This window comes from Meles meles, chromosome 2, assembly GCF_922984935.1.
Source record: "Meles meles chromosome 2, mMelMel3.1 paternal haplotype, whole genome shotgun sequence".
NCBI classification, from domain to species: domain Eukaryota; kingdom Metazoa; phylum Chordata; class Mammalia; order Carnivora; family Mustelidae; genus Meles; species Meles meles.
The window spans coordinates 175,898,309-175,962,253 of NC_060067.1; the positions used below are offsets into that span (position 1 = coordinate 175,898,309).

General features: G+C 46.4%; 2 protein-coding genes across 7 annotated transcripts; both read right to left on the bottom strand.

The window, feature by feature from the left end:
- Nucleotides 1-961: 961 nt before the first annotated feature.
- Nucleotides 962-17,118, bottom strand: LOC123937602 (pyridoxal phosphate binding protein). The gene is made up of 8 exons (XM_045998569.1): nt 16,977-17,118; nt 15,166-15,273; nt 15,052-15,087; nt 14,314-14,389; nt 5,798-5,932; nt 3,998-4,140; nt 3,422-3,520; nt 962-2,322 (listed from the first exon to the last, which is right to left on the bottom strand). The coding sequence occupies exons 1-8, from the start codon at nt 17,073-17,075 to the stop codon at nt 2,191-2,193; spliced, it is 828 nt and encodes a 275-aa protein (XP_045854525.1). The 5' UTR covers nt 17,076-17,118; the 3' UTR covers nt 962-2,190.
- A 5,621-nt stretch (nt 17,119-22,739) lies between these two features.
- ERLIN2 (ER lipid raft associated 2) lies at nt 22,740-40,016 on the bottom strand. 6 transcript variants are annotated; one of them, XM_045997279.1, is made up of 13 exons: nt 39,894-39,951; nt 38,913-39,041; nt 38,571-38,692; nt 37,221-37,302; nt 35,927-35,973; nt 34,207-34,268; nt 33,916-34,041; nt 30,120-30,193; nt 29,906-29,964; nt 29,252-29,343; nt 28,332-28,421; nt 26,564-26,643; nt 22,740-26,199 (listed from the first exon to the last, which is right to left on the bottom strand). In XM_045997279.1, exons 3-13 carry the CDS (start codon nt 38,675-38,677, stop codon nt 26,005-26,007), a joined length of 1,014 nt encoding a protein of 337 aa, XP_045853235.1. In that variant the 5' UTR covers nt 38,678-38,692; nt 38,913-39,041; nt 39,894-39,951; the 3' UTR covers nt 22,740-26,004. The 6 variants fall into 6 exon arrangements, with proteins under 6 accessions (XP_045853235.1, XP_045853236.1, XP_045853234.1 ...); XM_045997280.1 differs by having other exon boundaries at nt 38,913-39,003; nt 39,894-39,941; XM_045997278.1 differs by lacking the exon at nt 39,894-39,951 and adding an exon at nt 39,612-39,887 and having other exon boundaries at nt 38,913-39,003.
- Between the last annotated feature and the right edge of the window lie 23,929 nt (nt 40,017-63,945).

A 63,945-nucleotide genomic window follows, 5' to 3' on the forward strand; every position in this document is an offset into this window, starting at 1 on the left:
TGCAGTGGTTGGACTCTCTGAGGATGTTTGCAAGGCCAAAGACATACTGGATGACTGGGAGTCTTTGAGCATCAGAACCCTCTGAGGCTGGTACCAGGCAGCCAAGGGCCTGGGTAGATGATGGCGGGGACAGAGAATGCTAGGCCACATGGTCGGTCTGTCCCAGAACAGCATGCAGTTGTGACTCAGGAACTTTCTGTGGATGCTATCACCCATCTAATGAAAATCTGGGAGGATTCCGACCTGCTGCCTGTCACGTGCACCAAAAATCAAAGTCACCATTTTGCTGGCTTTCCTCTTTGCAAAAGGTCCTGGCCTGTTGTGGGAACTGGACAGACCTACTTTAGTTTCCTTTCCTTATCTGGGTTTGACTCAGCCTCCTCTGGCTTGCCTCCTTCATTGTTCTCAATCTGGAGGCACAATCCAGAGAGTTCTTTATTAAAAAGCTTAGACAAGTTCACTTTTCCCAGTTCCACAGCCATCCTCGGACCCCTATCCAGTTAGCAAAGAAATGAGGTATTTGGAAGAACCTAGTGGCTTTACAAGAGTCAGCCCTATCATTTGGAAAAATGATGTTCTCTTTGGCCTCCTTTCTGCCCTCTGAAGGGGTGAGACTCAGGGTGAGGGGCCCCTCCCAAGAAATGTGCATGGTGGAGCCCCAGTACTTGCCCAGAGGTTAGCCAATGTTGCCACCTAGAGGCCACCTAAAGTAGAGGTTCTTGTGGCAAGAGGTAAGTAATACTGCTTTCTTTTTGTGATTCCTGAAGTGTCAACATTTCATTTTCTTGCCTTTAGAAGTTCAGAATTCTTCTCTCCTCCATGGTGTGGCTTTGGCTGCATCTCTGAGCCAGGGCAAGTCGTCTTCTAAAGCTGGGCTGGCACCGTGTCAAGTGATGGGCACAGCGGCTACCTGTTAGCTCCAATGCCTCGCTCCTGTTAGACTCACTCATTACACCAGGTCTTAAAAAATAAGTATTTTAATTGCTTTGTAATCGGCACAGATGGTATAATTCAAACTCACATTTTTATTTAACACACTCTGAAACATCATGTTATAGCTCTGATTGAAAGAATACAGGCATCATAATGGTTTTAAGTTTTACAAAATTACATTCAGCAGTAGCAACAGGTTCTGAAAGTTATTTCATGAGATAAATGACTGGGGCTTGAATAAAGACTGTTACGAGTATCTGAGAATTGTGCTTTCTAGTTTTTGAAGCTCTTGCTACTTTATTAACAACCAAGAAGTTGCAAAATTCTGGCTTATCAGTACAGCAGGGGAGGGAAGGGCATAGATGGGCCTGAAAAATGCTCTGCAGGGGTGGGAACCTCAAAGCCAGGCCTTGTTGAAACTGTGAGCCTGAACTGGCTTTGAAGGAATTTCTGAGAAGTGATGAGATTCACTGGTCTTTGATAAGAAACCACGATTAAGAGGATTATGGTGTAGAAGAAATCACAGCATTAAATTTTCCTCATTGGAGAGCCCAGGGGAAAAAGCTCAAAGCCCTGTCTCTTGAGGAGGATGTTAGAAAGGCTCAAACCCATTTGTTACCTCTGTCATTTTCAGGATCAACACCACAAGGTGGCCAAAGCCATAAACTCTCATGAGCCATGATTTGGGTTTGGAGCATTGCCTTGAGCCAGTTCCTGAAGTCACCTGTATTGCCATTCCAGAGCACAGATAAATATTTACTGGGTGGGGTGGAAACTGGGGACAGCAATCACTCTGCTCCAGAGCAGCAAAGACAATTAATTACTCACTAGGGATTTGTGTGAAGAGAGTTTTCTACAAAAGGGGACGACAAATGCGATTCCCTCTCACTCTGGTGATTATAGGCATCAGTGGCCACATTTTAACCTGGGGAAGGCATTCATGAGTTGGTTGTTTTTCCTGGGCAAGATTCAAAACTGAACTCAATTCCTGGCTATTGACTTGATATCTGTTCTGCAGAAATGTCTGGATTTCCGAGATCCAATCCAAAGCCACTACCTGAAGTGAACTTCTTGGGTGAGATACTAAGTACAGATGTTTCCATCCACACACGTCATCATCAGCACGCTCTCTGAGGGTCACAAGGAGAGCACGGCTGTGCTGTAACATAGGGAATATCGAGATGGAAATCCAAGTGAGTGCATAGTTCGTCCTCCTGGACGGCCCGGCCCATGCGCCACTGCTGGCTGTGGCTGGCTTCAGTGCGCCTGCGCCACCTCCACTGGTGCCTTCAGGTCGGCTGCCGACTTGTCCAGGGCAGGCTTCTTGGAGTAATCTCGCTCTCCAAAAATGGTGCTTCCTACTCGGACATTCGTAGATCCTACTTCAATCTGCGGGAAAGAAGAGAAAGTACTGGGGCCGAGTTTGAAATAAGGCAGCCAATGCTGAAGCCATGCCTGTCGCTGTGGCTCACGATGATAATGCAGCTGAGGAGGGCTATAGGGCAGTGGTTAACCTTGGGATGATCCTACCTCCAGGGTGTGTGTGAGAAATCAGTAAGCCTGTCCATGGCTGTCACCATGATTAGGGAAGACAACTGCTGCTTATCTGGGGCCGGAGTGAGAGGTCACACTCTGAGACACGGTGGCACAATGGACAGGTCTCACAGCCCACAGCCCTTCCTGATGCTCCATGATTAGGCAAATGAGAAAACCTCCTCCTGGGGTGCCTGGGTGGTCAGTCAGTTAAGTGTCTGCCTTTGGCTCAGGTCATGACCCCAGGGTCCTGGGATTGAGTCCTGCATCAGGCTCCCTGCTCAGGGGGGAGCCTGCTTTTCCCTCTGCCTGTGGCTCCCCGGCTTGTTCTTGTTCTCTTTCTTTCTCTCTGACAAGTAAATAAATAAAATCTTTATTAAAAAAAAAGAAAATACCTCCTCTTGATTGTTTGAGCACAGGATTGAATTCCATCATACTTATAAACACAAAGTATTTTTGCACTATTTCGGTTTATGTGATTTTCCAAGAATGCAACTACTGGATGCACAGAGTCAAGTTTCTACTTTGATTTTTAGCACTTTATCAAGTTATTTACTACTCCAAAAAAGCATATATAATAAACTTTAAAAAATTATAGTTTACTTTATTTTTATTTTTAAGTAATCTCTATACCCACTGTAGGAGTTGACCTCATGACCCCAAGATCAAGAGTCATGTGCTCTACTGACTGGGCCAGCCAGGAGCCCCTTTTTAGTTCTTTAGAATCCATTCAGGGAATCGTATTGAGTTAAAAAAAAAGCTATGTGTCAAAGCTATCATTTCTATACATTCAATTTCAAAAATGAAGGGGATGGAGGATGCTGGAACAGGTACTTGGGACCCTATTGCTACGATGAGTCATTTTCAAAGGTTTCTCTGACAAAAACCACTCCCTGCTGTGGCCTTTCGGACCCCCCCCCTTGAGGTGGATAAAGGCCCCCAGGGGGACACTCACAGCATGCTGGAAGTCCATGGACATGCCCATGCTCAGCTCAACCTGCTCAGTGGGGATGCTCAGCTTTTTACACAGCTCCTCTCGGAGGGACAGTAACACCTGACAGAAAGACAAGTGTGACATTTATTTCATTCCTGCCTTCTCTAAGGATGCCTTAAAGTGGCTGAATCTGAACATCTCTGCCAAAGATTATCGATTCCTTGTGGTTTCAAGGCCTGTCAAAATTTTCAGAAGTTACCAAAAGAGTTTTTTTTAGCAAATGCTCCTATTTTCAAAAAAAAAAAAGCCCCCCCAAAACAAAAAAAAATCATCAGCCATTGGAAAAGGAAGAAAAGAACTGGTTTTCTCTGAAGACTGTTTTAGCCAGGTTCAAGTGGGGTTGAGAAAGGTCTGTGGGGTTTTGGAAACCTATTTTCTCCTTCCCTTACAAGAAGAATTCAGAAGAGGGTCATAACCCCTGACAGGCAATATCTGGGATGTCTCTGAAGTTTATCATGGCAGCCTGTCCTGTAACAGCATTTCACTAAGATGCTTCCTTAATATGCGAGCAATACCCCCATCCTTGGCCCCCAGTACCTGGAAGTCTGGATTTGGTCCTTGACTAAGATCATGGCCAAAACTTCCTATGGTCATGAGCCCCACGAATTCCAGGCTGGGGCACTTGGCATTTATGTGTTCCACCACGGCTACTGTCTCTGAAGGCAGAAGGCCATGTTTACCTTCACAAAAAGGAACAGAAGACACTTGTACCAACATGTCTGAAGTAGCCAGAGGAAGGCTTCATTTCTATCCCTTCCTTAAAAAGGAGGTGACTTTCGGGCTAGAGGACCTCTTGGGGAAAAAAAAAAAAAGTACCCTTCAGTCCTAAAAAGTAATTTTATTTTGGTGGCCTTTGTTTATGTTGCTTCCCTTCTGGTCAGGAATTGAGTATTAATCATCTGAATCTCAGTGATCTGGGGTGAGAACAGCTAGAGCAGAGGGAAGAGAAAAAAACACCGTCTTTCTTGGGACACCAAGAAGACTCACATTGTCAAAATGTCAGATTCGCCGGGGAATTCTTTTCCCAGCTCTGGTACATCTACTGTTTTATTAATTTATTAGAGCTGTAAACATTTTAAAATAAAGTATATATCACAGTTTTCACTAAGTATTTGTAAAATTTAATGGAACTTGCTAATTAACAAATGGAGGAGGAATCTGCAGTAAATGATTATTTGTTATGCCATTATAAGGAATATGGATGTTCTCTTTCCCTCATTTAGCAAATGGAGATGCTATGAATGTTCACTTTAATCTTTAATTATAGCCTAATATAGCCAATTATCAAGAAATGCTATCATAGACTTCACCTGGAGCCAGTTTCAGACATACCTATATTGATAACATAATATATAATCTAGGTGCATGTAGAAATAAAAATTGTTACAATTTACAAAACACTTATGTGTCAGGCACTTAATACAGTAACTATGCAGTAAGTACTCTTACTGTCTCCACTCTAAAAATGAGGAAACTGAGGCAGAGGGAGGCGCAGTGCCTTGTCCAAGGTCCCACAGGCAGAAACTGCGCAACTGGGATTTAAAGCCAGGAAGCCTGGCCCGAGGGCCTATCTGGAAGATAGTCTGCATTGTGTTCCTTCACGTTACCGTCTGGCGAATCCTGGGGCTCTGCTGGTCGTAAGCAAACGACCGGTCTGTGAACACTTACTGTTAACAAGTGCTAACAAGTGGGATATGCAGGCTTCCCTGCCAGCAGCTCTGCCCACGTGACCACTTTCAATCCTGACAACACCCTCTGACGTAGGCACCACTGTGATTATCACGGTCCGCCAAGGAAACTGAGGTACAGAGAGGTTAGGTAACTTGCCTGAGGTTACAATGCTGGAAAGTGCAGGAGCTCAAACCCGAGGTCTGATTTCAAAGCTCCTGCTCTGTTCACTAGGTTACACCGTCAACCCAAACCCCTTAAAGGTATTCATTAACTGGAGCTCAAGTGACTTCCTTCTTTTCCCTCCTAATGTAACATTAAGTAATTTTTTTAACACCTGAATGTTATACCTGTAACTGTGCCATCTCCTTCAGGAGTGACGGATTTCTAGGAATTTTCAGGAGATCAAAGTTATAGTTCCCTTCTTGGCTTGTCCTATTCTGGGCCACCAAAAAACTAAGAATTAACAAACCACAATGTAAGAAAGAGTTATACATGGACTGGCTTAGATGTCATTGTGCCATCTAGATCCTACAGAAAACAGCTTACTTGAAGGCCTGTGATTTCCTTCTAGACCCTTAGCTATCAGATTCTTAGGCCTGCCATTCTTCCTGACCTTCAACCACACTAAGGGGAAGAAAAATCTATAATTCAGGTCGGGTCACTTACTCTCCTCTCCACTGGTATTAACCTGGACCATAACCTTTAACCTTTCAGGAGAACTTTTTTTCTGCCATGAACTGTTCACTTTGTCTGCCAACTTCACAGAATCCACTGTTTCCAGCATGAAGAGATTGGGGACAGCTGAAACGAGAAAGAGGCAGGGTAGTTCTTCATTCACTGTACTGTAGCAAGCAACATACAACCAATCTTTTTGACTTGGTGGATGGAAGAACGATTTCTCAGAAAGAGAACAAGACAGACTTACGCTCAGACTTATGAGATGGTTTTACTAAATGTCAGGCTGAATGTCAGCCCACTGCTACCTCATTGGAAAGGATCCATCAGGGAAACAGTGACCTGCTGCAACCAGGAGGCACATGCATTCAAGAGGGCTGGAAATTGTGCAGATTCCCAAGAGCAGGCTTGATGGGACTATACCTCAGTTCACAGGCGAGAACCGGATCAAGATGACAATAAAGAAAGGATAACTATGGAGGCCCAAGTGCTTCCCTGGCGGGATAACGCCATGTTCTTAAACTGTGGGACGGGGTGCTCTCGTTCAACAAGGACGACCGAACGACAACTAAGGGAGATGCTGACATCATCGAAACCATCTCCTTTTCCAAAGATGCATGTGACATGAAATATCACTCTTGCCTCAGATACAGGGCAAAGACAGAAGCAGCAACATCAGCAGCTTGCTCTCATCAAACAGGCAATTTGCTAACCAGTATACATGCATTACTGCTTTTCAATCTTTACCATGGTTCATGAAGCACTATTATTACCTCCACCTTACAGCTGGGGAAACTGAGGCTCAGAAAGGCTAAAGTTTATTCAAGTTCACAAAACTAACAAATATTGGAGCTGTGATTTAAATAATGGCAAACTCCATCATATTTTTTTTGAAGATTTATTTGAGAGAGAGAGAGTGTGTGTGACTGTTGAGGGGGAGGGGAAGAGGGAGAAGGACAAGCAGACATCCTGCTGAGCAGGGAGCCCAACATGGGGCTTCATCCCAGGACCCTGAGATGACCCTAGCCAAATGCTCAGATGCTTAACCATCTGAGCCACCCAGGTGCCCCAGGACTCCATGTTTGTTGTTGTTTTTTAAGGTTTTTCACTTATTTGTGTATGTGTGAGAGGGAGAGAGAAAGCCAGAGCGCACAAGCAAGGGGAGCAGCAGGCAGAGGGAGAAGCAGGCTCTCCGCTGAGCAAGGAGCCTGATGTGGGGCTCAATCCCAGGACCCTGGGATCATGACCTGAGCAGAAGGCTCAACCGACTGAGCTACCCAGGTGTCCCATGACTCCGTATTCCTTTTTTTTCTTTCCTTAGATTTTATTTATTTACTTGAGAGAGAATGAGTGAGAGAAAGCATGAGAGAGAAGGTCAGAGGGAGAAACAGACTCCCCAAGGAGCTGGAAGCCCGATGCGGGACTCGATCCTGGAAGTCCGGGATCATGACCTGAGCCGAAGGCAGTCGCTCAACCAACTGAGCCACCCAGGGGCCCCTGACTCCATATTCTTAATGCTGAATTTGAGCTTAGGCTACTTCATTTAAAAAAATATATACTTAAAAAACAGACCAAAAGCAGATATGCTTGATGTGGAGAAAAAAAAAAAAAAAGCAATATAGAAGCACATGCAGTAAAAACTCAGAGCTTCTCACCCTAGAAACTACCACTATTACCACTGGGCTGAGGATTCTTCCAGATCATTTTAGTGTATTTCCATCCAATCACATAGACACCCCCCCAGATGTATAATTTCTTGTTATTTTTTGGAATAACATATAGATGGGATTATACTGGGTTTCCCGCCCCCCCCCCAACCTTTTATTTTTAAGTAATCTCTATACCCAACGTGGGACTTGAACTTATAACCCTGAGATCAAGAGTCACACACTCCACTAACTGAGGCAGCCAGGCACCCTGGATCATAGTAAATGTTTTATGGGTTGCTTGCTTCCAGTTAGCAATACATGTTGGAGATTTTTTCTACATTAGTACCATAAATCTACTGGTACTTTTAACAACTGCAACATTCCACAGAACAGATGATCACAATTTCCTTAATATTGTTCTTATTAACCTTGTTTTTCTTTTTGTTTTTTTTTTTTTACTACAAAACCAAAGCTTAGAAACAGATCTTTGTGCACATATACAAGTTGCTATAGGATACATGAGTACCAAGAATTGAAATTACTAGTTAAGGACAAAGTACAATTAAAACTGTGTTAGATACTAGAAATCCAAAAAAGCCCTACCATTTTAGAATCTTCCTGGCAAAATGTGGAGTGCTCATTTACTCATGCTCTCAAACATTGGATATTAGCAGACTTTCTATTTTTTGCAAACCTGATTGGTGAAAAGTAGAATTTATTATTGTATTTTGCATTTCTCTTATTGAGGGTAAGCATTTTTTGTTTGATTACTGGTCTTTTGTATATTTTATCCTTATAAATGGCCTGTTCTTAGTTTTTCCCTATGTTTTTCTTATGCATTAAAAAATTCTTTAGGGATGTCTGGGTGGCTCAGTTGTTAAGCAAGCATCTGCCTTCGGCTCAGGTCATGATCCCAGGGTTCTGGGATTGAGTCCTGCATCAGGCTCCTTGTTTAGTGAGGAACTTAAATCTCCCTCTGCCACTCACGCTGCTTGTGTTCCCTCTCTTGCTGTCTCTCTCTGTCAAATAAATAAATAAAATCTTTAAAAAAATTATTTAGACATTATGGACATTAACCTCTTCCCCTTTTAAAAAATATTATTTTACTACTGTGCTTCCCTTTTGCTTTGACATACGGAAAGCTTTAATTTTTGTGTAAGCAAATGTGCTAATTGTTTCTTTAATGGCTTTCAGACTTTATTTAGAAAGGTCTTTCACCAGCCTGAAAAAATAAAGTATCTTCCTACTTTTCTTCTAATACTTCATAATTTGATTTTCAAGTTAATATTCTTTAATCTCGGGATGCCTGGATGGCTCAGTTGTTAAGCATCTGTCTTTAGCTCAGGTCATGATCCCAGGGTCCTGGGATCAAGGCCCTGTGTTGGGCTCTCTGCTGGGCAGGAAGCCTGCTTCTCCCTCTCCCACTCCCCTGGCTTGTGTTCCCTTTCTCGTTGTCTCTCTCTATCAAATAAATAAATAAAATCTTAAAAAAAAAAAAAGATTCTTTAATCTCACTGGAATTTACACTGTGAGGAAGGGAATCTAATTTGATTATTTCTCCAATAAAAAGCTGATTGTCTTGCTGTCCACTTATTAAGTATAAATAGTCTCCCTACTTTCCTCACACCTAATACGAAATAGCTTTTAAAAATAATACAAAAGGGATGACTGGGTGGCTCAGTCGTTAAGCATCTGCCTTTGGCTCAGGTCATGATCCTGGGGTCCTGGGATGGAGTCCCCACATCAGGCTGCCTGCTCAGTGGGAGGCCTGCTTCTCCCTCTCCCTCTCCCCCTGCTTGTGTTCCCTCTCTCGCTATCTCTCTCTCTGTCAAATAAATAAATAAATAAATAAATAAAATCTTAAAAAAAAAAAAAAATAGACTTCTGCTTTCCAACAAGAGGAAGTATAGGGATCAGATTTACCCTCCCACCTGAACATCGAAATGGACAAAATATATGAAACGGCGAAGTAAAAGAACTGAGTATCATGCAATGAAAGATAGTGATCTCTGAGGGATGAGAAACAAATGAAGTGAGCCCCACAATTCCCCCAGCTAAAGTTTCTAGAATGTGGCACGGGAAAGGCGAATGCAGGAGGAGTGTGGAACCATCCTAAGTAAGTTAGCTGTGTCCCAAACAAAGGCTCAAAAATATTTATAGGAATCGAAAATGACCAGCTCCCAAAAAGAAAATTCACAATATTTGACTGTCCAAAACAAGCAAACAAAAAACAAACCCCCCCAAAATAAAAATCAGACACTCAAAGAAGCAGGAAATATGATACGTCATGAAGAGTTAAATCAATCTGCTGAAACTGTCCCAGACTGTCAAAGATGACAGAAGATGATAGAATTAGTAGGCAGCACATTAAAACAGTTACTGTAACCATGTGCCATATATAAAAAAATATAGAAGGCCATGGAAGATATAAAAGACTCAATTGGAATGAAAACCACCATGTAGGAGATGAAAAATCCACTGATGGGATTAATGGCAAATTAGACATTGCTAAAGAAAGGCTTAGTTACCTTGAAGAAATTATCCAAAATGAAACACAGAGAAGGAAAAAATAAATAAATAAAAATTAAAAGAGCATCAGTGGGCTGTGGAATCACCTCAAGCAGACCAATAGGTAACTGGAGTCCCCAAAGGAGAAAAGAAAGGGGGAGGCAAAAAATATTTGTGAAGAAACAATAGTTGAAAAACTTCTAAACTTAATTAGAACCCCAGAAGCTCAATGAACCCCAAGCACAAGAAATGTGAAAAAAAAAAAAAAAAAAAAAAATTACACCAAGGCATATCATAATCAAATTGCTCAAAGTCAGTGATAACAAGAAAACCTTGCAAGTAGCTAAAGGAAAAATAAAACAACATGTTACATACAGAGGAACAAAGATAAAGATGACATTATATTTCTCATTGGAAACAGTCTAAGTAAAGACGGTGGAGCAGTATCTTTAAAGTACCGAAGGACGCCCCTCCTGGGGGGGCGGGGCGTGGGGCTGTTGTGTCTTGAAGTACCTAACAAACGAACGAAAAAACCATTAAGCTAAAACTCTACAGTTTGCAAAAGTACCTTTGAAAAATAAAGGTGAAGGTACAAAAAAGTTCAGTGGAAAAGAATGAAGTGGCACCTCCCTTTTCCTTAGGCTATACATAAAAATTAACTCCAGGGGCGCCTGGGTGGCTCAGTGGGTTAAGCCGCTGCCTTCGGCCCAGGTCATGATCTCAGGGTCTTGGGATCAAGTCCCATATCGGGCTCTCTGCTCAGCAAGGAGCCTGCTTCCCCCTCTCTCTCTCTGCCTGCCTTTCTGCCTACTTGTGATCTCTCTCTGACCAAAAAAAAAAAAAAAAAAAAAAAAAAATTAACTCCAAAAGACCCAAAGGTAAGTGCTAACACAATAAAACTCTCAGAAGAAAATAGGAGCAAATCTTTGAGACTCTGGGGGCATCTGGCTGGCTCAAATGGGAGAGCATCCAACTCTCCATCTCAGGGTTGTGAGTTCAAGACCCATATTGGGCACAGAGACTACTTAAGAAAAAAAATCTTTGTGACCTTGGATTTCTTAGCTATAGTACCAAAAGCACATGCCACAAAAGAAAAAAGAGATAAACTAGAGTACATTAATATGACAGATTTCTAGGCTATAAAAGATACCATAAAGATAGATGGTAAAGATACCAAAGATGGTAAAGATATCATTCCCACGGAATGGGAGAAAATGTTTGCAAATCATATACAGCATAAAGGACTGGTACCTAGGATATATAAAAGAAATTTTACAACTTGATAATAAAAAGACCCAATTAAAAAACACACAAAGGATCTGAATAGACATTTCTCCAAAGAAGGTGTACAAATGGCCAATAAACACATGAAAAAATGCTCAACTTCATTTGTCATTAGGGAAATGCAAATCAAACCACAATGAGATACCATTTCACGTATTTTTTATTACTCCACTTTATCTTCTTTGCTGATTTATTAGCTATAATTTTCTATTGTGTTATTTTATTGGTTGATTTATTTTTTTCAGTAAGTTCTATGCCCAAGTGTGGGGCTTGAACTTATGACCCAAGTGTGAGGCTTGAACTTATGACCCTGAGATCAAGTTGTATGCTCTACCAACTGAGCCAGTGAGGCACCTTTATTGGTTGCTTTAAAGTTGAACTTATACACAGTCTACCTTAAAATGATGTCATATCACTTCATATAAAGTTTAAGAACCTTATAATAGTGTACTTCTGTTTCTTACTTTCTATTTTGTATGTCACTGTTTCAATGCACTTTACTTTTTCATGTTATAAATCCCATAATACATCATTATTTTTGTTTATATAACATATTATACTAATAGAACAGCAGAGAAAAATTAATGAAACTAAAAGTAGTTATCAGAGAAGACTGATAAACTTTCAGTCAGATGGATTAAGAAAAAAAAGGAGAAGACAAATTACCAACATCAGGAATAAGTTGACATCACTACAGATTCTACAGATATTAAAAGGATAATAAAGAGATATTACTAATAACTTAATGCTCATAAATTCATTACTTTAGATGAAATGGGCAAATTCCTCAAAAAACATAAAGTAACAAAGCTCACCCAAGAAAAAACAGATTATGTGAAGCCTATTAACAAAACTGAAACTACAGTTAAAAACCTTCCTACAGGGTGCCTGGATGGCTCAGTTGGTTGGGTGACTGTCTTTGGCTTGGATCATGATTCTGGAATTCCAGGATCGAGTCCTGCATCAGGCTCCCTGCTGAGCAGGGAGTCTGCTTCTTCCTCTGACCCTCCCCACTCTCATGCTCTCTCTCTCAAATAAATAAATGAAATCTTAAAAAAAAAAAACCAAACAAACCAAAAAACCCCAAAACCTTCCTACAAAGAAACTCCAGGCCTCACTGATGAATTCTACCAAGCAGTTAAGGAAGGGACAATACCAATTCCACACAAACTCTTTAAAAAAACTGAAGAAGTGGGAGTACTTTCCAGTTCTTTCTATTAGGCCAGTATTATTGTTATTAAACCTAAAAAAAGATATGACAAGAAAACAACAGCCCAATTTCCCTTTTGAATGTAGATGCAAACATTCTAAGCAAAACTTAACAAATCAAATGCAACGTTACAGTAAAAGGATAATACTGCCTGACCAAGTGAGCTTATTCCTAGGATTGTAGGGGTAGTTTAACATTCAAAAATCAATAAATGTAATTCAACATGTTAATAAACTGAAAAAGAAAACCACAGGATCATTTCAATGGATGCAAGGAAGGCATTTGACAAAAGCTAACACTGATTCTTGATAAAGCCTCTCAGCAAGCTAGGATTAGAAGGGTAAACCTCCCTTCTGATAAAGAACATCAAAGGGCACCTGGGTGGCTCAGTGGGTTAAGCCCCTGACTTTGGCTCAGGTCACGATCTCAGGGTGCTGGGATCGAGCCCCGCATCGGGCTCTCTGCTCAGCAGAGAGCCTGCTTTCCCTCTCTGTCTCTGCCTGCCTCTCTGCCTACTTGTGACCTCTCTTTCTGTAAAATAATAAATAAAATCTTAGAAAAAAGAAAAACATGCATGTGCACTAGTAGCATTTCTATTCAATACTGTATTGGAGGTATTAGCTGGTATAATAAGGCAAGAAAAAGAAATAAAAAGGTATCCAGATTGGAAATGGTCTTTGTTCATAGGTAACATAGTTGTCTATGTGGAAAATTATATGGAATCTACAAAAAAAAGAACCCAACAAAAACCCTGGTAGAGTAAGTAGAATTTAAAAAACTACTAAGAATGGGGTACCTGGGTGGCTCAGTGGGTTGAGCCTCTGCCTTCGGCTTGGGTTGTGATCTCAGGGTCTGGGATCGAGCCCCAGATCGGGCTCTCTGCTCAGTGGGGAGCATGCTTCCACCCCCCGCCCCCACCTTCCTCTCTGCCTACTTGTGATCTCTCTCTGTTAAATAAATAAATAAAATCTTAAAAAAAAAAAACCCAACTACTAAAATCTAAAAAAAAAAAAGACTACTAAGAAACTACTAGAATAAGTAGAACTACAACATGGATTTAACAAAGTTGCAGTATAGAAAATGAATATATAAAAATTAATTGTATTATATTATAATTGTATTATATTAGCAACAAACAATCAGAAATTGAAGTAACAGCATCAATAGTATCAATAGATAGCATCAAAATATAAGAAAAACTCAGAACGAATCAGACAAAAGATGACGAAATCCTGCACAATGAAAACAACAAAATATTAACTGAGAGAAGTTAAAGAAGACCTAAATCAATACTGTGCTATACCCCATTAATGTGTTGGGAGTCTCAGTATTTTTACTATGTCAATGTTCTCCAACTTCATCTAAAGATCCAATGCAATCCTAATCAAATAACTGGCAGAACATGTTTTATTTTGGTAGAAACTGACAAATTGGTTTACATGGAAATGCAAAGGATCTAGAATAGCTAAAATGACTTTGAAAAAGAAGGACAAAGCTGGGGACTAACAATACTCAATTTCAAGAATTATTATAAAGCTCCAGTAAATCAAAATAGCATGCTACCGGTGTAAAAGTAGATAAACAGATCAGTAGAACAGAGTAAATAATCTAGAAACAAGCCCACGGATAGCTGATTTTTGATAAAGGTGCAAAGGAATGCAATACAGAAGCTGCTCTCCTTATCTCCTATGAGGCTTTCTCCTTATACTAAGAATTAAGATTTCTCTTCCCAAAAAATCCAAAACACAAATGGTGAATTAGGACTATTCTAAAAGCTGTTCTCTTTGCCACAGAAAGCAGTGTAAGTAATATAATAGGAGAGAGATTTTATCTCCATGTTTAGAATTTTATCTTACCCATCAATTTGTTGACATTTTGTTTCTGTAGGTGGCCAATGAAGTGCCATTTGATCTCAGGACACAAAGACAGAATCTGCAGAGAAAAAGGTAACCATGTTTGACTTAGAATTTATGAAGGCCTTGCTGGCTCAAATACCTTACACATTTCCTTCTGTCTTTTCATGTCTACCCAATAAAACGCTATCACCATCGTTAGCCAGGCTCCAAAGGATACTTAGAGAAAAACCCAAGGCCTCTACTCTGTTTCTCTTGCTTGTTCCCAACAGCTCCCTCCTTCTTTTACATATCATCCATGAAAGATGAAATGATTATGGAGTACCTGGCTGGCTCAGTCAGTAGAGCACATGACTTAGGGTCATGAATTCAAGCCACACACTGGGTGTGGAGCCTACTTCAAAAAGACAAAATAAAACAACAACAACAACAACAACAACAACAACAAACAAACAAAAAAAACAAAGGATGAGCTGACTAGAGCTTTCAAACCTCAAAAGGACCCAGGATTATAGTAAGCTCCTAAATCACCACATCCAAAAAGCTGCAGATGAGAAAACTATAGTCTTAGTTTTAGTAAAGAAAGAAAATCTAGCTTAGAAATATTTGGAGTTCAAGATGATTACAGACATTTCTGCTGCCAGCTGATCATCCTGTAAAACTCAACCACCAAAATGGGTCTAACTTTTAGCTGAAGGGCCAAGATTAGACACAAACTCCAAAATTCAGATATCCACTTACTTTAGGATTTGATGCTTTTTCTAGCAGTTCTTGAACCTAAAGGATAAAAACAGAACGAATCAGAAGCCTGGCAATCACGACTCTTCCAAAGGCAGACTGGAAAAGGACTCTTACATAGTTCTCCCCAAAAGTACGCTGGCCATGACTGTAGGCTTCAATCACCATGTCTGCAGGTTTGGTTTTGCTGACTGCTACTAGCCGGGGCTGGATGGCTGGGAGATCCTGCCAAGAGGGAAAGAGCCAAATGAGTGAATGTTTAGGCATATTATCCCAGTAATCTCTATAAGATGGATCCCATAGAGTCAACTGGCATAGGTCTTAACTTGACATTAGGTAAGCTCTGTTATTTCAATACTGGAGGGAGACCAGTATCAAATGTTGATTGAATGTCTTTCAAATGTATGGCATCCAAATCTAGTGTGCTAGCTACTTTATTATTATTTTTTTAAGATTTTACTTAATCACTTGAGAGAGAAAGAGAGTGAGAGCTTGCATGCACAAGTGGGGGGGGGCGGCGAGAGAGAGGGAGAAGCAGACTCTCTACTGAGCCAGAAGCCTGATGTGGGGCTCCATGCCAGGACCCTGGGATCATGACCTGAGCCAAAGGCTGACACTTAACCCACTGAGCTACCCAGGCTCCCTGTGTTAGCTACTTGAATATCTACTCTCAGGAGAACTGGGAAGGTAAGTAAAAGCAGTATTTCCTTAAAATGCAGTCTTTAACCAACTGTATCAGCATCATCAGGGTACCACTCCAGACCTACTGAACCCGAATCTCTGTGGCTGGAGTCTGAGCATCTGCGTTTTACACAGACTCTCCAGATGATGCTCTTGCACACTAATGTTGGAGGTTTAAGAATCACTTCATTAAGGGAAGGCATTATTACCCTCTCACTAGAGGGGAGGTGCCCCTGCTGGCTTCTGAAACTCCATAGTTAAGTTCTGGAAACTCATTCTGGTCCTGATATATTCATGACATGTAATAGGGAGAATCACTGAGAATCACAGAACATCCATGCTGGCAGGGAGCTTAAAGCAATGAGGGCTTATTTCATTGCCTACAGCAGATGAGGAAACGCCGGACCAGGTAAGTGACTTAGTTCAAGGTAACATCTTACTAGTAGCCAAGGAAAGACTATACTAATCTAGGTTTTCTGCCTCCAGGACGGAATTCTGAATTCTGACACCATCAATGCTTGATCAGAGAAAGTCTGACCTTTCTGTTCAGTTATGTCTCAGTACAGTTGTGTCTATGTTCAGTTATGTCACACTCCACACCATTCGGCTTAAACTTACAAGGAGGGGAGTACAAATACTGACACTTGATCTAATGAAAGTCCAATTTAAAGTCTAATTAAAGTCCAAGAGGAGACAGAATATAAGGGGCGGGGGGGGGGGGGTGTCTCCCTTTAAACTGCTTGGGATTGGATGTCAGTTGCTTCCTGCCCCAAACGTCCTAGCCCAGCTCTGGGGTCGACAATTACTGAGCAACTGCTAGCTGTCAGACGCTGCCGCACAAGCGATCTCAGGAGACCTGGCCCTCTCTGGGTGCTCTTGGGGACGTCTTCTCTTGCATGTTCTGGGCACCAGACCGGCGCTGCTCCCGTCCATTAAGGCTGTTGACTCCTAAACAAGGCGGGTGGGCAACGGCCGCGATGTTGGGGACATCATTTTCTCGGGTAGTGGACACCTTCTGCTCCAACGGAATCAACCTCCGGAAAACCTGTCAGACTCATCGCGAGGTCGCTGAGGAAACCCTTCGCTAGCCTTGCGGGGGCTCTGCAACCCGCGCCGACGCCAAGGCGATAGGACGGCTCCCGCCCCGCCGGGACACCCCCTCTGCGTCACCGTGACGACTCATTCCCATGCAGGTGTCCCCTTCTCAAAGCAGCCGCCCACCGTCCCCACGCTGTCTCCCTCCTCACCCGCGGCCGCCGTGCCACCGCCTGCTGCACGCGCTCGTTCACGGTCCGCAATGCGAACCCGACTCCCAGCTCCGCCGACATGCTGCCAGCTCTCCACATCCCCAGGGACCTACGCCGAGAGCGGACCCCCCCCTCACCCCTCCGGCTGAGACCGCTTTCCGGTCCCGCCCAGCTCGCGTCTTGTGTGGCCCAATCGCCGCTCACCACCGAGTCGTCTCACCCAATCGACACTGGGCCGGGGGCGGGCCGAGGACGGGATGGCGGGCGGCCCCGCCCCGCGGCGCCGGCCATCTTGGAGAGGCGGTTCTGGTCTCGCTGGACACCTATGGGCCGGGCTTTGGACTGTGGGTTGCGGGTGTGGAGGCCCTCTGGAGGGGTTCCGGTGCCCCCCCGGGGCGAGCCTTCCACGTCCACTATACGCCTGAGCCGCCGCCCCCACCCCTGTGGGACCTTTCTGACGGGAAAAAAAGAAAAGGCGTGTTCCGAGGTTCTCGTCCTTTTCCAAATGCCCCCCAGATTTGCGCTTCCCTGGCGTTCAAACTGATATTTCTGCGCGGGTACCAGGACTCGAAGCTGTTAGAGCGGGAGACGTAGCTTTGAGTGTCTCCCGTGAGTCTCATGAGGAACCGATAAAACTGTTTCTAAAGAACACGGCCTGATTCAAATGCAAGTTTATTTCTTCTTGTCATCCTTGAAACAGTGCTGTCCAATAGAAATATGTGAGCCACACAAGTAATTAGGAATTCTCAATGGGCACATAGAAAGTAAAACATTTTCATGAATACACTTAACTCAGTATCTCCAAAGTAAGGTTTCACTATGCAACCAGTAGGGACACTTAACTGAGTTTCTTTGAAAAGATTCGATTTTTAAGTAGTCTGTACACCCAAGCGGGGCTTGAATTTAACAACCCAAAAATCAAATGTCCCATGCTCTACCCATTGTGTCAGCCAGGCGCCATGAGATTTTTATTGTGCTTGATTTACAAAACTCGGTGTGTGGTTTTGATTTACAGCCTGCCTCAATTCGGGCTATCGGTATTTCAGGAGGTCAGAAGCCGCCTGCGGCTAGCATTGCCTTACGGAAGGAGGGCACAGGCAGGTTTAGACGGTCTAGCATGCCCTGTGCACACATTCAGTCAGTCCAATTCTTGAGTGTCCTCTGTGTCCAGCTCTGCGAGAAGGAGCTAAGCAATATAAAGGCTAACACAGTAAAATACAAAGTTTGATAGATGGGGAAATAGTAGGTGCTGTAGGTAGGTAGAAAGAGATCAACTGTGTAAAGGAAAGCGGGTTTGGCTGTATAGTTGAAAGATTTTCAAGCATTTCAACTTAATGAAGTGGGATGCTATTATGTTGGAGAAAAGGCCAAAGTTTGTTCTTCAGGTTGTCCTGGGGGCCACTCGGCTTACTTTGAATCTTCAGGAAGTAAAGGGCAATATTCTTTCTTCTCTCGCCATCTTCTCAGAACCCAGGAACTCAGATGAAATCTCTTATGTTGTGCTCTGGGAAAATCACTTTGGAGCAGAACCTAGGGTACCTGCCATCAAGGACTACTTTGGGGGAAGTTTCTCTTTTACTGGGTGCAAGGAACTGGGTTATCTGTAAATTAGGGTTGCCAAAGATATTAGTAGTAATTGTGTTCAAATAAAATGGCTCTGGACTTGATAATTTCTACCCCTGACTAAATGACAACAATTAAAACATGATTAGAACAGCCTTTCATGGTGTGAACAGTTTGCTGTAGAGACAGTGAGTTGAAGGTGCTAGGCAACAGTCTGTGCTGGGAGGAACAAAGGGGATTATAGTAATGAGGACGCTGGAGAAGAAATGTAAAGAGGAAGGACTGGGTGAACATGACATACTTAAAGTGATAGGGTACTTCAAACACATTTATTTATTTTTAGAGAGGGAGCACGCAAGCAGGGAGGGGCAGAGGGAGAGGGAGAGAGAGAATCTTTAAGCAGTCTCCACACCCAGCAGAGACTGGCTCAGGGCTGCATCCCATCACCCTGCAATCATAACCTGAGCCAGAATCAAGAGTCAGACGCTTAACTGACTGAACTGCACAGGTGCTCCTGGAAAACATCTTAAAAACCATAACTACTTCATCAGATTTAACGGATATACATACAATCCAGGGGATAGGTTATTATGACAACAAGCAGGAGTCCTCATTTAATAGATTTCATTTACTAGGTCAGGTGTCTTCTTTGAATTTTAAGGTCAATCTCCCCCACCCCCATTCCCATATTGTACCTGTGTGTGGCTCCCAAAAAGGCATCAGAAGAATGAGTGACTTAAGATTTCAAGTTAATAAGGACAGTGGTGCCAAGATTGGGTAGTGGTGGCATAGGGCTGACGCACATTCAATCTTGGTTTCCTCACTAAACTGTGATCTTGGATAAGTTACTGAAGCTCTCAACTTTTCATCTATAAAATGGAGTCAATATTTCCTTCAGAGGTGCAATGGGGATTAATGGAGACAACATTTGTAAGACAGCAGAGTGCTCCGCCAAAGCAAGTTTAAATGTTCAACAAGTGGTAGTTTCCCCCATCCTGCTTATCTATTCAGTCAACATCCATAGGGGCATTTCTCTGTAAAGATAACTTGGGGGGAGACCAGGATGCATGACAGGCTTTACTGTGGATTCATTTCTAAGATGCTTTTCACCTCTAACATTCTATAACCTTATGAAAATGGAAGTAAAGACAAAAAGATCAAGGTGACCCCGGTCTCATCATTTCACATTTTTCAATGTCTTTACTTCTCAGCTATGCTTTTGAATGAATTTTAGTTCACTTTTTTCTCCTTATTTTCATTTTCAGTTTCTTCTCTTCCACTTCCTGGGACATCAACCATCTCATTTAACACTTCATTCTTCCCTAATCCTTGAAAAATAGAGGTCCACAATCACTTCATCACCTGTAACTGTCTTCAAATTGCTCCCCACAGTTTGCATGGACAAAGAGGAAGAGAGAAAGATTAAAAAGCCAAATACCCAGAGGAACAGATTTTATAAATAATTTTATAAAATCCAGTATAGTTATTCCTCATCAATGTCATCAAGTATTTAAAACATGCACCTCTGTTGTCTGAGGCCCTGAATTATGAGAAAAATGTTCAAGGATCTTAAAACTGCTTCCTTCTGAGCTTACTGTGATTCTTTTGGGGGATAAAAAAAGATAAAATAATAGAGAATTACAGTTGTTGCCTGGTTACTTGGCTCTAAATAGAAATGGAGAAATAATGCCCATGTCCTAATTCAAATAAATTGAGGTAGAGAAGCCATGACAACAATCCCTCAGCAAACATACTTGTCACATTTGGTTTTTGAAATGTGAATATAGGGGCACCTGGGTGGCTCAATGGGTTAAAGCCTCTGTCTTCGGCTTAGGTCATGATCTCAGGGTCCTGGGATCAAGCCCCACATCAGGCCCTGGGTGGCTCAGTGGGTTAAAGCCTCTGCCTTCAGCTCAGGTCATGATCCCAGGATCCTGGGTTTGAGCCCCGCATTGGGCTCTCTGCTTGGCAGGGAGCCTGCTTCCTCCTCTCTCTGTCTGCCTCTCTGCCTGCTTGTGATCTCTGTCTGTCAAATAAATAAATAAAATCTTAAAAAAAAAAAAGACTGTTAAAAAAAAAAAGAAATGTGAATATAGATTCTAGAACCACAGACCTGGGCAGAACCTTTAGAGAACATTGATCTTTCATATAGAAAGAATGACATTGAAACCATCCCAAACAGCAGACCCTCCCCAATTTCTGAAGACCATCTGAGAAGAAAATATTATTCCTATCAATCCCTGAGTTTCTTTTTCCTTTTTTAAGATTTTATTTAACAGAGAGAGACACAGCAAGAGAGGAAACACAAGCAGGGGGAGTGGGAGAGGGAGAAGCAGGCTTCTGACCAAGCAGGGAGCCCGATGTGGGGCTTGATGCGGGGCTCGATCCCAAGACCCTGGGATCATGACCTGAGCCGAAGGCAGACACGTAACTACTGAGCCACCCAGGCACCCCTGGATTTACTTTCTATTTGCACACAACTACTTCTCCTGATTTCAAATTTTAGCCAATCTTAAGTGAAACCTTTTAAAATACTCTATTGTGCAAGCTAATTTCCTCTTCACTGGTCTCAGTGGAGTTAGAGAATACCTAGCCAACCCTTGTGCAACTTTTATAAAGTGAAGTCATTAAATTCCCCTTCCACCTTTTATGGGGTCAACTCATGGGTTTTGTTTTTTTTTTTAATTTTTTAAAAAGTTTATTTTTTGAGAGAGAGTGAGCAAGAGAGAGACAGACAGCATGAGCAGGCAGCGTGGGAAGCAGACAGGGAGGGAGAAGCAGAATCCCCACTGAGCAGGAAGCCTGATGTGGGACTCATTCAAGAGGGACCCTGGGATCATGACCTGAGTTGAAGACAGACACTTAACCAAATGAGACATGTAGGCACCCCTGGTTTTTTTTTTTTTTTTTTACTACTTTTTAAATTTTGGTTTTAACATTTTATTTTGCTAGCCTCCTCTTAAAGTCTTTTTTTCCCCCAGACTGGAGCCCCAAACTGGGAATTCCTCTCAAGAGGGCCAAACCTGCTTCATTTGTACATAGGACATTTTTGTAGATGTATGTATTCTCAGTACTGTTTGCTGCATTCCAATATTGTTCCCTTTTTCCTCTCTGCACTATGCAACCTGTAATCTTACTGTTAGCCCATTGTTCGATTTTCCACTTAGTGGTACCCACTGAATATTTGTGCACTTTCTAGCCTGTTTTCCCAGATGACTAAAAACGTCACACATGGCAGACCCAGTGCTAACTCCTTCACACACAGAATTTCATTTAATCCACTCAACCCATTTTATAGATGAAGAAAATGATGTTCAGAGAGGGTAAAGAATTTACTTAAGGGGCGCCTGGGTGGCTCAGTCATTGGGTTTCTGCTGTCAGCTCAGGTCATGATTCCAGGATCCTGGGATCGAGCCCTACATCGGGCTCCCTGCTTGGCAGGAGGCCTGCTTCTCCCTTCCCACTCCCCCTGCTTGTGTTTCCTCTCTCGCTGTCTCTCTCTGTCAAATAAATAAATAGAATCTTTAAAAAGAAAAAGAATTTATTTAAGACCATACAGAGGAAGTGGTCGAGCAGGGACCTGAATCATGACAGTCTAACCCTGGGGACTACATTCTTAACTTACCCATTCAACTTTAAGTTCATATTGTGTATGCAGAGGCTTGCACACCAACAGAGAAAGTTTGAGAGCATCATTAAAAACCCAACAAAGTCTGGGCTTGGGTTGCCACGTTTGGCAGATAAAAATACACACTACTCAGTTAAATGCGCATGCCATATAAATAATTTTTTACTATGTCTCCTGCTGTACTTGAGACATACTAAAAGTTATTAGTTGTTTATACAAAATTCAAACTGGACCAAGCATCGTGTATTTTACTTGGCAGCTTTAGGCTGGGCAACTTTCCAGAGCAGAGACTGGGACTTTCTGACTGAATTGGTATCAAAATGAGTTCTGGGTCAACTGAAATGATCTCTACCCTTTGGGCCAGAATTGCAGCAGTGAATGGATTCTTTAAAATGATCAATTTCCATAGCACCTACCATGAATCATGCCATGTTTACAAATTAGTTGTTTATTGTTTCTACATTACTAATGGGGATATTCATCTGAATATATTTTTAGGGTGATCTTGCACTCCACGCACTAGGGAGGGATGTTTTAGCTATCGCTAAATTTCACTTTAATAAAAAAGTAAATACAAAGAAGAATGATTTTATTTATCAAGACTGAAAATAAAACAGATATAAATTCACACCTTTAGTGTTGTCTAAAATAATACCTCCCGCTATCAACCCAAGGTAATTAATCCAGCACATTATTTATAGAGATTAATATAACAAGAACCATTTCTCATTTACAAAGGGGGTCATTAAACCGCTGGGGCTTTTTGAAAGTAGAATTAGTTTTGACTGTTCAATCACCAGCTTACACAAAAGCAGAAATAAAAAGAAACTGAAATACAAACACAAACTGATTGACTATTACTTCCTTTCTAAGGAAGCAATAGGAAGAGTGGCTCGGACCCTACCGAGTAGAACTAATGAAGTAGCCCGTTAAGTTCACAGACACAGAGCAGCCACTAGTCAACTTACAGGTTTATTCTCAACTGAGGACTGAAGTTTATCTTCAATCAAACTTAGAATGATAAGTCAGTAAGACGATGACCTTACTTTCACTACTTACTCTCTGTAAATGGCAAAGCCAACAGTGCTGAAAGAAATATAGACCCAAAGAAATTACAACAGATCATTTAGAAAACAACTTTTTTTTTTTTTTGGAGTCAATATATTGCCAAAATTCTTTCAATTATATTTTTCCTCCTTCAAGTTAATATGACCACAGATCCCTTCAAATTTATTTTATTTTAGTCTTATAAAAACTATTAACAAACTTTGGCTTCCTTGCAAAATTCTGTCCTTATATTAAAAAAGTGATTAAAAACAGTACAAATATGAACCACTTCTGTAAAGTTTAATGAGAAACATTCAACCAAGGTGCCTTTTCCTTGGAAAAATCCTACAAAAACTGAATTTTATAAACAGTTACGTATTTTGATAGAAGTTCCATTTACAAATAGCAGCCATGACTTTACTGCCTACAAAAGTGTAGGCTGTCACATTTTACATGTTTAGGATTCCAATGTTTTAAGATCAGATTTTCTAGTGAGTGCTGAAGACACAGAGTCGCACAGACCGTCCCGTGCTGAGGAAACTGCTGACTTCCATGATTTTACTATTCAGGCAGGTGCAGCTAACCGTGGAATTTAAACGGAGAGGCATATGACATTTCTATTTTTTGTTCAAAGAGGAAGCAACATTAGCATTGAGGGAGGCAGGGCAGCAGGATTTGACTTCGAGGCTCTTTTGTGGTTAAAGTTTACCAAGTGCAAGGGACAAGCTGTCTAGTATTGGGCTTTCAAGAGAAGAACCTGAGCAAAGGTGCTATTGAGAGGTGGAGAGATCCTTGCTTTTTATTCTATTGAAGTAGTGTTTTCTGAGGCCTAGGCAGCAAATCTCAGAGTAAAGGAAGCAGAAAAACATGTATGGGGATACTAGATGTCATGTGTCACGTTGCTAACAAAGGATTAATGGCATCAAAATGGGAGGAGGGTGAGTAGATCTTAATAATGGATACCTATGTTGGCCTTGGGAGACTGTCTTCTGCAAGCACTTCTGAGCACATTAAAATCCATCATTGCCAGGAACAGTTGGCTGCTTGTATGAAGTGTGACCAGGACCACTGGTGTGAGCAACGCTTGAATTAAGAGGAGTTAACATGTTGTTTCTACCTAAGCAAGCTGAATGCTCCCCAAACTCTGGACAAGCCTGTGCTACCTGGGAGCAAGCTGGCCCGAATTCTGGGGCCATCCAATAAAGCAGAAGTCTGGGCACGGGACCAAAAATGAGGTGGGCATCTGTGCCAGAAGGTATGGTTCATAGTTTCACTGAGGGAAAAGGGGTACCATGGTAGTTTCTTTGGTAGTGGTAGTGGGGAGAGCAGCTAATAACAAGGCCAGACCCTAAGCCAGAGTTTGTCATGGAGAATACCAACATGCCTGCAAGTGAAATGGGAGTTAACCTCACAATCTGGTACACAGCTCATGGCCTACATAAGCTGGAACCCATCTCCTCCCTTTGATTTCAGGATATAAGAAAACCTTCCTTTCATGGTTGGTCTTCTCCATCCCAAATCTCCCAGAATGACACAAAATTTTCCTAACCAGAAATGGGAAAAAACAAAACAAAACAAAACCCAACCAACAAAAAACCACCCTAAACCATTCAAACAGATTTTGATGCAGCCCTTCCAAGCCAGGGACCTGGGCATGAGCTCATGACGTGTACCCCACAACTGCTTCTGGAGGTAGAACATTCAGTCTGACCCTTGTGGTTGCTGGCGCCCTAGACTTCAAAACCCATGCTACTTAGTGGGCTCCCTTTTTATCACTCCATCAGACAGACTGCTTGTAGGCAGTAAGACTAGGAGATCCTTCAGGTGTCCTTCCTTTGCCCCCAGAGGAGCTCTTGGACAGAGAACCTCCACGGTGAGAAAGATGCTAGGTCTCAAGGAACATATGCAGTTTGCCAAGCAGGTACCATGCTGGCTGAGAGACAGAGTGACCCCCTTCAGCAGCTAGTAAGACACTTGGGTTGTTTGTTCCTATCTTCCTAATGCTGAGTGGAATCAACGAACAGATCTGAGAGGGGGAAAAAAAAAAACAAACCAAAAAGAACCAAATCACAGAACAGGTGAAGAGTTTTAAGAAGAATTGTGGGTGATGACCAAACCCGGATTCTGGAATGTAGTCAGAAATCGCAGCTTTTTAAGCCCTGGGGTGAGGAGGGTAGGAGAGAGAAGCTTGCAAAACCTAGCACCAGTCCTTCCTTGTGAGGGCTCGGGAGTGTGCTGCCAAAACAACTCCCATGTGCCGTCAGAAATACCAGCGAAGCCCACTGTTCTCAGCAGCTGCTCCCCGCCAGCTCGGGGCTGCTCCCCGCCAGCTCGGGGCAGACTCACAAGCACACAGCTACTCAGCGGCTGAGCTTCACCCACAGGCATCCTTGAAGGCAGAGGTGAGAAAATTGGACTGCCTTTCCCCAAATGGGGGAAAGCAAATCACCTGGAGGCAACACCCTCTATCTCTCCCCCTCTGTAATGATCAAATCCCTACTTACGCCAGCGTCAAAGGGCTAAAATGAGTGTCTGGAGGGCAAAGGTCAAACCCATGGTTCGCCCATTTTAACAGAAGTCACCTGATCCGCTTACCTGAATAAGACCCCAAATTATCAATCCCAGCCCTCCCTTCCTAGGAAGGGGAATAGATTTAAATCCATTTCTTCTTTTTGCTCCACAGAATGTGGAAGAGAGTTGAAGCAGGTAGTGTGGGAGGGAGGAGCATCCCGGTTCATCATTCAAAAATAAAAATCTCTTGTGTCATCCGAGGTTGTATACAAAAATCTTTCAATTCTCCTCTGGGTCTACGTCCAAGGGCTCATCATCGAAACTCAGTTTGTCAGCCAGCCCCTCGAACTGCTTGCCCAGACCGCCCGCAGAGTCCACGAACATGTTCGGGATGTCTTTGCCGAAGTAAATCTTGCTGTTGGAAGCGATGGCTCTGTACTTCATCAGCTGCAGGTACTCCGGCGTCAGCTTCAGCTGGAAGAAACAAAGCAGAGCCCAGGTGGAGCCCGATCCGGGGCAGCTCTGGGGGGCACCCCTCACAGAGGGTCTCTGTCGAAGCAGTGCACCCCCTTGACTCTTCCAGGCCTCATGGCTCTCCAAATGACAGGGATGGATCTGCACGGTCAGAGCTGCCAGTCTGAGGAGTTTCTGTTTCACACGATGATACAACTTCTGCTGCAGCTCGGCTCAGGGGATGGGCAGCCCCACAGCACAGCGGCCATCCCTTCTGGCCAGGAAGGCCTTTGCAGGTGGCGGCCATCTGACATCCGGAGCTCTCAAACAACATTAGTGCAAGGCCAAATAGACCTTCTCCTCCCCAGGTGGCCCGGGGTTTTACCTTGTTGGCTTCGGCCAGCTTCATAGCGGTGTAGCACTCCGCGTCGGCCTTTGCCTTCTCCCGGGCCAGGAACGCAGCATCTGCGGGCAACAGGACAGTGAGTGCAGGGCAGAGGCCATCAGAACACTGGGCCCTGGGCCCTTCCCCTGCCTGCCTCCGTGACCTCAGGGAGACTGCTCTTTTGCCTCTGTGCCTTGGTTTCCTCTGCTGCAAAATGAGGAAAGAGGTGTTTTTCCCTATTTCATAAGTTGTGGTTGAAAATCAACCACGATGAGGAGGTGCCTGGACAGCATCCCCCTGCGGTGGGGACTAAAGATGAGCAAGGCCGCTGCTGTGCCCAGCAACCCCTCTGAAAGCAGGCTCTGGAGGAGCACTGCAGCCCGGCGATGCTTCCATTTCCCTGTGCTGACTCCTCTTGCCGCTCCTCCGCGTGGAAGCCACGTGGGGCCTGCCCCCACCTCGAGCCTCAGAGCTCTCCACCACATCCCTCTTGTGGGGCTCACCAAAAGCCCCAGGAGCCCAGCCGCAGGTGACCCCACCTAAAGAAACAGCTCAGTCCCTCTCCAACTTCGTTTCCCTTTTTATTTCCATCGCTCATTTCAAAAAGGTCCTCGTTAACAGTGAGGAAGCTGGCACAACTTTAAGGCCACTATACACTGCGGTCCAGACCAACACCTGTTTGGACGAAGACCTATTTCACCCTCCACCGCGTGCGTGACACTCTTCCTCAATTGGATGAGACGCACTTTCTGTCGAGCTGATGCAAAATTTTTGATGCTTACTCCCTTGCCTTGGGAATGAGGCCAGCCTCCCCTAAGCGTTATCTGTAGCCAAAAGCCTGGGAAGGACAGCCAGTCTGTGGGTGGGTTCTTCCTGCCCACCCCCAGCGAGACCCCGGGCGGAAGGAGGGTGGAGTCTGGCAGGGGTGCTGGCTGCAGGTGGCCGTCAAGTGGCCTTAGCACCTGATGACATGTTTTTATAACAGATAAGAATGTCTTGTTTTGCCAAAAGCTCCCTAATGAGGATCCACTGACCTGTAAAATCCTAGCTGGCTCCTCACTGGGCCCACTCAAAGCCTGACAGGCCCCACAGTGAGTCCAAGTGGGCACAGCGCTTGGAAGCTGGGCCTTGAGGGCCTATTGTTGTCCTAGAATTTGCTTGATTTAAGGCACCACATGAAGGAAAGGGTAGGTGGTGGGAACGAGCTGAGGGCTTAGGGGCAGGGAACTGAAGGTGAACAGAGTTCAGAAAAGCCAGCCGAGAAAACCTGCTCCAGCTCCAGTGCTGGTGGTGCTGAAAAGGTGTCCCTTTCGCAGCTGCCTTGGTATCCACGACAGGGGGTGCCCAGAGCAGACAGAGGCCGCAGCTGTGGTGTTTGCTCACAAGCACGGGGGGCTAGGGAAGGGACGGGGAGGAGCTGCTGTTCCGGCCTCACCTCCTTGCTCACTTCCTAGGCTCTGAGACCCTTGCCAGACAGCAGGGACTTCCGTAATTTCCTTTTTCCTTAGGCCTCACATGAGTGCGCCTAGCCACACGCAGTGGACGTCTGCTGAGTGAGCGAACGCTCTCTGAAGTGGAAAACTGACGTCAGCCTGGCCCATATCTCCCCCAAAGTCGACTCAAAGCATAGAGAAAAAGTGATTTTCCAAAGAAATCATCACATCTTAGAACAAAGATGAAAGAACGAAGGAAATGACCGTCTCACCCCCTTGTCACAAGGTGGGGCCTGAGGAAACCTTGGGCATTCATTCACTTCACCTGTGCTCACCTTCAATTTCTGAAATCTTCTTCTCCGTCTCCTTCTCCATCACCTTCTGCCCATAGGTGATTTCTGCGACCTGGGCCACTTTTTCTGCCTCTACAGTAAGAAAGTTGAGAAAAGGCTCAGAACTCTGGTATTTCAAAGGCTGGACTGTTTGACCCTTCCTGAGTCTCTGATGCAGGCCGGTGGGTTAGCTCAGGAGAGCCCTGGGAGGGGCACAGGTGGGCTGTACCAGCAGGGCGGTACCACGACATCGGCACAAGACAGTAAACGGAGAGACCTGGGGCCCGCGACGGAAGCGAGGAGCAGGCCCTCACCTCTCCTGTCACAAGGGTATTTCTCCTGAATGGAAAGGCTAAGGAGTAAGATACTCTCCAAACAGTTTCTCCCTGCTGCTTCACTTTGGGAAGCAATTAGTCATTGTTGATAATCCAGTGTAGTGGTTACAAACCAGGTTCTGGACAGAGTCCTTGGGGTTGAACCCCGTTTCTGCCAGTTACTTGCCATATGACCCTGGGCACATTATTTAAACCCTCTGGCCTTTGATTCAGGAAAATGAGGCTAACGATAGAACCTACATCACCTGGTGGTTGTGAGGAATACATGTGAGCACGTGTAAGTGCTTAGAAAAGTACATGACCCATGATACCTGCTCGATAGGTATCAGCCATTCTTATTATCCGTTAATGCATTAAGAAAAAAGGTTCTTTTCATTTCAAACATAAGGAGAGACTCAAAACGCACTGCCCCTAGCTGTGATCTGACGACTTCCGCTCTGCTTCTGGGAGTACGAATGCCATTCCTGCGCCCCCGCAAGGGTTTGGAGGGCTATGGGATCTAACGGTGCCCGAGGCTACCTCTCAGCTTCCCACCACCCCCTCCAGCCCCCTTTGCCATGTGAGGGGATCGCAGAACCACATTCAGACCGATGAGGGCCTTCTTCCGCTCCGTCTCAGCTTCCTTCTCCACCACCTTCTGTTTCTGCGCTGCAATGAGAAGCTTTGTCTTCTCGCTTTCCCTGATGGCGGGGGGGAAAAAAGCTGTGAGGCTGCCGTGGAAGAAGCTTCTGGGGAACTTCACTGTCTCCCAGAGAAGCCGAACTTCCGCTGAGGAGAGGCAAACTGTGAGTCCGTCATCTCTCCTGGAAGGCTGTTGAATGTCCCAGGAAAAAGCAGGTCTGTTGCAGACAGTAACACGGCTCTCTTTCACCTCTGAAATAACTCATTTGTGGGAAATAAAGCAGAATTTACTTTGGTAAAATGCACCTGCCTGCCCACTTAACCACCTTTCGCTCCTATCATCTTTGATATGACCCAGGAAGAACAAACAATGCCCCCTGGCTCTTTGAAAAGCAGCACTGCTGGGAAGGGCTTCTCCTGTGGCTTCTCCACCACAGCTACGGAGCCCAGGTGACTGTCCCGAAACACCTGCGCCATCTCGCAGAGCGATGGGCTGTAACGAATACTCAAGAAGGGGAATGAGCACCTGGCATGGCTTCAGTTAACTTTGGGACAGGATGAGGTTGGGGGTGGGGGGGTGGGTAGAGTGGTGGGTGTAGCTTAGGCAATGGAAATACTCACATCAACTCGTAGTTTCTGCGAATTGCCTCAGGGATATTGGGTTTGGTCACCCGCACAGCCTGGAGGAGGAAAACAGCACGTGATGGGAAGGTGAGGGTGGCGAGGGACAGAAGCACCTCCCACTGGCCTTTCATCTTCCTGCACAAAAAGGACATCCTCTGGAAGGGGGGGATGCCCCTTCAGCAGAGCAGGCTCCCATTGTGGCCATGCTTACTTGGATGACAAGCCCAGGGGCCATGGAGGTCAGGTCCTGTTGTAAAGCCAGCTTGAGGTTTTCATCAATCTGATCTGGAATCAAGAAAGACAACAAGAGTTGTTGTTACACTGTAGGCAGGGTGGAGGAAAGCATGGGGGTAGAGGACAAACTACAACACCAGCTCAAGAATGCACCAGATAGGCCAAAGGGCTTTTCAAGGCAAGGGCTTATCAGAGCCCAGAAATCTGAAGATCCTTGGCACATCTTTCAAAGCAACATGCCTCTGCAGCTGCTCTATGCAAGCTGGATGTGAGAGCATCCTTTTCCTGTGGCCTCCACATAAAATCACTGAGGCTGTAGAAAATAGCAACCTAGGGGCACCTGTGTGGCTCAGGTCATGATCTCAGGGTCCTGGGATCGAGCAGGGAGCCTGCTTCCCCTCTCCCTCTCTGCCTGCTGCTCTGCCTACTTGTGATCTGTCAAATAAATAAAAAAAAAAACTTAAAAAAAAAAAGAAAAAGAAAATAGCAACCTTGCCCAAAAGGAAACTGAGCTTTAATAAGAAAAAGGACAAACAAGTCTTGCACATTTCTTGAGTCGGGCGGCAGCCTTTTCGACAATAGCAGCTAAAGAGAAGCCAGGCAGCCTGTTTTCAAGAGGAAGGAAGGTGGAGTGGCTATGCTAGGTATTTCGAAGAGAGCCAAGCCATTGAAATCCAGTCATCTGAGAAGTTTCTAAAAGAAAAATAGACTCTGACGTCAACGAAAGCCCCAAGGAAGACTATTTCCATTAAGAACTCCATCAAAGAACACAGTGGGGAAAATGAAAATTTATGGTTCTGGAAACAAGCCCGAGTCTTTTGATAGTCGTTTGCTTTGGCCCTGATTGCTCTGTGTGGAATCCACATGGGAGCTGTTTCATAGGCAAGTGTAGGAAGAGCTCTGACTGACAACCCCTCCCTTCCTCCCCCACCTTGTGGCTGGGATCCTACAACCCTCACAGCTGCCCTCTCTGGCCAGGCCTTCTCTTCCTGAGCCCTGCCATGGAGATCTTCGGTAACATCTTGGATGGCGCTGAGAAGACTCCACAGAACCAGGGTAGGACATCCGAATTGAATGACCTCCCTGTCAGCTGCCACCCGCTTTAAGTGGCCGTTTTTGGTCACTGGTGCCCAAACAGGGGCCTCTGAGGAATGGCAAGTGGAACTCCCTGCCTTTAACAGATGCCCAGACCAGACTGAGGCCCAAAGAAGTTCTGTAATGTGTTCACGCTAGTTAGGAGCCAAAATAATACACTTGTTTAATTACTATGCTTTAATTTTTAGGGCTGTTTTATGCTTTAAAACAGCACTATCTTCAACTGTCTAATCGGTAAGCAAGAGATTTTAACGTTTCCACACACTGGATATGCTCTCACAAGCCTCTTGGCATGAGGGAGAAATGCCCCAGAAGGCAGCACCTCAGAGCTGGTATGTGTTTAACAACTTGACAGCCATGGATAAACATCACATTTCATATTTTCTTTCTTAAACAGATACCAACCAAACTTTGAGATGTTCTGTGCCCTCCCTAAGTTAATAATAAATAGTCATTTATTAGACCAAATTATATCTGACTTAAAGCAGACAACCATGGTCTTGGGCTCATAACTTTCCAGCAGGGAGCCTGCTTCTCCCCCCACCCCCAATCTGCCTCTCTGCCTACTTGTGATCTCTCTGTCAAATAAATAAATAAAATCTTGAAAAAAAAGAAATATTTTGTCAGGTGGTTTATTATAAAAGTAATATTGGTAATAAGTTGTTTATACATTATAGTCATGCAAATAAACGCAGATTAGGTTATGTTACACAAAGAGATTGCCACGGGTCATTGTTGAACAAGAACTACGTAATGTTTTTATAAGACAGGCATAGAGGAGGCATCAGTGTAAGCAGGGATGAGAATTACACAGTCATGTGGGAGGGAAGTCAGGGCCGTGAGTCCTGAGAGGACAGACACAGCTAGTGGAAAACCTCCCACGTTCTAGGGATTAGAGATATGAATTCCTCCTTTACAAACACAAACAGGTTCTAAGCAAGGCAGTGTTTTTGCTCAAAAGATGTAACTTTAAAAAGAAAGAAAATTTCAAAGTAATTACATTTTCCCAGCTTCACTGTACAAGAAGTTTCACTAAGCTACTAAGTTTATCTCTTGGGCAATATGAAGTTTCCTTTTTTTTTTTTCTTTTTAAGAGATTTCATTTTTAAGTAATCTCTATATCCAATGTGGGATCCACAATCCCGAGATCAAGAGTTGCATGCTCTACCGAGCCTGCCAGGTGCCCTGACAGTAAGAAGTTTTCTATTGCAAAACAATTTCATATTTTCATTTTCTCTTCATGGGAGTTACAGTCCTTTGTCTCTTGTTGTTTCAAATGCTTTAAAGTGTTCTTTTAATGGCACAAGTTCTAAAACCAGGGCTAGAGAGAAAATTAATGCTATTTTTTTTTTAAAGATTTTATTTCTTTACTTGACAGAGACAGACATGTGAGAGAACACAAGCAAGGGGCTGTGGAAGAGGGAGAGGCAGGCTTTCCACCAAGCAGGGAGCCCAATGTGGGGAACAATCCCAGGACCCTGGGATCATGACCTGAGCCAAAGGCAGACGCTTAGTGACTGAGCCACCCGGGCACCCTGAGAAAACTAATGCTATTTTATAAAGTGCTCTCAGTTTCAAGTCAAAAACAAAAAACAAAAACCAAAATACTAATAATAGCAAATTCACAGAATTTTTCTTTAAAGCATACTGAATTCAAATCCTGTAAAGTGAATTTAGATTTATTTTCTACTGCAGAGAAATTAGAAGTGATTCTGAAGATCTCCCGAATCAGAAATGTGTGCAACGGGCTCTCTCATTGAGCTCACGGGCAGCATCAGGGGTCCCTCCCCCCTCCTGTCTACTCTGCGAAACATTCTATCAGGGTCCTTTTTAATGAAGATTCCTGGGAAGAGACATTTTCCAGTCCTAGGATCAGGAATAGTTGTACTATCATTTACTCTCAGCACTGGCCACTAGAAAACTTCTGGCAGCAAGCTTCAACAGAACACTTAACCACAAAAGAGCTCGAACAATTACTGAACTGTTTCTTTCTCTTGTTGCTGAAGTCAGGCTATGTTTACTTTGACTGGTTAAAAAGGTCAAAAAGTGTGTACTTAAGCACGTGGATTCTTTTAAGTGTTTTCCTATTCATCTCTATGCATGCAGGCTTAAAGAAACTAGGAACTTTAAGCAGCTGTAGTCCTTGTTCCACTTCTAGAATTAAATGTGAGCCCTACTGTCCTCCTCACCTCTCCTGGAGGCCCTTCTTTCGTCTGGCAGGCGGAGAAGCACTCTGAAGCGAGAGCCAGGAGAGGGAGGGTCTAGCCGCAGCTCTGCTATGAAATAGTTCTAAAACTTTCTCTTCGGGCTTTAGTCCCCTCATCTGAAAATGAGGTTTTTGGGATGGATAATCTCTAAGGTTCTTCTAGAATGGACTCTGTCTTCTTTACAGAAGGCTGTTTTAGGGATAGTCGGAATTCTCTGCCTTCCAGTCCTCTGATTTGGGCTAGGAGTCCCCTAGTCCACCATACACCTGTGGCCAAGGCTCACCTGCTTTCATGACCTTCTGCCACTGTCATCAACATTTTCTAGAAGTTCTGCTTGGGACCAGTTCCCGGGCACTGGCTTCTTTGACACTTCCTGTCCCTTGGAACCCATCCTCCCCTACGGTAGCTCAGAAGTAGGCGGTGGGGGAAACAGTGGTGGAGGCATGCTACGGTCAGCAGAGGCTTTCTTACCGAAGAGCTCTATGTAGACCTCCTGAAGGGTATGCACACTGCAGAACTGGTTCAGCTCGTGGTGGATCTTATTGAAGATGAGGGCCTTGTCGTAGTCAGCAGTGTAGTTCTTCACAATGTCATACACTGGGAGGGAAGGCAGGACTGCAGTCAGAAAAGGCAGGACTCCCTTTCTCAGACACAGCGGCTCTCCCCGCCTGAGGTGCTGAGACAGACCTGGGGTGGCGGTACGGATAGGGGGACATGCTGGGCAAAGCAAGTTGGTGGTGAAGGTCAACTGGAAAAACGTACCTGCATTTGGGACCAAGAAGTTCACCACTTCAATTCGGTCAAAGTAGATCATCACACCACCACTGTTGGGGGAAGAAGGAATAAAGAAGTCACCAGTAGGCTCTGGAACAGAGTGCCGTCTCTAGGTGATGGCATCAGGTGTGTGACCTGGCAGAAAAGGAGCAGAGGAGTTCACGGGAGGCCAGAAGGCACGAGATCTCCAAGTAGGAATCTTCCAAGCTTAGGGCAAGAACACCATCTCCTGAGAAACCACACCTCCTCAAATTATCTCCATAAGGAGAAAAGTGAAACTTCTGGGTGCCACTAGGAAAAGGACAGTTCGTATCTGCTGAATCTGCAATGCCTTTTGATTAAAGCAATCCATTGATGGGAAAAGAAAAGTGAAGGATTTCTCAGCATTTAGAAGGCCACCGTGGGATTTTATGGTCACTGTTTCTTCTCCCTTTGTCTTCACTATCACTTTGGTGCAGCACTTCCCTTTCCTGGCACATATTCATAATACATAATTTTAAGCATACAGAAATGCTGAAAGAATAATACAACTCACATCCATACATGAACACCTACATTTAGCAATTGCTAACATTTTACCTTACAGATTGCTCTGCTTTTTATGCTGAACATTTCAAAGTGAGTTGCTGTCATGATACTCTTTCTCCCTTAACAGGTCAGTGAGCAACATGCACTGAGGTATAATGACATCCTTCTATGTCCCAAATCTAAGAAAATTAACAATAATTTCTCAACAGCCTCTAATACCAGATCCTTATGCCAGTTTCCTGTTGTTCCTGTTAGGGACTGAACTGTGTGCCCTCCAAAAGTCCATTTGCCGAAACTCTTAAAAGCCCCTTGTCACTGTATTGAGTGAGACAGGGCCATAAGGTGGTAATTAAGACTCCATGAAGTCATAGGGGTAGGTCCCCAACCCGATTGGACTGGTAAAGGAAAAGAGGCAGACACTAGAGAATTTCTGCCTGTGTGCACCCAGGAAAGGCCCCGTGAGGACACTGCAAAGTCACCACCTGCAAGCGAGGAAAAGAGGCTTCACCAGAGATGAAGCCTGCTGACACCTTGGACTCTGTTTCCATTCAGTCTGTGGCCCTCTCTTATGGCTGTCCGAGCTGACTCATCCAGTCCCCCTGTCTTTCATAGATGGTATTTTTGAACCAAGTTCTAATTAGGGCTCACCATGCCTTTGTTTATGTCTTTTAGGTCTGCTTTCCAACCCAAAGCTCCTCCCTGTGATGCCACCAGGTCAGCTGTCCCGTGAGATGCCCTAATTCTGGATTTGCCTGAATGTTTCCTTGTGGTGGTGGTTTGTGATTCTGTTCCAATTTGGACCTTCTTTACTTTTCACCCAGACCACTGGAGTGGAGTTCTGTGTGGACTTCCAGACCCTGAGGTCAGCCCTTACCTTTACAAAATTCCCCAGCTATCAAGTCATTTATCTGCTAAAAGCTTTTAGTGGATCTTCACTTAAAACAGAAAAAGCCCACACTCAGCACAGAATTCAAGGTTCTCCTGAATCTGTCTACCTTCTGTGATTTTCCTTATGGCACCGCATGTCCTCGTCAAATTGGAACCAAGGGAGCAAGGAGGCAGGGAATTTGGTAAGACCACCGAGAAGGAATGCTTCTCCTCTCACTGTCTCTAACAGTGACAGCTAACAGCCAGCCCTTCTGTGGACATAGGCTTACCTCCTTCACCCCGGGCAGCTTACCTAGTCCCGCAAGGCACATTCTTCACCTCATCTGTCTGCAGCGTGGTCTAGAAACAGAGGAGACATAAAATGGCTGTAACATGGGCCATGAGGAGTAAAGTAACTTAGTTCTGGAATCCCAATCGTCTGGTCCTTGAGGTTATCTGGGTTGACCTTTGGCCTTGTTAAACAAGAATACTCGGTCTAATCCTCTTTATTTACACAGGGTGCCTGACTCAGAGGAACAAAGGTACCTACTCCAACTTCACTGTAAGTGAATCACCACATGCACAAGCTGTGTAATAATGGTTTAGTTAAAAAAAAAAAAAGGACTTGGATTAGGAGTCCTAAGATCGTCTTTATCTCTACTGTCCTCCTTTCACTAGTTTTGAAACTAGAGGATTCTGTATTTAACCTGGCTCAGCCCCTTCTCAGCATTACTGTGAGACTCCTAAGATCCTGGGCACAAATGCACTCTGAAAATCATCAAGTGCTGGAGATGGCAGAAGAAATGAACAGGGAGAATGCTGGTGTCCCAGGATATTTTCCTGAGTCGGTTCAAAAATCATCCTCTAAATCTTCTTATCCCTCTTAGCTGGACATACTTCAAAGATGGCTAGTCTATCTGAGCCAGGCCTTCTGTTATAATTATTCCTACTCTTCCTTTAGATGTCTGGGGCGCCTGGGTGGCTCAGTGGGTTGAAGCCGCTGCCTTTGGTTCAGGTCATGATCTCAGGATCCTGGGATCCAGCCCCACATCCGGCTCTCTGCTCAGTGGGGAGCCTGCTTCCTCCTCTCTCTCTCTCTGCCTGCCTCTCTGCCTACTTGCGATGTCTCTCTGATAAATAAATAAAAATCTTAAAAAAAATTTAGATGTTATCTCATGTCACCAAGTCCAACTTTCCTCTCCCTCCACCCCTGAAATTATGTTCACATCTATGAAGTTGAAATAAGAACCAGCAAAATTATCATGTTTCATTTCCATTTATCTAGGTAACCTGTGACTGAAAACACACAGACCCACACACATCCTACTTTTCCTTCTTTATCTTCAGAACATTCTTCTCTGGCTCTACCTTGAAGTGAAGAAATAATTCCCAGCTGGGGCCGATGGGTCAAGGCAATGACCCCATTCAGCCATTTCAACAATCAAATAAAGCTCCAGAGTATGCGGTTCATGGGACCTCATTCTTTCTATATACACGATACATTACATATATGCATTCCTTGAAGAGGCATTTACTCATCTAATGGGAAATAATTCCAAATCATGTGTTTGCCAACACCCCAAACCTGCCCCACAAGCCCAGTTCACCTGCACCGACTTATACGATGTGATGAAAGGAAGCATGAGATGGAAACCCGGGCCGCTGGTCGAAGTCAGAAGGGCTCCACCTCTGCAGAGGAGAGAGAGGCGGTTTAGTGAGAGCTAGCAATGACAGCAATGACTATTTGCACCACGTTCTCTACGCCCCCATAAACATCTCACACAGAGTGACAGGTGACCGAGCCATGTCCATAGACCCCTTCCTCTCAGCTCAACCCTAATATTCTAGGAAGCCTGATGGTAAAACATAAAACCATTATTCATGCTTTCAAGGCAGGAAAAATAGGCACATGGGCCAAGTGGAATGAAGACAGCAGGATCCCTGGCAATCCTTAACAGAAGGGGAAGTCTATTTTACTTGTTCATACCCGTTGAGTTTGTGGCAATCCTTGGGGGGCAGTTAAGTCCGGTAATTCCTTTACCGACTAACTGCACTAATACTGGAGTCAAGGGACATGAACAATTTTAAGAACGCTTTAAAAATCATCTGCATACCTTTTTTTGGGCAGTAGGTGACCTTCAGAACCAAGTTATATGTAAAGGGTAACAAAATTAAAAGCCTTTTTGGGGCACATATGAGCAGCAGGTGGGGAGAAATAAAGGGGAGAACGGAGCCTTTTCTCCGCTGAAACTTTTAGAACTTGCTATTGGCAATCCAGGAATAAGCATCTTGGGCACATATAAGGAGGAGTTCATAACAGTTAAAAGCAAAAAACTTGGGTCACGGAGGTTACTGAGAGGAAAGCAACTCAAGATTTATAAGTGCTTCTTTGCTTTGCATTACGAAGGAAAAAACACATTATTTATTAAAACCAGCAATAAACAGAGATGCAACGGGCTCCTCTTTCTTACAAGAATCACTACTCTTGGGCTTGCCTTGATTGATATAGATCAGTCTGAAGGATTCCTTTTTCCTGAAATGGTAATTTTCAAGAGTGGGTATAAACGAGCAGGCTAGCTCCTCAAATTTCCATCAAGAACTGGTGCTCATAGGAGGTAACCTTGTGGCACCAAGATTCTGGAGAGGGATGTAGGAGAAAACAATGTTTCAGAGAGGATCTGCAAGCACTGGTTTCCTTTAGATTTTGTCTCCAAATCTCTAGACACATTTATTGTCCACCACCCATGGCATCAACTTAAGACAATTAAGTTTTATATTCACACTTATATATGTATATAAGAGTGTGTGTGTATGTCCCCGTCATGGTCACTGACACCACAGCTCCATCTAAAAAGACTCCTTTATTCAACAAACACAGATAATCAACAGAACCTGCTAGACAGTGACTAGGAAAGAGACATTTAACAGGGAGTTGCAAGCTTCTGTCTCTTCCTTACCTGTAATACACCCCAATATGTCCCTCTTCTATCTTGTGCACAGCTGAGAAGAGAGATGCACAAAAGAAACTGGTAGCCACAGCCACAACTGCTCCCAACTGAGCCATCAGCGAACCTGTATCCTAGGGAAAAAGATGCAGGAAAACGTCTGTGGTCCAACACGCAGGAGAAAAGTTATAACCGGGAGAGCACCTCACTAAGCTGAGCTCCCTGAAGTGGCTCAGGCCCAGCCTGTTGTACTATGGCTAGCCTGTTGTACTAAGGCTAGATGTCCAACTCTCTTCATCCTGTTCTCAGGCAACATTCCCACTCCTCCCCCAGCTGTGGGATCGTATTCCCTACCTCCCCCAGGAGGCAGTGGCTCCAGATACAGCGGGGCCCGGAGAGAGAACCAGTGCCAGTTGGGCAGCGTTCAGAACACAGCCTTCTCTTCCTGTGAACACGAATGTGCTGTCACTGGAGTCACTCATGCTAGTAAAAGGGAAGAGAGGCAGCTGCAGTATGTTGCTCAAATTACAGAGGATGTCAAATGACAGGCAGTTGTGGCTATGTAATTCTGGTCAGAGCCTCCCAGTCCTAATTGCCTGCCATTTCAAAGGAAACCATTATTTACTCCTTTCAGATGCTGGAGCGACAGAGTCAGCATGTGAGAAGAGTTCACATGATGGGATTCTCTGGCCTTTCGACCACCTTCCCAATTATTCCTTTGGATCTAAACCGGGGAGGGCTCTGAATACACCCTCCCACACACGTGCCTGGCACTTTGCACCTGACAGGTCCCCAAGCCCATGGTTAGAGGAGAAAGAGGGTTCCCCAGGGTGGGCTGACTAGGATCCTGGGTCGAACTGCGTTTAAGCACCAGGATAAGAAAGAGCTGGCGTCTAGAGACTCATTTCCTAAACACTGAAGGCTCTGGAAAAACGATGGTTGACAGCAAAGTTCACAGCCAGGCGTGCCTGGGCCCACCCGCGCAGGGCGTGGATTCTGCCTCCCGGGGCTAACATAGCTCGGGCTCCGACGTCTACGAGGCGCTTATTTTACCGTGGCGGACTCCAGCTACGGATCTGCAGCTGCGTCCTTTCTGCAAACGCCCTCCCCTCCCCGCCCCCAACGCGCGCCCCTTCCCTGCCCTCTTTGGAGAGAGGGTCGCGCGTCCCTAGGGCCCTGGGGCTCGCGGGGAAGGGACGGAACAGAAAGGGGTTGCTTTCTCGCTTCTGAGGGAGAGAGGCTGCTGGAGCTGGGGCCCTGGAGAACCGCTGATGAGCTTCGGCCGGGAGCCGCAACTAGGCCCAGTGCGCACACTAAGGGGCGGGAGCCGCGTACCAAGCTGTCCCTCCAGGCGCTCCGTACTCTTCCGAACCCCCGTGCAACCGTAGAAACCGCCACGCCCTCCACACACTACTTCCTTCCGGGCCCGTCGCTTTGATGATGTCATTAGTTCACGCGAGAAGAACACCCCTCCTTTAGGTCGCCAGCCCCGCCTCCGCGCTCCGAGCGGTCAGAGTCCGTGTCTGGCCGCCAGAGGGTGCCCGCGCCTCGGTCCGGCCCGTCAAGACCTCGGTTTAGGGTTTCCAGGTTGGGGACCGGTGCCGAGTGCTTGGAGAGTGACGCGGGAGAGGACGCTCGTGGCCACGGGTGCTGAGTGCCGGAGGGTGTCGCTTTCCGAGGTTCTAACTTTGGAATTTGCTCTGGATTTCCTCCCCCGCCCTCATTGGGTCAAGTGTGTTGTTTTTCGGAGAAGGTACCCGCCAGTTGCAACCGTTGTTGCCCTCTGCTCGCGCTGGCCTATGGCGCCGCTGAACAGGGCACATCTTTCCATGCGTGGATTAGCCCTAGTGCGTCGTTCATCACACACAGCCCCTATTTTGAATTGCCCTTTATACTTTTCCAGGAGCCTTGGTCTTTGAGACCCCCAGAGCACCATCCAGCATCTGGAGAAGGAATTATTATCCCCGTTTTAATGAACAGAATCTTGAGCTCAGTGAGGTGCAAGGATCACGGTGGATGACAGTCCCCTCGACGCTTCCTTAACACCTGGAGCTTAACTGCCTTTGTAACACCTGTCCGCAGTCCACAGGGCTGGCTGTTGCGTGCGGTCTCCCCGAGGCGGGACTGTAGGTTTCCTTGAGGGCGGGGACTGCGTCCGCACTTCCCGTATGTAGGTACTCGGTAAATGCGGACTGAAGGCGCAGTGGCTCCAGGAGCAGGATCTAGGTCTCCTGTGTCCTAGTCTAAGGGCATCCCGTCGTCCGCTGCCTTGGCGGTTCAGTAGCATCACACTGGGACATTTCTAATTCAGCCACCGAAGTTATTTTGTTTGCAGCAGAGAAAGAGTCCACTTAATTGCAGTGCTCAGTGAATGAAAAGCTTTTACACAGAGAAGATGGCAAGATGGTGGTGGTGGACAGATTCAGGATACAGGGAAAGGAAAGCGTAGGTTTTCCAGGCATCTCTGCTTGGAACTCTCCCTGGGTTTGTGCTGGGTGAGTCTGTGTTGGGATGTTCAGCATTGTAGGGTTAAGGCTACAGGTGGGCTGCCTGGGCTCTGTGTGCCCACCTCTTGTCAATGAGGGCTCTTGTCTCCCCACCCTGTCTCTACAAATCCCCCCTCCTCTCAGCTGGCCAGTCTTCAGATTGATCCTGTGGATACCTAAGAGCTTTTTGTCTCTGTGTTCAGTATGTAATTCAGCTGGGCACGCTTAATAAGTTTAGTAGTCAAGTGAATGAGTCAGAGAAATGGAAATATTGGGGTTTATCAACCCAAGGAATGGGGCTTAGCCTGCAGCATAAAGGATTTGAGTTAGTTGTAATTTAAGAATTTCCTGACTGTTAAACTTTGGAATGAACTGTGAGTAGAAGTTGTGGGATTCTGTTCCCAGGAAGCTTTCTGCCAGGCCTAGATTGTTCAACTGTGGTGTTGCCTAGAGGCTGAGGAGGAACTTCAGTAGATGATCTAGCATTTCCAAAAATCTTAAGGCTCCTGTGATTTTTCTGACAATATCCAGCATTATCAAGCAGATAACCTTGGGATGATTTCTTTTAAGTGGTTGAGTGAAGGTACTCCACAGTCAGACTGCCTGGGTTTAAATCCTGACCTTTCACCCCACCCCACACCTCTTATTAACTGTATAATCTTGCAAAATGATTTATCTGTCTGTGCCTCAGTTTCTTCATCCATAGAATGGGGGTAATATTAGTACAACCCTTCTAGGATTGTTGCAATAAATGGCAGATCAAGGAAGGCGCGTGCACGCACACGCACACACACACACACACACACACACAGAGTGAGATAACACCTCACACCTCTCAGAACGGCTAGCCTCAAAAAGACAAGACATAACAGGCAGTGGCCAAGTTGTGGTGAGAAGGGAACCCTCTTGCACTGCTCGTAGGAGTGCAAATTGGTATGACCATTGTGGAAAGCAGTATGCAGTTTTCTCAAAATATTAAAAGTAGAAGTACCTTATGATCCAGTAATTCCACTACTGGGGATTTACCCAGAGAAAAGGAAAACACTAATTTGAAAAGATAAAGGCACCTCTATGTTTATTGAAGCGTTATTTGCAATAGCCATGATACGGAAGCAGCCCGAGTGTCCACCAACAGATGAACGGATAAAGAAGATGTGGTGCGTATATATAAGCAATGGAACATTACTCAGCCTTTAAAAAAGAATGAAGGTTCCGGACGCCTGGGTGGCTCAGTTGGTTAAGCATCTGTCTTCAACTGAGGTCATGATCCATGGTCCTGGGATCGAGCTCCACATTGGGTTTCTTGCTCAGTGGAGAGCCAGCTTCTCCCTCTGCCTTTGTTGCTCCTCTTGCTTGTGCTCTCTCTCTCTCTGACAAATAAAATCTTAAAACAATGAAGTTTCACCACTTGTGACAACACGGATGGGCCTGGGTATTATGGTAAGTGAAATAAGTCTGACAGAGAAACGTAAATGCCATAAGATTTCACTTATACGTGGAATCTAAAAAACAAAACTAATGAGCAAACACACAAAAAGCCAGACTCTTAAACGCAGAGAACAAACTGGTGCTTTCCAGAAGGGAGGTGGGTCGGGGGACGGGCGAAATAGGTGAAAGGGGTTAAGAGGTATGAACTTCCAGTTATAAAATAATTAAGTCATGGAGATGAAAAGTACAGCACAGGGAACATGGTCCATAATACGGTTGCAATGTTGTATGGTGACAGATGGTGGGTACACTTATCACAGTGAGCACTGAGCAACACATAGCATTGTCAAATCACTGTGTCGTGCACCTGAAACTAATATAACATTGTATGTCACCAATGCTTCAAGAAAAAAAGTACAATGTTTGGCACATTTTAAGTGTTCAATAATGTTACTGTTGCTGTCTTAAAGAGCAAATTCCCTTAATGTGTTCTTGTCTGTTTGTAGATTTACAATATTAATGTGACAGAAGGTGAGAGAAGGATAAGCTTAAAGTTATGTGGTATTGAGTAATAACCAAATGCAGGCTTATCAGAAGGAGAGATAAGGGACTCTGAAATGCGGCTTCAACAGATATTTATTTACAATACAAATTTCATAAAGCATTATCGAATGCTTTCCACGTACCAGGCCCTACCCCGTTCTCATTTTATATAATCTTGAGGTCAGCCCTTTGAGTTCAGCTCCCTTCTAGAGGAGGAAGTTGAAGCTTAGAGAAGTCAAGGGACTGCCCCAGAGCACAGAGCTCGTAAATTGCAAAGCAGACTTCAAGTGATCCCATGAAGATCTGTTTCATTATAGTAAATGAATGAGAAAATAATGATTCAACTTAAAAATGCACACACACACACAGAGTTACCACATTTATCTCATATGTAACCTTTCAGGAATGTAGACCAATAGTCAGAAATCACAAATACTTTAAAATTGGGCCAGTTCATTTTGCAGTCGTGGGTTGTAGTAGGATAAAAAAAGTACTCCACCCCAGTCACCTACCTCTCCCTATCTCTGGATTGCTGTTTGTTCAGTCCTCTTACCAAGCTTGTTGTTGATGAGGGAGCCAGTCCAAGGTGAAAAAAGACCCCTTTTTAAAGACTTTTAATTTTTTAATTTTTATTTGACACAGAGAGAGAGATCACAAGCAGGCAGAGCAGCAGGCAGAGACAGGTGGGGAAGCAGGCTCCCCGCTGAGCAGAGAGCCTGATATGGGGCTCAATCCCAGGACCCCGAGATCATGACCTGAGCCAAAAGCAGAGTCTTAACCCACTGAGCCACCCCGGCACCCCAAGACCCTTTTTTTGCACAGAGCAGAATCATTAATAACCAGGCGAGCCCCAAAGGATCCAGGCAACTCTTAAAATCTTATTCTTCATTTATAGCACAAGATTGGAAGTTGCTGGGAAAAGTTTTTGATTTTTCTTCTTTATGCCTCAAACAGGGAATAAAGGTCTTTTTTCAGGACATTTGATTCCAGTAAGATTTTGGTGAGCATGGGAGAAGAGAAGAAAAGAACTATATCCTTAATAATGATGAAGGGGGTTACTTCCAACACTCTTCTCGTATTTTCTGCTGGAAAAACCAGGATTGGTGCCTTTTAAGAACAAAAGGATATTTGCTCCGGGCTAATAATGTTTCTTCAAAGGAGTTTGGTAAAGGGATCAAAGAGGAATCATGAAAAAAAAATGAAGTTGGAAGTCGGTTGGAAGTCACCTAAAGATCATTTTGTGATGTTTTTACAGCTTTATTGAGGTATAATTGACCTACAATAAAGTGCATATAGAGTGTACAACTTAATAAGTTTTGACATATGTATACACCTGTGAAACCATTACCACAATCCAGATAATGAACATATGCCTCATGGCCCCACATTTCCTCATGCCCTTTACAGTCTCTCCCTCCTGCCCCTCTCCATGATCCAGCAGCCCCGATTTTCAAGCAACAACTGATCTTGTCACTATAGATTAGTTTGCATTTTGTACAATTTTATACAAATGGAATTCATACAGTGTGGATTGTTTTTGGGGGGAGGGTGTGTCTGGCTTCTTGTTAAAAAAAAATATATATATATTTTTAATCCAGAATAATTATTTAGAGATTCATCTATGTTGCTGAGGGTTATCAACAGTTCATTCCTTTTTACTGTTATGTTTTATTCCATGGTCCAGCTATACAACAATTTACCCATTCATCTGTTGATGGACATACACATCGTTGCCTGTGATTTTAATACAATCCATTTATGTTACTCATGGAAGAACAGAAGGCAAAGGGGAGGAAGTCTCCAGGGCAGGGACTTGGTCAAGGTCCACAGTGCATTTGGGGAGTGAGAGAAAGCAGCCTGCTGCCCTGGGAAATGTCCAAGAGGCCTGGTGGTTTGATGTGTGGCTTGGCTTCTTTTGCCTGGGATGACCATTCTTTTGACATCTCTGAATCCATAATAATAGGAGTTAAAAAAAGATTATTGTATGTATTTTGTCTGCATATATTTATCTGTACCTCTCTTTGTTTCATGGATAGGCTCCTTTTTGCAGTAGACAAAGAGGCACCTTAGATACTTGGCAAGTGAATCTTGGAAGTTAAGGGAATCCATGTTCCATTCTAGGCCAGTCTTTTTCCACCTGGGGTCCTCATTTCATCCCTCCTCTGTCCTCAGGGACTGAGAGCTTTCCATCATCTCCCCACTCCACCATCCCTTTGGATGTGGGATGAAGACTAACCAGTCGTGTTGCAAACTGAAGGGCTAGGTCCCCTCAGACATACTTCTCCCATGAAAGGCACCTCCCACCGTGCATTCAACACCGCAAGCCAACCAGTCAGCCTCTACCTTAATCTGCCTCATTCATTCAGTCGAAGTTCTCATTGTTCCTTGACTCTGCACCCCTCCTCCCCAAACACTGTCCTAGTTCAGGGCTTTTTCTTTTCTCACTTGGGTTATTATAATAATCTGCCTTTAAGGGCGCCTGGGTGGCTCAGTTGGTTAAGTGTCTGCTTTTGGCTCAGGTCATGATCCCAGGGTCCTTGGATGGAGCCCTGCTCTGGCTCCCTGCTCAGGGCTGGGAGTCTGCTTCTCTCTCTCCCTCTTGCCCCTCCCCCAACTCGTGATCCTATGGAGAAAAAACTTCCCATCTCTTAGCTAGTCATATACAATCTTCCGTGAGATAATTCCCCTACCTATAGCTCCAGCTTTTGTGATATTATTCCCTGGCTTTTGTGTGCGTTTTGCCAGACCAGCTCTTACTCATCCTTCACGCCCCTTCTAAATGCTTCCTCTTCATGTTTTCACAGCATCCTTGCCTCCTTCTCCTAGGGCACCCCTCCAATATGCTGAAACATTCTCGTTTTGTCCGTCTGAGTCACGGGATGGAAGCTCCCGGAAGGCACAGGATTCTTTTTATTCCTCTTTGTGTCACTCACCCTGACCCCGGCAGGTCTGGCGGAATTCCTAGTATATAAGCAGCTCTCAATACATGCTCGTTGAACAAAGTAGTAAACATCATGTGACCCTTTGGGACCTAAAATGCGCTTTCAGTTACAGGAGCTCATTGGAACCTAACAGTCTGTGAGGGTAGTATGACGGTCACCCCATCTTACAGAGAAGTGCGGGTGAGCTGGGTAAGTCACTTCCTGGTGTGATTTTTGATCCAGTATTCCCCTCTCCCCCATGCTTGTAAATTTGGAAAATGTCCGTGTATCAGGATAGCAGTTTAGCTCAATTCCATACACTTTTATTAAGCACCTACTAGCTGCGAGCTACAGTCTTACGTGCTGAAAGTTATTAGGAGTGAGACTGGCCACCTGTGCCTGCTAACGTCCAATGGCAGGTTTCTCAGCCCTGCTATTAACACTTCAGGCTGGAGAGTTCTTTGGGGTTCTTTTGTGGGGGGAGGCTATCCTGTGCTATCCTGTGGATCCTCTAACCCTAGATGCCACTAATGACTGTCCTCCTCGCCCCTACCCAGATGTGACAATCAGGTACATCCCCAGACATTGGCAAATGTCCCCTGGGTTGGTGGCAGGGACGTGACAAAATTCCTCCTAGCCAAGAGCCACCGTTGTATGGTGAGACTTAGAAACAGGGTTCCAGAAAGAAAGACCAAGCTTTTCCAGGCACGACAGATGTTGCCCCGGTGCGGTTCTGCGTGGGCCAAGAGAGTCTGGTGAGCGGAGTGTGGACGGAGAGGCCCTGAATGTGGACGCAGGGAAGCAGAGCCCAGGAGTCAAGGATGGGGGCTGGCATTGCTGGTAGGGTCCTAGAGAACCTATGAGGATAAATCCCCTGGGGTTCGGGCCGGGAGAGGTGGAAACATTTGTGTATGGGTAGATCTCAGCTAACTTCCTGAACTGAATTCTAAAGAAGGAAGATCTGCCTTGGGGAGCAGCTGGGCTATAAATCCTAGAGGGGAGGACTTTAATGCCACTTAGAAATCAGGCCTGAAACACCCGTAATGTTTGTCAGTCCACATTTTAGTGTTCTTAAGTAAGTGTGCAGGGTGTGGGGGATGAAATATGGCAGGTATTTGATTTAAAAAGCCTGCACAGATTTACTGTCCTGATAAAATGTATTAAATCTTTTAAGGTTTTAATGAATCTAGTATGTGTTTCATAAATCAAGAACTCTGCTAAGCCGTCTCCTGGTTTAATAAGAGTAAACTAGGAAATTGCTGTAAGCAGAAGCAAAATACATTTATATCACACTGAAAAGTAATAGAGTTTTAAGCTGAGGGGGTCTTCCTGGGCTTTTTAAGCTGTTTGCTTATTACATTGCTCCAACTCCTTCAAATATTAAACCCCAGGCAAACATGTGCTTAACCGTATCAAGATGTGAACTAGCACAAAGGTAAGGATTATTTGTAAGAGAGCAGAAAACAAAGCCCGTGTTGCCTCACCCAGAGACCTCAGACCAAGTTGATTTCTGCCCTGGAACCTCTGGCTTTGTGTGTATCTGGGTTTGAGGAGGTTGGTTAAAAAACATTATTAACTGTTATTAAACCCCTTTTCCTAAATTCCCGCACCCCTCTATCCTCAACTCCTCAACACATTCTCGGGACTCAAGTGGTAAGTGTATAAGATACTTCTAGAACTTTACACCTAACTGTTGAGTGGCCTGTTTAGGGCTGCTGGTCAGACTGTCCAGACCAAGCAGGCAGAAGAAGCCTCTTTCCCTTGTCTTAAACCCGAGGGCTGTAATGTTTGCTTTTGTCCCCCTGCCTTCCCTTTTTTCCCCGAACTTCCCCAGTCCCACGGCTCAGGCTCCCACAGGGGTGGGGAGGCGGCACACTGGGGTGTGGGTATAACAGACGGGTCTCTGTGAGCAGGGCTGGAGATCGAAACCCCTGTTACTCGGCTTCCTTTGTGGACGGGGCAGGTTCTGGGTGAGATGGGTGGCTCAGGGCACTGGGGGGAGGTAGTGATGGAGGAAGAAGTTGGAGGGGGAGGCTGGAACATTCCTGCGCACAAAAGCTGGCAGGGCTTGTGAGCTCTGCAGGGGAGGGAGCCGGCCCCATAAAGCTCAGTGTGGAGAAGCCTGTCCGACCTCATTAGCTGTCATGGGCAACAATACTGATCTGGCAATAAAGGCGATTCCAAACCTGTTGGTCATTAATCACCCGCCTGACAGTTGCGAATGGAAGTGGAAAAACCTCATCCCCCTCTACCCTTCCCTTCCTCCCCTGGCCCAGTTCTGGGGTTTCAAGTTACCTCTCGGTATATATGGAGTTCGCTGCTGGGGGCTGGTTTCTTCCCCCTTGGCTTTTCACAGGACTCGTTCAGGGTGGAGAGGCCACAGGTTGGCCAGAGCCTGGCACACCAGGGCTCTGCACAGAGACAGAGGAGCGAGGGGGAGACAGGTGGTGGCTTCAGAGGTCAACCCTGGGCCATGACCTCCCTGGGATCCAGGGCTGGGCCTTGGCAAGCCCGTGGAGTTGGGGAAGCCTGTCGTCAGCGCTCAGCCTCATCTTTCCACACCCTTTCCCTCGTTCCCTGGCATTCCCCTCCCTCCCTCCTTCGGCCACTAAGTGCCAACACATTTCCCTGTAAGTTCCCTTCCCTCCCCTTCCGCGCCCCCACCCTCTGTTCTCAAGTAAGCTAAGCAGGTCCTGCGCTCAGGACAAGTTTTCGTCTCGGTCCTGTACATCTCACCCTGAATGCAAGCCCGTGCGCCTTCCCAGAGGCGCGGGTACCGTAAGCTTCACCCCTAAGGGTGGCAGGTGGTGAGCAGTGACTTTGGCGACAGCGCTACATTGCCTACCAAGCCGCAGTCCGCGGGCGGGTCGAGATGTAGAGGGGGAGGACAGGCCCAGGCCGCGCTGGCGCCCCTACCGGCGGCTGCTGGGAAGTGCGCCTCGGTTGCTGGTCTGGTCGGTTTCGGGCGGGTAGGTGCAGGGAGGGGAGAGCAGAGAAAAGCCATGTGCCAGAGAGGAACATCTCCAGACCGGACTAGCTGAGAACACCTACAGCTTTCCAGTTGCTGGCATGCTCCTCAGTGTCCTTGAGCCAGGCTGCCTTTTAGAGCGAGGATGTGGGGGCAAGGGGTGAAGAGTTAGCCAGGAACTCCTGAACCGGTAGCCTGAATATAATTGGTGTACTTCTTGGCTCTTCGGATGGACAGGCGCAAGACAGAGTGAACTGAATTCTAACAATCTGGCAGGGGGGAGAGGTTGCACCATAAACTTCTCAGTGGTCTAAAATAGTCTCGTTTCCTGGACTTTTCTGATTCCCATGGGTTCCCACTGACCCTGGTCATGCCCACATCTGTTGGCGCCGCCTGTTTTCCCCAGGGCAGGGGGCAGAATCATCTGTCCACAGCGCCGATCCATCCAGACTACTCCGACAAAGACAAATTCCCATGACAAACTAATAGAAGCAAAATGGAAAAAAAGGACAGACACAATCATAGTTTTCTGAGGCCTATTTTCCAATATCCTTTATACCCCTTTTTCTTTTACACCCTATGGCTGTCATTACCCCCCAGCTGTGCATTAGAATCACTTGAGCGGCTTTTACAAAATAGTGATGCCTCCACCACATTCTCTGATACTCTGATAAAATTGTCTGGGGTCAGGCCTCCATGTGGAGTTACTGTTAAAAGCTTTTCCGGGGGCGCCTGGGTGGCTCAGTGGGTTAAGCCTCTGCCTTCAGCTCAGGTCATGATCTCAGGGTCCTGGGATCGAGCCCCGTATCGGGCTCTCTGCTTGGCAGGGAGCCTGCTTCCTCCCCTCTCTGGCTGCTGCTCTGCCTACTTGTAATCTCTCTCTCTCTCTCTCTCTCTCTGTAAAAAAGAAAAAAAAATTAAAAAAAAAAAAAAAAGCTTTTCCGGGTGAGTCAAATCTCAGCTGGGTGGAGAAGTCCTGGTGTAATACCTTTAAGTTCAGCATGTCCATTCATACCACACAGTACCTTTGCTTCTGAGGTTTCCCGTGCCTGGAATGCCCTCCCCCTTCTGACTGAGGACCCAACCAAAGGGAGCCAAGCACATCAAAGGGCCATTCCTAAACAATGCTGACGTCATTCAAAAGAGAGAAGCAGCAAAAGACGACCGTGCAGGGGCGCCTGGGTGGCTCAGTGGGTTAAAGCCTCTGTCTTCGGCTCAGGTCATGATCCCAGGGTCCTGGGATAGAGTCCTGGGATCGAGCCCCGCATCAGGCTCTCTGCTCAGCAGGGAGCCTGCTCCCCCCCTCTCTCTGCCTGCCTCTCTGCCTACTTGTGATCTCTGTCTGTCAGATAAATAAATAAAATATTAAAAAAAAAAGAATACACCGTGCGCACATAGTGTTTTTATTTAAAGACTAAACCGTCTGATACAAAGTATATGTGCTCTAGCAGCTCTGGGAAGAGAGAAGTCAGGGAGGGCTGGGGTAATCAAGGAAGACTGTATGGAAGAAGGGGATGGAGGCTGAGCATTGGTGGGTGTGCAGGGTGTGGGTAAGGGGACAGCAAGAGTTGAGGACTGTAGGCAGAGGGCATGAGCCAGAGTGTATTCTGGAAGCTGGAATGATGCAGTCAGGTGCTGGGGACAAGGACAAGGTCTGCTTGATCAGATGGAAGGCTTGGCCTCCGTCCACGCCCCCCACAGTGTGATTGTAAATCGCATGTGGTCAAGTATCCCCGTGTATTGTTCAGCTGCTTTTGTGTGTGTGTGTGTGTGTGTGTGTGTGTGTGTGTGTGTCCTTCTAACCATCAGATCTGTCAGCAGCTGGAAGGCAGGGACCATACTCATGTAAGTTGGGACCTGTCATTCAATTCCATTTAAATCGATTCAGCTCAACTCCATTCAATTCACTGTATATTTAGTGAGTGCCAGCTCTGCGCTTTTGGGATTCAGTTAAATAGGTCGAGGCATTGGCCCTCCTGAGCTTGGATGCTAGCAAAGGCATGCAAACAACCATGAACACAATAAGTAATATATAGATAAATTACACAGTCTAGTGAAAGGTGGTAAGTACTACAGAGAAAAGAAAAAGAGGAACAGGATAAGGGCATCAGGGATGAGTGTATGTGGGTGAATAGGCACGTGTGCCTAGGTGTGTCGAGTTTTCACATGGAACATATTAAATGGAAGATTAGACCAGGTCTCACAGAGGAGGTGAGAATTGATCAAAGGCTTGAGGGAAACGACGGAGCTGACCACATGGCCATGCGGGCAGAGGGGACAGCTGGAGCAAAGCCCCAAGTGGGAGTCTGTCTGATGTGCCAAGGGGAGGCTCAGAGGCCACGAGGCTGGAGCCCACAGTGCTGGGACAGGAGCTGGGGAACAGGGTGGGGGGGTGGTTGCTGACTCATGTGGGGTCTCAGAGGACACCCTGTGGACTTTGACCTTCATTCCAGGTGAGACGGGAGCCCTTGCAGGGTTTCAAGCAGATTAAGTGATGTGATTTGGCTCTGGGGCTGCTGCATTGAGGACAGAGGACGGGAGTGGGGTGGGCTGGAGGGCAAGCGCAGAAGCGAGGAGACCTACCGCGGGATTGACCGCTGCACACACGGCCGAACTCATGCAACTCGGTGAAAGACGACTTTCAAAATATTCACAGGCAAAGGCTGCACATTATGCCTGTATATGTTCATTAAAAGCTTTATGAGAAGATGGTTATTTAGATTTTTGACCTGATGGAATAAGCCTGACCATCCCGCTTAGGCACTGGGCTTGGCCTCAAAAGACATTTCTCTCACCTAATCAACACACAAAGATTTGTCATTGTCAGTAAAGAATGTGACCGGCTTTGGAGATGGTTTTCAAAGAATGCCAAATCCTTTAGAGCAAGATAAGATATTAGAATAAGCGTGGATCGTTCCAAAGTAGCTGTTTTGAATGGGACAGTGTTTATTTTGATACCTAATCCTGCTACATTCGTTAAAAAACATTGTTACTTTCTAGCGTTTCTCCTGTATTTCCCCTACAAGAGAGCAGAAGCTTGCCATGAGCAGAAGTGCATGCCATGCTCAGTAAGTAGTTGAGGAATGGAATTAAGCCCTGGGCATGTTGGTTTGTGCTAATTTGCAAGGCAGCATTAAAAATTCCGTTTGAATTTCCACATCCAACTTATTTTAAGGAGCAAACTACTCTTTTTCCTCAAGATAAATGAGACATGTGTGTTCAAGAGAGGTCCATTCCCTCCCCCTCCTAAAAAGCAAAGGTGACCCCTTTCCTGTGATTTTCTTACAAGTTCGTTTAAGTGAATGAGCAGCCCCCCCCCAGGGGGGGCGGTAATCAGTCTGTCACCCAGTAAACAACACCGTTGAGTGGCCTCTGTGAGTGTTAGTCACTGAGAGAGCAGACAGAAGAAATAGAAACCACCATCTCTGCCCTCACGCTGCCCCTAATCGGTGGCGAAAAACAGGAACCACAAAAACAAGAGGACACTTGCAAAGACATGCTGGTGGGTGACTGGAGGGAAAGGGACTCTTTAGTACCCTGTCTGCACATCATTTGAAACTTTTCAACCTATTCAAATATCCATTATCTCATTTTTAATTCTCTGAAGTAAAATCGTGGACCCTTACAGCTGAAAGGGGCCTTAGGAATCATCCCTTTGATCCAGTCCCCTCCCTCTACCAGCAGGAAACCGAGGCACGGATGTGGGACGTGCTTTGCCCTGAGTGGGGGCCCAGAGGGGCTAGAAGTGGAAACCCAGTTTCTTGGCTCCCCCTTGGCTCCTATACTGAAGGAGTGGGATCAGGTTATGGGATCGAAGTCAACGGAGCACCGAATGAAGGTGGGGGAAAAGGCTCATTTGGGGTGTGGGGTGGGGGGGTGGTGTGGGGTGGGGGTTGTTGCGGGGGGGAGCAGCTAGTGGGAGAGCCCCTAATGGTTTGCCACTTCAGAGAGGAGAGGCCTGTGCAGAGAAGGTGGGGTGGCTTATGGAAAGGGGTTTGGAAGTTTGGGTCACAGCTGGGGCACCTGGGCAGAGTCTCAAGAGGAAACATTAGCTTTTAATATTATTTTCTGAGGCTGACCCTCCCACAGCTAGGGTGGCAGGGCCCGGGAGATCTGGAAGGTCAGGGATGCCTGACAGAATGAAGGGCAGGGGCAGGCTGTAATTACACGGGGCCTCCTCATGAGCTGACTTCCTCCGCATGGAGCATTTAGGTACCGACAACTGGGCCAGAGCAAAGACTCCAGACCTGGGACCCCACAGGGCAAAGTGACCTGCTCCTGCCTGTGACTCAAGCTTTGCAGCCTGCAGCAGGGACCAGCAGGGGTGAGGCCCTCAGAGCCGCCCAAGGCCTTCCCGTGGTAGTGGGGCCTGGGACAGGCCGACACACCGTCCTGCCCTGCCCCTGCTCCAAATGGAAAGGAGCAACAAAAGCATGATGGGGCCCACAGTGACGATTCTCTGAGGTGTTCCAGACGTGCTTCAGAGGGCCACAGGGTGTGAGGCCAGGTGGGTGGGACAGATGCTGTAGCCGAGGGGGACCAGGGGACCCCGCTGGATGTAGTGATATGGTGGACAAATGTCAGGGGACTTCCAGCCATATCATGAGGCTTGGTTCTTGCTAGTGCTTTCTACCTGAGGGCTTCCATCTTTCAAACAGTTTACATATTTTCTGTCTCTTCTAGACATTTCTAGTCCCTGACTCTGAGTTGACCTCTCTTCTGACTGCCTCCCACCGCCCATTTAGCCCTTAGCAACAACTGTCCAGGCTGTTCTATGTCTGTTTGCTATTTTCCCCACTAGAGCGCTGGCTGCCTGGGTCTCACCTCCTTCTCTGTGTCCCCGAAGGGCCAAGTCACAGCTGGTCACCAGAGCCAGGCTTCCGTGAGCACAGACTCTTTGCCTCGAGCCCACATCTCCTTTTCTCTGTGCCCCCTCACCTCGCTCAGCTGGCCTGCAGCATTCTCGCCAGGCCAGCCTCTCTGCCCCTATTGCCAGGGACTCTTGTTCTAGAACAATAAGATGGATTCCGTTCCTCTCCTAAGAGCGTGTTGAGTTCCGGAATGGGGGTAACAGTTCTCTTGGCAAAGGGGAAGCCTCCCAGTCAGGCGGGCCAAGGGACCATTGATCTGAGTCCAGTGAAAAAGTGGCTTCTCGGGCTCCCTGGATCCAGGCCCACTTCTAGACAACTTCTTCTTTCAACTCTCTTTCATGTGTTTTCACTTCACAAACATGCCAGTTCCCAGCTGCCCCTGAGAGACAGCAGTGATGCTGGTGGGTGGCGGTGGGGAGACCACAGCAGTAGTCAGAGGCACTGGTGGGGTGGGGAGGGGGTCGTAGGAGCCTCTGCCGGATCCGAGGCCTGCCTGCTGGGGACCGAGGTCATCTCGCAGGTCTGCTGTACAGTCCTAAGGACTCACGCCCCGGGACTTGTGGGATCACACAGTTACGCACATACTAAAATAGAGGCGTCCCTGTAGGGCAAATTCACATACCAACATCTTATCCCTTTCTTCTGCCCTTTATATCACCCTCCCTCCTTCCCTCTCTCTCTCTCTCTCTCACACACACACACACACACACACACACACACACACACACACACAAATACTTAACCAATTAAATCTGTTGAGTGCTATTTGCAGATGATGGTGTGGAATTGTGCTGGACTTGTGTCCGGCCTCATTAAATGTCAGCATTAACAATACGGCACTTGGCAATCAAGGCTGCTCTGTGTCTGTTAGTCATTAATCACCATCTGACAGTCCTGAATTGGAAACGAGGAGCCTGTTCACATGTGCTCTGTGTACCTAGTTACCCTCTTGGTAATCAGTCTCGGAAAAGTTTTCTTTGACTCCCTGCCCGCGAGGAGGGCCTCTGTCCTGGCAAGGGGGCACAGGGTCATTAGGCTCTGCGCTCGCTTTTCCCCCTCCCTCTCCTCACGGGGAAGAGAGGTTGAGGTCCTAAGAAAACAGGGGGGAGAGGAGCATATTGTTTTTGGCCTACTCTTTACCTCTTAGGCCTGTTTTATGTAGCCTTGTTTTTATATTCTGGCCCAATGGCCAGGAAAATTCTTTTTCTCCCTCAAGGAGCCCTGAAAGACAGCAGGGAGGTCGGTTCTGCTCCAGAAGCTGGTGCGGTAAGTTTGCAAATGCGCCCTCTCCAAGCTGCTCAGGTGTGGACCTCTGTCTGCTAGATGGGGGTGCTTGGCTAAAGTTGGGGATGGCTTCCAGCAATTTGGGTCCGAACGTCCACAGATTTGCTGGGTCCCTTTGCAGAACTGAGAGCAAGGACTAGTTTCTCCTTGGAGTCCCTTCTTAGCACCTTCTTACAGCCTTATTAATTTATAGGTTTATTTGAGAAATCTCTGTCGAGTGCCTGCTGCCTGATGGGCACAGACTGGACGTTGTGGGCACAGCAGTAACACTGGGCACGGTCCCTCCCCACGTGGTTGTGGCTTGTCGAGGGTGAGATAAGGATCAAAGAAAGAGTGGGTACTGAGGCAGGGTCACTCTTTAAAGGACTGGCTGCCAGGTCCTCCCTGGAGGCACAAGCCCTGGAGCTGCCTCTCCTGGGACAATGTTCTTGTTCCAGAGCTTTCCTGACCAGACCCCTCGGTAGTCTGATGTCCCGTTCCCGGTAGCCTTGCCATCCATCCACTTAGCTGTGGGCAGTTCCCAAACAGGTGTAGGGAGCACTGCTGTCTTACGAGGGGTATCTTCTCCCTCTACGCCATTCGTAGCACACTTTTATGTTCTTTATTTTTCAGGACTTTGCTCCTTAACTCCAAGAAATGAGTCAAGGGGGGATGGGGAATTCCAGCCACCATGGCAAGTTGGTAGAGGAAGGAGGTCACTGGCTGCCCATACCTCAGTGGGCATCCTCTGCCTGCCTTTGGAGTTTTCCATGATAGTTAAGGTCCTCAGAGGACATCAGGACCCCCTCTTCTGTTCTGGGCCTGGGAACACCAATGAGAGAAGGGAAGTCTTCTGGAGCAACTGGCCACTGGGCCCCTGGTAGAGGGTGTGCATCTTTTTTTTCTATTTCCTGATTGTTCTTTTGTCCCTCTTGTTCTGTCTTTGAGTTTTACCTCCTGGGTCTCTTCTTTCATCAAACTAGTAGTGTCTTCAGCTCCAAGATGTTGACAACTGCTTAAGCTCTTTAGCTCTTTTCCAATTAAATGGAATTTGGCAAGTAGTTATGGTCTACCTCATGCCTGGCGCTGTCCTAGGACGTGAATGTGTGTAAAAGACCCTTCTTGCCATTAAGGAATTGACGGTCCAGTGAAGGGTGATGAGGGGTCCTCGCAGACAGAAGGACTATCCGAGAGATAAAGTGAGGGGTTCAAGAGATTCAGAGCAACGGGAAACTGCAATCAACTGGGGTAAAAAAAAGACCTGGGAATTTGTGTGTGTGAGGGGTGGGCTTTTTAGGAGGAAGGAACAACACCTGGATGCCAGAGCTGGACGTCTAGGAAACAGTGAGTTGACATGTTTGGCTCCTATGAAGGTTCCGGCAGGGGTGGGTGGAAAGGTGTTGGGGCTATTCTGTGGAGGACTGGATTGCTAGGTTAAAGGTTTGGCCTCAGTTAGACAGTGGGGAGCCAATGAAGGACTGTGGGTTTCTAAGGGTAAGAAACACATTCTCTTGTATTTCATTAAAATATCTTTCTGGAAGAGAGAAAGACGGGTCTCCCACAAGGTTCACTCTTGGGCAAGAATCTTGTAATTATATGTTAGTTTGTGTCATCGTTAGTTCAATAGCTGTTTCCATCAGCAGCTGCCCCTATCACAGTTCCAGGAGTTAGAGAACCTCAAAACTTGGCGCCAGAGCATCCCTGAAACTCCAGGGAGAGGTCCTGTTAGCCCCAGACCAGTCTCCAGTCTCCCTCTTGCTTGTTGGGATGGATGTTGGTGCCCTGAACCATGGAGTGACTGGGTGGTCAGTGCTCTCCCTTGCTTCCCCTCTCTTCCCAGCTCCTCTCCCTTCTGGTTCTTCCCAGGGCTTGGGCTGAGTTACTGAGTTTTTGTTGTTCCATGGAAGCATGGCTACAAGGGAAAGCACCTCCACCGGACAAGTGCATTTGGAGCATTCGGCTGATGTCCGGGTGTGGATTTCCCCAGCCTGAGACGCTCTTCCTTCTTTACGTGGCTGACTCTGCTCAGCCTTCAGGTCTCAGCTTCATGGTCATGATCCCATAGAGGCTCTCTCTGACCTTAAGTCTAAACAAGGATATCTTGCTACACCCTCTCTGGGTGTGTTGTAAAAAACACTTTGCTTTTCCTTCATTGCTACTACCGCAATTGTAAGCCTACATTGATCTGTTTTTTTTTTTTTTTTTCTTTTCTTATTATGAGTCTGTAAGCTTCATGGAGACAGGGGCTGTGTGTCTTTATACACATTACTGTGTGCTCAGAGTGGAGCCCAGTGCCTGGCACGTAGTAGATGCTCAGTAGATGGTACTGAATGAAGGCACTGATTGTGCTGGTCCATCTGGGGGCTGGAGCACCTGGCCCCTGACCGGGAAATTGGTAAAAGCTGGGTTGGGGCATGTACCCAGTGGCCTGAGGGGTGGGTAAACTATGGACTTTCCCCCCTCTCTTCTTCAGAAGGAAAGGGAGAGAAGAAAATGTGGAGCGAGGAGAGTAGGTATGGCTTGGTATTCTTGGAAACACTCTCTCTCATGGCCTGGCTCCATGGAATCTGCTCCACAAGAGATCATGGGTGACGCCATTGGCTATAGGGACCCCGCTTTTCCTCTGATGGAGTCTCCGGACCTTGGAGCCTAGCTTGAAAAGGGAATCTATGGGTGTTCCAAAAAGAAACAGCACATTCCTGACCTCAACTCCCTGGCACTGGCCTGTTCCTGAAGGATTCTGAGCTTGGAAAGCCCAGAGAAGTTTTGAGCACCCTTCTTTCTCCCTAAGTGTGGTTGAGCTGTAATCTGCTGGGGGAAATAGGAACACAGAAGAGGAAAGGAAGAACAGAGCTCTTCAAGCAGGGCTGGTCTGAGGCAAGCAGCAGAGGAGAAAAGTAGTATTGGGGTGGGTGGGAGAATACTCTTCTTTCCTTCTCTCCCCTCGTTCAAGGTGCTCTCCCCACTGAGTGAGCTTGAGGGTTGCGAGAGCTGGAGGAGGCAGAGGGGAGGGCAAGGCCCTCAAGACACGGGGGGAGGGAGGGAGCAGGGACGCTCTGTATTCTTATGGCTGTTCTCAGGCACATCTGGGAGTTACAGGGGATGGCTGCGGTTGTCTCCATGACTGGGGGTTGCTCCAAATGAGTAGTGTCTTGAGACCAAGGATGCTAAGTCTTCTGTCCTATGACAGAGGGTCCTGCTCAATAAAGAATTGTCTTGCTCCCATGTCAGTCGCGCCCCCTCTGAGAAACAGAGCGAGACGAGTGAGGAAAAGCAAGGGCTTTAAGGCTTTATCTTGCTGGGGCTTTAGACACCCCGTGGTTTCTGTCCCCCGGGCTCCTGAGGTCCATGGAGAAAAGGCAGACATGCCTACCCTGTCCACTGGAACGTGTGACATGGCCTTCAAGGAGAACCTGGGGGACTGTCCTGTCTGGTGCCCTCTCAGCCCTCCCTCTGTGCCCCTCAAACATGCCAAGCTGTCCAGCGGGCTCCGTTCACTCACGCCAGGCCTTGCTCAGCTGTGATGGTTAACTTTTTCCATATGCTGGGGCTGCTCCTGCGTCTCAAAGTGAGGGAGGATGGGCGAGAGGTGCGTGGCCAGAGTGGCAGCGGGGATGTCCGAGGGCTGGTGGGAGAGGTTGTTTGGGGGGCGTCGCTGAGAGGGGGAAGTGCGGGGGGAAGTCAACGGCAACACGTTCTAGCCTGTTGGGAGGACGGCTGTTGGCACCAGGAGAAATCCATCCAGCAGAGCCAACCCTCATTAATCATCCGGGCGGCTGAACTGCCAGCTCCTTTCAAGATCTTTCAAGAAGGGTTTTCACCCAAAATAGAGTTGAAAATGTGCTGGGTCCTACTCAGAATCTCATCAGTCTGGGCATTATGGGAAGTGTCAGGCAGGCTGTGACAGACAAGGCCCACTCTGTTCAAGGGGTCCTGACTCCCACGGCCTGTCATATCAAGCGCCTGATCAAATTTGACAGCTTCATTTGTACCTACAGAATAGATAAAAGGGGCTGTTCATTGAAACAAATGGAGGGGAAGGGGTGGGGGAGGGAAGGGAGGTGAGACTGAGTGTGTGTGTGTGTGTGTGTGTGTGTGTGTGTGTGTGTGTGTTGGGGGGAGGAATGGCATTGGGGGTGGGACAGAGAGGACGGTGATGTGAGGAGCAAAGGGTGCAAAGGAGGTTGCCTCTGGGAACATTTCTCCAACCCTCCCCGAGAAGGGGACGGGGGTCAGGGAAGACAGTGAGTATCAGGAAGGGGATGGATGTCAAGGCCCCACCTGTCACTGCCACCACCTCTGTGCTCTGGTCCCTGATGCTGTCACTGCGACCAGGAAGGTGGGCCCTGGGAGTAGGGGCCCCCAGGGCGGGTGGTTGTAGTCGGATGAACAGGACCAGTATATGGTATGAATATTTCCATTTCCAGCCTTGAACTGGATTGTGTGGAGTCTCCCTTCCCTCCGCTGCAGCCCCTTCACTGTGCTTACCCATGTTCTGTCCGTGCTGAGGCTGTTGTCCCTCCTTTGCGGGGGTTGGGGTTGCTGGGCTCCAGCCCTGTGCTGCTGGTGGTCCCCAAAGCTCCGACTCCCTTAAGCCAAACTTGCCTTCGTGCCCGCCCCCCCCTCCCGCTCCGCCGATGGAAGCCCATGGAGACCCGTGGGTATGAGCTGGGGGGACGTCCTCCCGCACAGGCCGGCTTTGGGCTTTGCTCAGGCCACCCCACTGGCCTCAAAGACCTCTCCCCTTCTTCCTCTGGGTGCCGGGTGAATGGATGAATCCTTCCAGCTCCCAGGGTGCTCGGGTCGCTAGCCCTTCTGTGAGTTGCCTTCATGGGTTGATGTCAGACCTTGTTTCACATTACCAGTACGTGTTTGTACGGCTTTCCCTACTAGACGGTAAACACTTTGATGGGAGGGGCCCTGTCTTATCCTTCTTCCGTCCTTTGGTAGCGCTTAGCACAGGTAACAGGTTCTCAGGAAATATTTCCCCAAGCACGAGCGCACTGCAAAGTTCAGGTGTGACCGTCAGGAGGTGAGCCAGGGATCAGGTGATTTAAAGTTCTTTTCCAACCTGTAGTCTGTAGAGGAGGGGGCCTGAAGTTGGCAAGGCTTGGCCTACCCTGCCCCCACCCATGTGGAGCCTCTGGGAGATTCAGAGAGAGTCCCCCTTCGACGCTGACGCAGCCAGGCCAGGTGTCAAGACCTCACTTGCTCCCTTGGCCAGATGCTCTCGTGCAGGGCACCAGCCTCACAAGGGTACGTGGAGGCCCTTGTGGCTGGAGTACAGGTTTTGGGAATCAGAAAGACTTGGTAGGGCTCTTGCTTCTAGAGCTTATTGGCTTTGTGACCTTGGGCAAAGTGTGTTCAGTACTAGACTCACCATGGAGAATTGCTGCCACAAGTGAATGTAGAAGGTGCTTAGCACAGTGAGCACTGTGAGCACTCCATCAGTGACGGAGAAGGAGAGGGCTGCGTTGGGTCCCTGTGGCCGAGACTGTTTTCCTTTCAACGGAGAGCACGTACAGCTCATCAAACAGCACTGGTTTGCCAGCGACCATTGATCATTATCACGTTCAGTCAATCCTTACCTTTCTTAAGCTTCCCAGATGAAAGCATTCCTGGAGTCCAACACACGGGAGGTCCCTGCCCTTCTCGTAACGAGGGCTTGTTCACATGCTGCCTCAGCGCTCCAGTAGGTGGTTCTTTGCAAGCCACCTGATGGAGATCTCAGGACTATGAAGTAGGCAGAAGGTCACAAATCTCTTTGAACTTCGAGGTCTCATTCTGAGATGCCCATCCTACCTGGGGCAAGGCCACATTGTCCGGCAGGAGCACTCCATCCCTGGAAGCACCTGTTTCCTGTGGGTTCGAATGCAAACTTTCTCCAGGTAAACAGGGCTCAGTGGGTTTGGAAGGAGTTTCTGTTTGTTGAGGCCCGAGGAAGCAGGGTGGAGGCGAGCTGGAGGGAGGGAGAGGAGAGTTGGGCCTTACTCACGTGTGGCCACGGGCAGTCGCGCATGCTTCCATCTCAAGCACAGACTTAGTTTCCCCCTTTGTAAAATGGGCACGGGGAGGGCAGGATGGAAGCTGGTCGGTGCTCCCAGGCAGCACCCGCGTGGCAACCCCCGTCCAGTTCTCTCCTTCCGGGCACAAGGGGGTGGTCAATGTCCTCCTGTCCTCGCATTTAGTGGGGCTGGGTGATTGGTTCTAGCCAGAGGAGTATGAACAGATAAACGGAAGGAACATATGCCATTTGGACCTGAAACATGTAATTGTACAAGATTCTTCAGCTCTTCCCCTGCCGTGGCTGAGGACGTTCCTTCATTAGTCATTGGGCCCCATTAATTATGTGCGACTCTGTGATGATTTCTGATGTCACCTTGGTTAGACGGTCCCTGGTTATCTAACAAAATACGAATCTCAGTGCTTCTGTGAAGGAATTTTGCAGATACAATGGCAGATCCTAATCAGTTGACTTTAAGTATATCAAAAGGGAGGTTGTCTGGGGGGTGCAGTGGGGGTGGGCCTGACCTAATCAGTCAAGCCCTTTAGCAGAGGGGCTAGGCTTTCCCTGAATTTAGAGACTCCAAAGGGTTCATGTCAGTAGTTTCAGCCTTGAGTTTCCCTGCCTGCCCGACAGACTTCCAGCTTGCTGAGTTAGCCACCCCAGTTGCATAAGCCGGTGCTTCACCGTAACTGTCTTCCTATATTACTGGTTCTGCTCCTCTGCTCAAACCCTGATTGATACAGAGATCTTTGGCAATGACGGAGGTGAAGGAGAAGGGAGAACTAAGCCTTTGTTGTGCTATATGCTCCTGAAATTCTGGCCTTTGTTACTGCAGCATAATTTGCCCTATACTGACCATCACAACAATATTAATAGAGCTAGCGCTTGGTCCGTCTTATATTTTAGCTGACGCATCTGTCTCCTCCCAGAATGAAGGATCCTTGAGGCAAGGCCCATGTCTCTCTCATCTTTCTAGACCCCAGAGAAGACCACAGTTCCTAGAATGCAGTGGCGACTCTAATGTTTCCCCAGTGAGTCAAACCCCCGACACTGAGCAGCATCTTGGCCTGGAAGGGCACCCAGCACAGTCCCAACCCATGCAGGTACACTGGCCCAAATGTTCTGATGGGACAGATCCCCGTCGTCTATCCACCTGTAGCATCTAGCCTCCCTTTGAAACAGTCTGAAGCTATTGGCTTCGTGCAAAGAGTTATAATCAGAACTGTGTTCGAATCCTGGTTCCACAGCTCTTGAACTGTGAGACTGTCGTCTATTTGTTTAACCTCTCCAAATCTTGGTTTTCTCAGCAAAAGGAACTGGGGGTTGGTTGTAAGTATTAAATGCCCAGCATATATGGGGCGCCTGAGTGGCTCAGTGGGATAAGCCTCTGCCTTCGGCTCAGGTCATGATCTCAGAGTCATGGGATCGAGCCCTGCATTGGGCTCTCTGCTCAGCAGGGACCCTGCTTCCCCCGGCTCCCCTGCCTGCCTCTTTGCCTACTTGTGATCTCTGTCTGTCAAATGAATAAATAAAATCTTAAAAAAAATGCCCAGCATATGTCATTATATTTAACCATGCTATGGTGCACTCAAAATGATGATTTTTGAGAAACTCTAGACGGGCCTGGCCTATTCCTTCTGCATATTTGTTTAGCGGTCCTTATAATTGAAATGGTCAAAGATAAAAATGAAGAGCATAATCCCACCCTTTCCTTATGGACTGGGTAAAAACCTGTAACTCTCACTACGCACAGGCACACATTTATGGGTACACAGACCCAGGAGCGCAAACGAGACACAGGGAATGGACACTGACATTTTCCAAATTACTGTTCTCATTCCAAAACCTCGCTCTGATTTAAATTCAGGAAGGATCATTTTATCTTGTGTTCCAAAGAGCTGTGGCCATACCCAGTGTCCATTCAGAGTGAAAGCTCCCTCTCCACCCCTCCGTGGCTGGACTTTTATTTACTTATCAGTTACTCTCTTGCCAGTTCCATCTTCCAAAAGCAATCGGCTGTAGGTTACGAAATATGCCATTCTTTTCATAGACCTTGGTTTAACCTCAGAGGATTCTTCACATCATTTTAAATAATAATTTCTGACCCACTTAAGCACCCAGGCAGCCTTTGAAATACTGGATCACCAGAACCTCAGCATCTCTTCAAATTAAAAAAAATATATATATTTTCATAATTCATTTTGTTGGAGTCCTTCCTCTGGGTGAAAAGTTCACATGACAATACTGTTGTTCTGTACAGACCACCTGCCCCTCCTTCCCCCATCCATGAGGGAAAGTCCCGAAGTTTCTTTTCCTGGATCTTTCACACTCCCTGTCCTGATAGGAACTTTAGAATTGTATTTGACTGGGGATCAGGGACCGAGAAACTCATGGAATATTCCAGTTAGAAACAGCTTCAAGATTATGGGGCCTGACAGCTTCACTTCAGAAATAGAAAAACAGACACAGATTAAGTGACTTGCTCAAAGTCACACAGCAATTAAGTTTCAGAGCCAGAAGAAAACAGAATAAGACACTCCCATGTCTATGGTCTTTCTACCAGATATGCAAGGACTAGACTTTCTGAAGTCTCCTGGACAGCCCTAAAGTTCACCAAATTCTTCTTCTACCATTTAGCTCTATTTTGAAGTTTATAAAATACTGTCAGAAATAAAATTTCTTTCAGCCAATAGATTCAACTTCTTTCCTCCTCCCCCTCCCTCTTCTTTCTTCATCCTTCCCCTTCTCCTCCTCCTCTCCTTCTATTTATAAAGATTTTATGATTTTAGAGAGCGGACAGAGAGAAAGAGACACAGAGGGAGAGGGAGAAGCAGGCTCTGTACTCAGCGCAGGGCTTGATCCAGGACCCTGAGATCATGACCCAGGCTGAAATCAAGAGT

Bases quoted from the DNA above. Each gene is read 5' to 3' on its own strand.
- LOC123937602 (XM_045998569.1), bottom strand. From the start codon at position 17,075: ATGTGGAGAGCTGGCAGCATGTCGGCGGAGCTGGGAGTCGGGTTCGCA. The intron at 5,933-14,313 runs GTAAGATAAAAT...TTCTCGTTTCAG, and splicing joins AAATGTCAACAAATTGATGG to CTGTCCCCAATCTCTTCATG. The intron at 2,323-3,421 runs GTGAGTGTCCCC...TCTTTCCCGCAG, and splicing joins CCATGGACTTCCAGCATGCT to ATTGAAGTAGGATCTACGAA.
- ERLIN2 (XM_045997281.1), bottom strand. From the start codon at position 38,677: ATGGCTCAGTTGGGAGCAGTTGTGGCTGTGGCTACCAGTTTCTTTTGT. The intron at 37,303-38,570 runs GTAAGGAAGAGA...TCTCCTCTGCAG, and splicing joins CATATTGGGGTGTATTACAG to AGGTGGAGCCCTTCTGACTT. The intron at 30,194-33,915 runs GTAAGAAAGCCT...TCTTGATTCCAG, and splicing joins GGTCTACATAGAGCTCTTCG to ATCAGATTGATGAAAACCTC.